Raw genomic sequence first — 72,089 nt, forward strand, 5'->3', positions numbered from 1 at the left:
GCTGCTAGTAGGAGTTGGGTTATCAGTGCTGCCTTCCTTCCTGATCTTGGGTAAGAACCTGGGATTGGAATCCCCAGGAGGCCATGTTCTGGGGCCAGTGGAATAGTCACTTGAGTAATCTCTTTTATTGCGGCCAGACACTGGGACCAAAATTCTCTTATCTTAGGGCATGTCCACCACATGTGGAAATAGGATCCTGGGAGGTCGCAGAGGCGCCAGCAGTGTGGGTCTAGAGCCCGCTCGAAGTGGTGGAGACGGAGAGGGGGGAAGTACCAACGTAGGAGCAGTTTGTGGGCACATTCCCGATTAGTGATGCAGAGAGAGGCCATGAGCGTTCTCGACCAGATGTCCATCCAGGTCCGCCTCCCACTGAGACATATAGGAGGGCTTAATGAGGAAGGGATCCTCCTGCAATAGTCTATAGAGGGCTGAGATTTTCCCTCGAGCTGGCAGGTTGTTTACGGTGAGTTCTAGTGGGGCAGGGGCCTGTGTCGCTGCCACTCGTGTCTGGGGGTGGGAGCACCAGTGCAGTTGGGCGTAGGTGAACCTATATGTTTCCGCAAGTTGGAAGGTTGTTTTGCATTGTTCGAATGTGCGAGGGGAGTCCCCATCAAAAAGCTGCCCCAATGATTCGAGACCTCCTGCCACCCAATTCCTAAAGTTCATTGGGCACGAGCCTGGGGAGAAGGCTGGGTTAAGGAAGTTTGGGGAGAATATACTCAGGCCCCCCGGGATACCTTTATGTCTACGGGCCCAATCCCACGTGCGCATCGATTGTTCAGTGGAGGTCAGCATTTGTGGCCAAGTTCGGCACAGTGCGGTGGGGATAAACGGGAGAAAGGGGAGGGGAGAGAAAGACGGGACTGTACGATCTCCACCCATTTTGGGCTCCTCAAGGCGATACTCCATGCCTAGAAGTGGGCCAGCTTTGCTGATATGTGGTATTAATGGATATCTGGGACCCCCAATCCTTCCAATTTCAAGCTGCCCAACATGGTTCTTCATGGGATGCGCGCTTTCTTACCCCTCCAGATGAGGAGGCTCATTTTGCAGGTTGTGATGCGGCCCAAAATGGAGCTTTCTTGCAACAGCCAGCGGTTGAGGTCCTTCTCCATCTCCTCGAAGAGGAGGGGGTTTGCCTGATATACTTTTGCCGGATCGGCGGGGATCTGGACCCCTAGGTATGGGATAGATTTGACGCTCCACTGGAATGGGCTTTGTTTCTCTACGGCTTCCCTTTCGCCTGGGCCCAGTCCCACTCCCAGGGCCACCGATTTCCCAAAGTTGATAGCGAAGCCTGCTACCCTCCCAAATCCTCGAATTTCGGCCAATGCTGCCTTCATGGAAGCCTTAATGTCAGTGATGGTTAGCAACACGTCATCGGCCTAAAGGGCAATCTTGTGTTGGGCAGGGCCTATCTAGGGCCTGTGATCCGGGTTTTCGGTGGATATGTTGGGCCAGGGGTTCCATAGCTAAGGTGAAGAGTAAAGGGGACAGAGGGCATCCTTGTCTTGTTCCACATGTAAGGGGAATTGGGTCCGACAAAAGGCCATTGACTCTCAGGCGGGTGTTGGGGGATTGATAATTCGCTAAGAGCATTTTCTGAAATGTCGGGCTAAAACTGAAGGCTTAATAAGTCCAATCCACTTTGTCAAAAGCTTTGGTTGCATCCAGGGCCAGCAGGGCAAGTTGTTAGGTTTAGGGCTCTGCAAATATTGTCTCTCATTGCCCTGTGGGTTATAAACCCAGTCTGGTCCGGGTCTATAATGCTAGGGAGGATGGGTGCAAGACGGTTGGCCAGAATTTTGGAATATATGTTGGCATCCAGGTTTAATAATGAAATGGGCCTATACGAACTATAGTCCTTGGGGTCTTTTCCGGGCTTGAGGATGAGGACCGTAATGGACACCTGCATGGAAGGGGTGATGCTTCCGGTGGCGGCAAATGAATTGAAGAGCTGAGTTAAGGGGGCCACCATTTGAGGGCGTAAGAGTTTATAGAATCGGGTGGAGAACCCATCTGGGCCCGGGGCTCTGGATTCCAAGCTTTTTATGGCTTCCTCCACTTCCTCGCTCGTATGGGCGCCTTAAGGCCTTCCCTTGCCAAAGGCATGAGGTGTGGCAGAGCTGCCTCTTGAATATACGACTGTTCTTCATTTAGATTCCTCGGGACTGCCGTCATTATCTCCGATTGGTGGGCCACTGCCAGTCGTAGCTTCTCGCGTTCTGCAAATTGGACCACGCCCTGTGAGTCACAAAGGCCCAGGATGGTATTTCTGTTCTTTGTTTTGGCCACTTTGTTCACCAGCAGCTTATTGGCTTTGTTATTATGGATGTAATACCATTGTTTTGTTCTGGTCATTAGGTGCACCGTGGCATTGACGTAGTGCGCCTCAAACTTCTTTCTTGCCACCTGTAGGGCCCTATAGGATTTCTGAGTCCAGCTCTTCCACTTATGAGTGGCTTCCGCCTCCCGGACTTCCAATTCCAGGGCGGCGTGGGCCGCCTGTTTTCGCTTGTGGAAGGCTGTGCCTTGGGCAATCAATTCTCCTCTGAGCACCGCCTTCATGGCATCCCAGGTGTTGGCTGGGGAGGTGTCCTCACTGGACACGTAAAGACGTTTTTTGTTGTCCTGGCAATGGAGTCTCTCACTGCCATGTCACTCAGGATTGGGTCATACAGGTTCCATCGGCGATGAGGGGAGGGGTCCGGATCGTGAGCTTGCAGCGTCAGCGAGACTGGGGCATGATCTGAGAGGATCCGGGGACCAATGGTGATGTCATCCATGAAGGCCAGGATCTGGGGGGAGGCCAGCAGTAGGTCAATTCGAGAAAAGGTACGGTGTACATATGAATAGAAGGTGAAATGTTTCTCTCAACTACGTCCAGGGTCCGAAAAAGATGGAGCCGGTCTTTTGCCAGTTTCAGGTCCCTGGATGATGGGGGGTGCGATTTGTCTTTGAGTGGGTCTGGGACCCCGTTAAAGTCTCCCCCAATGACAACTTGCCCCTCTATGAATGGGAGGAGGGACTCCTTAAGGTCACGATAGAATCCGTCCTGATGCTGGTTCGAGCGTAAGCTGAGATAAGGGTGTAGAGCTGGTCGAAGATGATGCATTTGATTGCAATGAAGCGACCCTCTTGGCATCGTATCAAGTCTAGAATCTGCATTTTCAGCTCTTTTGCAAAGAGAATGGCGGAGCCTCCCTTCTTGGTGCCATTAGAAGCCAACAATTGTAGAGGAAAAGGTCTGCTGCGAAGGTGGGAGAAGTCCGCTGGCATCAGGTGAGTCTCTTGTAGGAAAGCTACTGAGGTTCCCTCGGCCTGTAGCCTTTGCAGGATGGATTTCCTTTTTCGGGGGGAGTTCAAGCCCCTGACATTTAGGGTGGTGAACTTCAGTTTTAGATGTGGGGGCTGGGTCTCAGGGCTTCTTTGCCGTGGAAGGAGGGGTTGGGGGGGGTCAAGTCATACATGGTTGCAAGGGGGAGCTGATTTGGGTTCTCCTGAGGCTGAGGTTTTCCAAATAATCTCCAACGGGAGGAACAAACTTCTAACCTTGGCCTCTGACGGGGGGCCAGAACCATAATTTAGGGGACCGATTTTAACTTATCGTTACATCCCCTAACAACCCAGGCCGACATCAGCCAGGGGGGTTGAATTTCACTCCAAGGGTAAAGCGATGACATCCGCCTTGGAGTTGGGTACGGACCACATGGGGTCCGCAGCAGGATGAAGTAAGCAAAGTTCTGATGCCATGCGTTCCTTGAGCTTTCCGCTGGTCATCATTTAGTTTTGCAGCTTTTCTGCTCTCTTGTCCAGGGAGCACGCCTTTGCTTGGGTGAAGCTGTGCCCGGGTCGGGAATCTTTCGGCCAGGGGAGGAGGACCCCGTATCACCCTGGGAGCCAGGGCATAGAATTGATGCTGCATCATCGAGATGACTGATGGTCTGCGGGGTGCCATTATGTGAGAATTGTAGTGCTGTCGGGAACAGCCACCAATAGCGGATCTGTTGGTCTCGGAGGAAGAGTGTGAGAGGGCGCAGAACACTGTGCTTCTTCAGGGTCAGGGGGGAGAGATCCTGGAATATTTGGAGAGGGGAGTCCTGGTATCATAGTTCATCGCGTGAACGACCCATTGCTGAGATGGCTTCTTTGGTGTTATAAAAATGGACTCTCGTGATTACTTTCGGAGGGGAGTCCAAGTCAGTGCCTCGTCGTGGGCGCAGTTGAGTAGGAGCTGAGCTTCGTCCAGGTTCGATAGCAGTGATTGGAAAAAGTTACCCACGTATTCGGGTAGCGCTTTGTCAGGGATAGAGGAGGGAACACCTCGAATGCGCAGGTCATTGCGGCGGGCGCGATTTTCCAACTCTTCCTGCTTGAATTCGAGGATCTCGGTTCTGTCCATGAGGGTCTGTATTGTGCGTTGCACTTCCGCCAGTGAGTTGGACTGTTCTTTGACTAGGTCTTCAGATTCTGCCATCCTGTGTTCGATGTCACTGACCCTTTGCTCTGTTTGTTCTATTTTTGTAGTAAGTTCTGACATGCAGGATCTAAACTCTGCTTTGATATCGGACATGAAGGCTAGGAGGTCTTCTTTGGTTGCGAGGGTCCCTCTATCATCTGGTGCTTTTTGAGGCGTGAGTTTTGGAGGGTCTTCTTTCTTCCCTTTTTCCATTGCCAGCAGCATGGTGGAAATGTCCACTGATTTAGGAGGTTTCAAGGATTTAGCCATGGTTCCAGGGTGGGGGGGGACTCTCGGCGAGCTTTGCACAAGGTTACAAATGATGGCTGGCGGGAAAAAAATGAGTGGAAGGAGGGGGCATTTTGAACCCCTCACCCCCATTCCTACACTTCCTGGGTAGGCCCAGTTGCGGCTGCTTTGGTTTCAGGGCCCCGGCCCGGACAACTTGTGCGGGAATACCCCTAGGAACTGTGACCCCCCCTTGAGACAGCGTAAGACCAGAGTTGCACAAGACTCCATTTTGTAATGGCATGTGAGGTTTCAATGCAGACCTGCAGCTCTCCCAGCCAGGTGCACACAGCGAGCAAGCTACTCCCCCACCTCCTCCCCCTTTGCCGCCTCTGCAGTTGTTCGGTTCTCATGAGAGACTAGCCGCGACAATGCAACAAACTTTACACTGTATCTTCTGTCTTTCATCTCACTTCATTGACCCTGATACGGCCCTGAGCAAGGGCCAGCACAGAAGCCATTAGTCTCCATAAACCTGCCCCCACACCCAACAGACCCTGGCCATAATGAACACCATCCCCATATTCTTTAAAGCAGTGTCAACAGTTAGAAGCGACCCTCAAGTTTGTTTGATTGTTTACGCTTTTATATGAAAAGAGCCAAAGTGCCTTTTGCATGCAAAATAATGAAAGATCAAAAGTAATACAATTAAGATACTAGCATATGGTATAATATCTGTATAAGTAAAAGTTCTAACGTTAGAGTTTAGTCATGAAAGTGTGATGTATATTAACGAATGGTATGACACTGTTAAGAGAAATAGATTGTAATAACGAAATGCATAACCAGCATAACACTGTATATGCCAGCACTAAGCTACCTCATTTTTTAGTTCAAATGTAAGTGCATGTATGATATTGTATAAACGTAATACAACAGCCAATTATTCTCACCAAGATGTAACATGTGTAAGGCCGCATGCACAGACCTTGAACCATGAACTGTTTTAAGGAAAGACAAACACTAGCTTAAGCACACGTTTAGTTTCTTAATGAGAATATTTAGCCAGCTAGAAAATATGGTATATTTTAAACAAGCATAAACTGAATGTAATATAGTAGGCCACGTGTAAAAGCCTGAGTGTAAAGCTATCTCTGAAGGCCCTGATTTTGTGCAACATGGAATGACACCGCAAAGGTGTTTCGATTCTCCTCCACCCCTAATGGTGTCAAAGCAGATTAGCAGAGATTTAATGATGTTTGAACAACCGACCACAAACCCCCCGCAATGACATGTATAACCTAGATGGTATGTGCCTCTTGTGACCTATTCTTCAATGTGTGATTCCAGTTCTAGATGTAGAGCCCTCTTTGTTGTTTATCAGATGGACCTTCCAGACCACACAGTGACCCCAAGAGCCTCCCCTCTTCAGTCAGAAGATCTCAAACACACACAGTGCTTAACAAGATCAGGCAATGCATTCAATGACTGTATGTTAACCTATGCCCAATAATAAATTAACTTGTATTTGAAACACAATTTCTCAAGTGTCTGAGCCCACAGGCCTTCCAACTCACTAGACAAGAAGATTATGGTAGTGAATGAATGGGAATGGGTGGCCACAAGGGCAAAATGTAAAATGGTTATTTAATAAATAACAGCACAAGTTGCCGACTCCACATGCCAACTCGATGAGCCCAGCTGACCATGTGTCCTCCAGCCAACCAAGCGCCTCCGACCGTATGGCACCTATAGGTGCCTGCCCGTAGTAACCAATCCCAACTGTTCATGTGCCCCTTAGGCCTTCCCTCTGCTTGATGACGAATTTTGTGTATAAAAGTAAATTGTAACATGTTTTCTGCAGAGCGCTCTCGGCGTGAGCAGAGTAGATTCTGCTTGCCCTATTTAGATAAAAAACATTTTCTTAGCACTAGCACTTGGTCTTGGTCTCATTCCCTCCTGGGCTGTGTTTTGATTGACACCATTGGGAGAATTAACTGTATTTTTGGGGGCCTCTCACTTACAAAAGTGCTAATTGACCCGTAGGAAGTCCCTAGCCACCAGGTAAGGGTCCACGCTATCTAAGTATGGTAGTAGCGAGGGAGTAGAATGGGCCAGAGCGCCCCAGGAAGTGGGCAGACAGGATAGAGTCATCGGGTCCTTTGCAGTGGTGGGGTAGTGATCAGTACATAGGTCGGAGGGTGAGGGGGGCTCCCAGGCGTCTGCTGGCCGTTGGTGCTCTGCTCACCAGTTGCTGTAGGCTCCCGGAATGAAGGTAGAGGGACCAGGCCACTCCGTTCTGTTGCTGGCAGAGGGTGGGCAGGGGCGCCCCAGGAAGCTAAGAGAGGAATCGATACCAGCCAGGGCTGCTGTGGAGGACCTGGAGGTCCAGGATTCTGAGGAAGGTGCAGTTGAGGCTCTGGAGGGCGAGGAGGGGCAGGTCCCGTGGGCCCTGATAGAGCAGACCCAGGGGGAGCCTGGTTGTGGTTAGGCGGCTGTTGGAGGGGCTCTGAGGGCTCCGGGCCAGAGGTTGGTAGAATGCCCCTGCGCTTAGTTGAGTGGAGATGTCTCCAAATAGCAGGGGGGGGTCACTGTCTAGGACCAAGAGATGTTGCCTCAGTGTCCTGGCCCCAGCAAGTGGATCCTTCAGAGCCGCGTGGGCCGAGCACCCGGGAGGGGGACACATGCCACGCTTGTCGAGCAGGGGCACCATGGGGGCGGTGACTGGTCCCTCAGTAATGGCTTGTGGGCTCTGCTCCGTTCGGGCCCTCGACAGAGCGGTAGAGTCTGTCAAGTACTCTCTTGGCGGTCCCCAGCACACGGGAGGTGGATTGGCCATATCAGGGGCCGCCACTCACTGCCTGCGGGTCCGCCCCTCCACATTCAAGAGGAGAGTTTGTCCGCCCCTCCGGCGGGGTATGCTGCAGTATAGGCAAAAGGGAGAGTGCTCCAGGACCCGGCTCCAGAGAGGTGGGAGGCCGTTGCTGGTACTCTCTGCAGGTTGCAACCTCCTTTCAGGAGGGGCAGATTTGTATTTGTATTTGTATTTGTATTTATTTATTTGTATTGCGCACCTTGCCCGGAGGCTTGCGGGCGCATGTTTAGTAGGCAGTTACAAGATGAACCTCGGCGGAGATGACAGGTGAGTCGGAGAGGTCGCCGCTGGTTGGATGCAGGCTTGAGGCACCGGTGTGGGGGGCGCTGCCCCAGGGAGGTGTGATCTTTGCGGGTCGGGTTCCGGCCAGGCCCCCAGCCAGCCTCAGTCAGTGCCGTGTCTGCAGCTAGGACACAGCCCGTGGAGCTGGGGACGTCAGGCTCCACAGGCGAGCCCGGAAAGGATCCAGCTATCAAGGGCAGCCCCAGAGCCAACGAGGGCCGCAAGAAGGTCGCAGGGACGGGGATGGAGCGGCACGCCCGCCATTTTGAAACCGCCTGGAGGTTGACGGGCCCCCGTGCCGCGTTTTCGGAGATCTTGTCCGCGTTATGGGCTAAAAATGCTGCGATCATGACTTCCCACATTCCGCAACCCAAAACAATCAGTCACAAAGACAGGTCATAGCAGGAACTCAGGATATTCAGTAATTGCTGCGGTTCCCATTCGGAGGCCATTAGAGGAGCTGCCACATCGCTGGCACTCCAGGCCACCCAAATGGTCTTATTTTAATGGTGCAAAAATTCCATTAAAGCTGTCATAATTTCACATTACTGCTTCTTTAGATTACTGCAATAAATGTCTTAATATAAAAATCTTTCAAATCAAATGGGCTGGTTTTGATCCCAAAAGTGGGCAGTGTTTCCAACCCCCCAGCCAAATGTCTGTCCCCGGTCAACTTTACAGGGAGGTTGCCATGGCGTCTCCTTTGAAGACCTTCACGTTTGAATGCAGAGAATTTCACACTTCTGAGGCAACACATGGGTTGGAATCCCCCCTTTGTTCTTGGGAACATCTCTGCCATGCAGTCTGAGGCACCTTATAATTATCACACCTGTCAGCCCAAGAAAACAGGGTCCCTGCCAAATTATGGGGAAGTGCGACATTTGGCCTTTAAGCCCAATTGGTCTAACAGGAATGCCTGTCTCAGTTAAGCTGTTGATTTTCTTTTTGTGAAGAAAATAAAATACAAATATACTTTTGCAGCTTTTCTCCCCCAAATGTACAGTTGTGTTTCTCGGCATTTTACAGTATTCTTTCCCATTTAGCTGTCATAATATCATTTCATTTCTCTGCAAGGCAAAGTAACACGGGTTCATTTTATTTTTATGTCCATTTAACAAATGCAGTTCTCCTCACATTTTGCTGTCTGAAAACTTTCATAACTCTGGTCAATTTCTGTGCACAGGGATATGTTCAAGAAATGGGTTCGTTGAAACTGACACCAAGCAAAGGGAAGAAAGAGCCTCTTTTGAAGAGTTGTGCGTGTGTTAATTTGTTGCAAAAAGTGAATGCTGGCCATACCGGCTGAAATGAATTTCTCTGCTCTTCACAGATTTTCCTTGACACAGCAATGCCGTTCAGGGAGGAATGGCCCCCATTTGATGATTCATCCTGAACATAGATGGGCATGGCTGTGTTTCACTGGAACCAAACTGTGTAATGTTTAAAGATGGAAATAGAAACAGTGCAAGGTCATTTTAAACACAGAACATTTTCTTTTTCAGTTTGAAGTTTTGAGATGACAGCATAGCAGCGCTGAGCCATTCTGCCTTGGAATCCTTCTCTTTGGGTTCACATGAGAAAACAAAATGCAGCCATTCTCAGGATGTCTATGCTCCATCTCGCCCCACATGTGCTCAGCTGAGACAGCACAGTCATTACTTCTGTAACTGCTAAAAACACCGTTTTTGTGATGCAGGGGAATATGTGCGCAGCAGACCCAGCACAGCCATTGTTTTTGTAACTGCTAACATGCAGTTTGGTGATGCAGGGATTTCTGTTCGGCTGATAAATGTACCCCACACAAGACAATGCAGCACAACACAGGTTTAAATCCTGATCCCACGCTTAGAAACCACTTGTTGGTATTAAGCACATTATAAAAGAATAATTATAATTATAACTCAATGTCTCCAGAGCTCTGGTTCTCTCCAGGCTGGACTACTGCAACAGCCCCCTCAATCTGTCTCTTGCCTCCCTCTGCCCTCTTCAACTAATCCAGAACAGGAATGCAAGACTTATCCTTGGCCTCAAGCCCAAGGACTGCATTTCTCCAGACCTAAAATCTCTCCACTGGCTCCCGGTTGCTGCAAGGATGCAGTTCAAGACCCTCTGCATCATCCACAAGGCTTTATGTGAGCCTTGGACCTCACTACATTCAACTCTCTCTCCCTAAATATCTCCCTGCTAGAGTCCTTCGTTCCTCTAGCTCCAATACTCTGCAGGTCAAATGCTTCTCCAAGCAGAGAGTCGGGAGCTCTCTACCCTCGGCAGGAGCTTCCCTCTGGAATGGCCTCCCTGCCACTCTCAAACTTGAGCCGGATCGCCTTAGGTTCCGGAAGCTCATCAAGATGTTCCTCTTCTCCTCCTCCTACCCTCACCCCCACCCATGCTAATGCCCCCTTCTGCTACGACTGACTACCTGGTCCCTTCTGAGTCTTACAGGGACCAGGCCCTCCTCCTACCAGTCTTCTGCAGTACCCCATTACCAGCAGTTGCCTTCGGGGCACCTTTCCCTGACTAGCCCACTTAGTCTGGTCCACCCCTGTTCCTGGCACTTTTTACCCTTACACCTTTCTCCCTGCGCACCTACCCTCCATGGGCTCCCCTAGCGCTTGCCCTGCATCCGGCCAGGGGCTGCTCCCAGCACTCCCCCTCCCCCCAGGCACCCTCACCGCCTTTTAAAAAAAACCTTTTCTTTAACTTGCATTTGCACCACTTACTGTTACCGTTGTTCAGTTTTGTACATAATTGGAGCATATCATGTTTGCATTTCACAAGTCTTCTTGTTCCTCCTTTCCTACACTTTTGTCCGAAAGGTATTGCCTGAACCCACCCCAAATGTCTTTCGACATGTCACTGGTAGTAGACTAGAGTATACCTCTTGGTTGTCATTCGCCCGTGTCATGCAGGAAGTTCCCTGCTTTTCGAAAGCATTAATATCACACACTTTGCTAATAATAAGCTCAGATTCAAAAACATGCGCCGAACTGGGCTCATTCTACATACAATGCCCAGCACACAGGATGCGGGGCCCAGTTTATAGGCTGGTCTGACATCTCACCTAGTGCTCTGCATACGTCAGCCAAGTATTCGGCTAGCCTTATGCATGACCACAACATGTGGAATATGCCTGCTTCATCGCTCCCACATCTCGAGCACTTCCCTGTCGCTGTGGTATGCATGCTTTTGAGTCTTGCTGGGGTGAAATGGACCCTGTTCAATATCTTATAATGTATCAGATGGTACCTAGAGTTACAAGATATGCTTTTCGTCAGCCCGCATAATTGTGACCAGTGTGCATCTGTAAAGGTGATTCCCAGATCACGCTCCCACTCTCCTTTAACGCCTGGGGTTAGGATTTCCCTGGTTGATTGGGTTATTCTGTAAAGTGTGGGGGCTGATTTCTTTACCGCGCTACTGGAGAGTACATATCCCAGGCTTGGGTGCAGCGGGGGCTCTTCTGGGAAACCTTCCCATGCGTTAGCTATCGCAGAGCGCAACTTGAGGTATGTAACTTCTGTATCGGGTTGTCATCTACAATTGCTTTAATATCGTCCCAGCTAATGAATTGCTTATTGACAAATAAATCCCCAAAACAATGTATACCCTTATCTTTCCAGTGTGTGGCCAGTTTCACATGTTGTGTCGGAGGTAGGTATGGTGCATCCCAAATGGACATGCCAGGGTTATATAACACAGTGTTTCTGGGGTTACTCGCTAGCCTGGTCCATGCTCTACATGTCACCAGTGCTGGGTCCATGTAATTGTCGTTCCTCGATCCCCCTTCAACCTGTTTGTGTAGAAGCCCTGTCGGGCCCTCCCTCTGTGTTGCATAATAGGCCTGCGCTGAGAGGAAATACAGCGCAAAGTTGGGGGGCAGCTAGTAACCACTGCTCATATGGTCTAGTGAGCCGTTTCCAGCTTACCCTGGGCTGTCCTTTCCATATAAACGCTGAGTATGCACCTTGAATCTTGATAAAGAAGGATTTTACCGGCCACATTGGGACCGTACTGAACAGATATAATAGTTTGGGGAGTATAATCATTTTAATTAATGCTAGATGGCCCAAAAATGAGATTGGTAAATCATTCCAACGAGTTAGTTTAGCAGAATGTATCTGTAAATTCACCATAATTTAGAGTGTGTGCTAGTTGTGCTGTCAACTCCCAGATACTTCACCTTTTGGGGTACCCATTTGGGTCTGTGTAATTCACTGGGTTGTTTCGTTGCATCTCTTTGCGGAAATATCGCAGTCTTAGCAACATTTAACCTTAGACCGGAGTACTCCCCAAATTATTGCAGTCACGACCCTCGCCCAAAACCCCCTTTGGCAAACCCATTGGCCAGGTGGAGTCAGGTCTCGGGCTTCTAGAGCCTGGCATCCTCTTCAAAAGCCCTCATGGGGCCAGTCCTTGTGCCTATGGTGCCAGGCTCATACACCATGAAAAACAATGTGCTTGGGAACTACTTTATTGTATTGTCAGCCAACATGGAGGCATCCACATAGCTTGGTTCCTAAGAAACAAGCTATGCGGTCTAGGGTTTTGGGTGTGGTAGCCTAGGGACTACTTTACCTGGACTATTTTGTTGGGGCTTTTTAAACCACCCCCGAGCAAGGCAACACGCTTCACGTTACTTTGCAGCTTGCAACGTGACGCTCACCATGTCCAGCTATTCCCTCGAACCTCGGAGAAGCAGAACCTGCAAGGAGACAAAAGGAACATCATTAGCAGCAGCATCTCACCTGCAGTCTTCATCTTTAAACACTCGCAGCTACTGAGAACAGCTTCCTCGAATTTGCACGCCTCCTGGACAGAACAACCTGAAAGAGGAAGATTAAACATTAAAGAAAGCAGTAGAGACATTTACAAATTACGAACTGCTCAAAAGGTTTACCTGGCTGGTCGCCTCTCGGCTGGCACCACTCCGGACATTCCACTCATGCTGAAGAACACTGCGACCTACAAGGAAGGAAAACACAGGTTAGCAAAGGCAAGACTTCGCAGCGCTGCGCATAGCGCTTACTTACCGCATCATAGCGCTCTTAATGCGCCATCATTTACCAGGGGGGCTCAACCAAACCGGTTCGCCGCGCTGAAGCTCTGCATACCTAAGGGAGAAAAAAGAGACATTTTAAACAAAGAAAGGCATGCAGGATAGCAACAAAACTAAAGAACAGCAATAAGACCTACCTGCATATCAAACGGGCCGGCGTCAGTGAAGTAACTGGACCGCACTCACCCATGAAAGACAACGCGCCCCTGCAAAGAAGGCAGGACGGAGAACACGCCTAATTCTACCACAAGGTGAGGAGAGGGCGCCAGAGAGACTGAAATCATACAGGGGGTGGAGGGAGGATACTTACCCCAGTTGGTCAGTCTTGAACACAGTCCTCCTGTATTTTCAGGCAGACCCTTCTCCGCAGCCCACATCAGGGCAAAGCTGAGAAGCATACCAGCGAGTAACCCGGCTGGGTGGCGTCCCTGTGGATACCAGGTGAGCATAACAGAACGCGAAGCCTACCATAACAAATCCACCTGGACACCATGGAGACATCAGAAATGGACCAATTGGCCCAATTACTAGGAGAGCTTCATGCTGAGGTCCATTCTGCCTGACAAGAGACTAATGCCCTCTGGAGAGACTTAATAGTGACCATAGAACGCACTGAAGAGATTAGCAGGCAATACTTGCAATCACAAGCAGGACAGACGCCTCTACCAGGAAGCAATCCAACGATGCAAAACCATGCCATACCACCCACTCCGGTACAGATCATGTTACCTGGAACAGTGCCCCTGGCACCACCAGAAAGGTTCTCAGGTGACCCACGGAAGTATGCAGCATTCATCAATCAGTGCTGCCTTCATTTTCTTTGTAGGCCTGGAGCATTTCCAAACGACCAAGCTCGGGTAGCTTTTGTCTTATCATACCTGAGTGGTAGTGCAGTAGATTGGTCGGTGCCGTTGGTAACCCATGACGATCCTCTATTACATGACTTTGGGGGCTTCCAGAGAGAAATGGAAAAACTTTTTGCTCGCCATACCCAGGAACAAGCAGTAGACAATGAACTCTTGTCCCTCCGACAGGGGAATCAGGACTTGTTAACGTACATTGCTACATTCAACAGACTGGTTGCCGAAGCTGGGTGGCCAGAAAACAAAAGAACCACGTTATTCCATCGAGGCTTACGAGGCGAATTAAAGGACGTCTTAGCCCAGGTGGTTGATCCACCCAGAGACTGTGCAGAATTCATAAATCTGGTCGTGCAGCTAGACCACCGGTTGCAGGACCGAAAGGCAGACCGCTCTAAGACTGACCCTCGGACCGGGTATGTTCGAACAAGGGAAAACACACCCCGTGTACCTGAAAATGCTGTAGAACCCATGCAGATTGGAGGGATACGGCCTCCATTAACAAAACAAGAGCGGGACAAAAGAAGACAACAACAGCTTTGTTTGTATTGTGGCAACCCAGGACATTTCCTGAAGGACTGTCCAGTAAAACCCCCAAGAAGAACAGTCGTGGCCCACAGAGAAGGATGAAGCTAAGGAATCGGAAAACTACCAAGCTCGGCAAACGTAGAGGTCAGTTTGTCGAGTGAGAAGAAAGAGTTGCTGACCTCGCACTTTGCAATACCAGTGATCTTAATTAACCACCAACAGTCATCATGAATGCAGGCGTTGAAGCATACATCGATAGCGGAGCAGTTGTAAATTATATTGATCAAGAACTGGCAGCAGAGATGGGTCTTCCGTTGTGTTCTAAGCCAACTATGGACAAGGTAACCACCGTGGATGGGACAAAAATCGCTTCCGAACCAGTAACCCAGTGCACAGCTAGGGTAAACTTGCTGTGCCAGGACGGACATCGTGAGTCTATTTCATTCAATCTCATCAAGGCACCTCAGTTCAGGCTAATACTAGGGATGCCATGGTTGGTTGCTCACAACCCTTTGATAGACTGGCGGGCACGAAAATTAACCTTCCCCGGTGACTGCTCCCCTGCCTGCTATTACCAAGAGGAGAAACCCGATGTCTGTATCCCCATGACTCCCGGAGCGACAGTATCAACCCTGGGAGCAACTAATACCTTGCTAAGTGAATACCATGATTTCCAGGATGTTTTCCAAAAGGACCAAGCCAATACATTGCCCCTGCACAGGCCCTATGACTGTCAGATCGACCTTGTTCCTGGTGCACAAATCCCTTGTGGCAGGATCTACACTCTCACAGAACCGGAAAACCTTAATTTGAAATCCTATTTAGGCCAGTACCTTGCAAACAGATTTATCCGTCCTTCGAAAGTCCCCTGCAGCCAGTCCTTTGTTCTTCGTACCGAAAAAGGAAGGAGACTTGAGAACCTGTATTGACTACCGCGCATTGAACCAGATCACTGTGAAGAACCGCTACCCCTTGCCACTTATCCCTGAGAAGCTAGACCAAGTTAAAGATGCCCAGATTTGGACCTTCGAGGAGCATACCACCTGGTCCAAGTCAGAAAAGGAGATGAATGGAAAACCACCTTCTGTACGAAGTACGGCTTGTTTGAATATCAAGTCCTGCCCTTCGGATTATGCAACGCTCCTGCGGCATTCCAGTTTTTCATGAATGACGTCTTAAGGGAGTTAATTGATGTGTGCACCTTTGTGTACATAGATGACATCTTAGTATACTCAGCCTCGGAACAAGATCATGTCAGGCACGTTCGTTCAGTCCTCACCAAGCTCCGTCAACATCGCTTGTTTGCAAACCTTGAAAAATGCTTTTTTCACATCACTGAAGTAGAATTTCTTGGTTTTATCCTTACTCCAGGAGGCATCAAATTGGGCGTGCACAAGGTAGATGCCATTCTGAAATGGCCTTCACCGACGTCTCTGAAAGGGGTACAAAGCATGCTGGGCTTTGCGAACTTCTACCGCCGGTTCATCCCAGACTTCTCTCAGGTTGTGCACCCAATCACAGTACTATTACGAAAAAACAATAAAAAGTTTGCTTGGACCGAAGAAGCAGAAGAAGCCTTTCAGGAACTTAAACAAAGGTTTACCTCCGCTCCAATCCTGCGACATCCTCATCCAGACCTCCCTTATGTCATTGAAACTGATGCGTCCAGTCTCGCAATGGGGGGCTGTCCTTTCACAGAGAGACCCGAAAACCGGCCAGCTACATCCTGTGGCCTTCTGGTCGAAAAAGTTCTCACCTCCAGAGATTAATTATGCCATCACAGACAAGGAACTCCTGGCTATCAAATCCGCCTTTAAAGCCTGGAGGCACTACCTTCTGGGGGCCAGACACACCATTACAGTCATCACAGACCACCGAAACCTGCAATATCTCAAAACAGCCAAGGCCCAGTCCTCGCGCCAATTACGGTGGTCCCTTTTCTTCGCCGAATATGATTATGTAATCACATTTCGACCAGGAGTCAGAAACGGAAAGGCGGAGGCCTTATCTCGCATGGGCATAGATGAAATAGTATATACAACTCCAAACCCAATACCTATCATACCTGAAGACAAACTCTTGGGTATCACAACAGCCTTAACACAAGCAGAACTACGAAAAGAAATCCAATGGACAATGAATCCTGATGCCTACCTCGCATGGCAAACTCAAGGAGAACAATATACCATAAAGGACTATCTACCCTTTTTTAGGGATCGCCTATATGTACCCAAAAAGGAATTACAACAGCATATTATTTCAAACTACCATGATTCACTGATCGAAGGGCAGCCTGGGATCACCAAAACCCTAGCTAAGGTGAAAGAGAACTTTTGGTGGCCTACCTGGCGTAAGGACATCATTCAGTATATTCAGTCCTGCGGTGTCTGTGCACAAAATAAATCACAGAAACAAAAACCATCTGGTCTCCTACAACCATTGGACATTCCTCCAGTTCCATGGCACACTCTTTCCCTTGACTTCATCACTGATCTACCTCCAAACCAAGGGTTCAACACTATCCTTGTAGTTGTGGACTTATTCTCGAAGATGGCCCATTTCTTCCTCTCAAAGGCCTCCCAGACGCAGCCACTTTAGCAAAAGTGTTCCTGGAGGGCGTGGTTAAGCTACATGGCTTCCCTTCGGTTCTGGTCTCTGATCGAGGCAGCCAGTTTGTTTCAAACCTCTGGAAAAAATGTTGTGCAATGGCGCAGATCGACGTTTGGCTATCTACCAGTCACCATCCCCAAACAGACGGCCAAACCGAGAGTACCAATCAGACACTCGAGCAATATTTACGGTGCATGCTGCACCACGAACAAAGGAATTGGAAAGACCTACTATGGATAGCCGAATATGCATATAACAATTCCTTGCATTCAAGCACGGGACAAACGCCCTTCTATACCCTTTATGGCAGACATCCACGTACCTCTGAACTAGACCTTCCAGCCAGCTTGGAAATGCCAGCGGTAAAAACTCTACACACAACCATTACTCAGGCTTTCAAAAGGGCAAAGGAACACCTTATTCATGCCAAAGAAAAACAAAAGAGATTCGCCGACCAACACCGCAAAAAGGCCCCTGATTATCAAGTAGGAGACAAAGTTTGGTTAGCCACTAAATTCGTACCCATCAAGAGAACCCGGACCTTTCATCCCAGATTCTTAGGACCCTATACCATTAAGGCAATTATCAACCCATCAGCCGTGAAACTGGATTTACCACCTAATCTACACATCCACTCGGTATTCCATGTGTCCCTCCTGAAACTAATGCAACCCAGCACACGGATTGGGACACCACCAAAGCCCATACTTTTTGACGGAGAACCAGAATTCGAAGTCAAAGATATTGTGGACTCTAAATACTCTAGGACCAAGCTATATCATCTCGTCGATTGGAAAGGATTTGGACCACCAGATAGATCCTGGGAGCCAAGTGAGAATATCCACGCACCACCTCTAATCAGGAAATTCCATCGAAACTTCTCAACCAAACCTGGGCCAGACAGAAGGAACACCATGGGAGGGGTCATAGGGGGGAGTGCTGTCACGACCCTCACCCAAAACCCCCTCTGGCAAACCCATTGACCAGGTGGAGTCAGGACTCGGGCCTCTAGAGCCTGGCATCCTGTTACGCTCACCTGGTATCCACGGGGACGCCACCCAGCTGCCGGAACCCTGGTGCCCTTCTCGGTCGCTCCTGGGTATCATCAGCAGGGAGTTCTTTCTGGAAAACAGATGGGCAATGTTCAAGATAGAGCAACTGGGGAAATAACCACCCAACACCCGGTATGCCCGCAGCGCCTCACCGGGCCTTTCCTTACCTTGTTTTGGGCTTTGGCGAGCTCTCCGTCCTGCCTTCTTGGCAGGGGCGCCTTGTCCTCTGTGGGCGATTGCAATTGAGTTACTTCACTGATGCTGCCCCTTTGAGTCTCTCAGGTAGGTCTTATCACTGTTATTCTGTAAGCCTTTCTTTGAACTAATGATGTCTTTTCTCTCCCAGAAGGTGCGCGGGAGTCCACTGTGGGCCGTTGGCTGGATTTGAGCTCACCGGCAAGTGATGGTGTTTCGGGAGCGCCTCGATGTGGTAAGTGGGCACTATACTTAGCGCTATGGTGCCATGCTTCTGCTAACCTGTTGTCTTTTATTCCGGTTGGCTGCTGCGTTCACCGAAGCAAGAGGCTCCTAAGCGGTGCTGGCCGATGGGCGTCTTGAGAGGGAAGTTGCCGACTCTGATGTAAATGTCTAATGTTTCTTATCTCTCCATTTGCAGGTTCGAAGATCCAAGAAGCTTGCTGTTCCTTGGATGCTGATTGCAGTCTGCAGTGGAATCTCAGGTAAGCTGCTGAAAATAACGATGTCCCTTGTTTTGCAGGTGCAGACTTTTCGAGGTTCAAGATGCTGCAGAACACGATGAGCGTCACGTTGCTGGAATGCAAAGTAACACAAAGCGTGTACTGGAGTTCGGGTGTGGTTTATATAGCCTGCAGGAATCCCAGGTATCACTTGGCCTGTCACACCCAAAATGCTAGACCGCATGGTTCAGTTTAGGAACTGAGCCATGCGGAGGCATCCATGTTGTTGCGCAATGCCCTTATGGGCCCTGATTACTGCTCTAGCATATGAGCCTGGCGTCAAAGGCGCCAGGACTGACTCCAAGAGAGTCTGGGGGCAAATGTCAAGGCCCTTGAGGGCCTGATGGGGGTATAAGTAGCCCACCTGGCCTGGCTATCCAGGCTTAGGGCAGGGATCGTGACACATCCTCTTCAAAAGCCCTCATGGGGCCAGTCCTGGCGCCTATGGCACCAGGCTCATACACCATGAAAAACAATGTGCTTGGGAACTACTTTATTGTATTGTCAGCCAACATGGAGGCATCCACATAGCTTGGTTCCTAAGAACCAAGCTATGCGGTTCAGTGTTTTGGGTGTGGTAGCCTAGGGACTACTTTACCTGGACTATTTTGTTGGGGCTATTTAAACCACACCCGAGCAAGACAACATGCTTCACGTTACTTTGCAGCTTGCAACACGACGCTCACCGTGTCGAGCTATTCCCTCGAACCTCGGAGAAGCAGAACCTGCAAGGAGACAAAAGGAACATCATTAGCAGCAGCGTCTTACCTGCAGTCTTCATCTTTAAACACTTGCAGCTACTGAGAACAGCTTCCTCGAATCTGCACGCCTCCTGGACAGAACGACCTGAAAGAGGAAGATAGAGGCAACATTAAAGAAAGCAGTAGAGACATTTACAAATTACGAACTGCTCAAAAGGCTTACCTGGCTTGTTGCCTCTCGGCTGGCACCATTCCACTCGCGCTGAAGAACACCGTGACCTACAAGGAAGGAAAACACAGGTTAGCAAAGGCAAGACTTCGCAGCGCTGCGCATAGCGCTTACTTACCACATCATAGCGCTCTTAAAGCGCCATCATTTACCAGCAGGGCTCAACCAAGCCAGTTCGCCGCCAAAGCTCTGCATACCTAAGGGAGAAAAAAGAGACATTTTAAACAAAGAAAGGCATGCAGGATAGCAACAAAACTAAAGAACAGCAATAAGACCTACCTGAACAATATCAAACGGGCCGGCGTCAGTGAAGTTACTGGACCGCACTCGCCAATGAAAGACAACGCGCCCCTGCAAAGAAGGCAGGACGGAGAGCACGCCTGATTGTACCACAAGGCAGAACCTTCCCTGCAGACCACATCAGGGCAAAGCTGAGAAGCATACCAGCGAGTAACACGGCTGGGTGGCGTCCCTGTGGATACCAGGTGAGCGTAACAAATGATCATTGCTTTTGGATCCAGTTCCTGGGGGTGTACCAGTGCGGGAGGATCACCTGTATGAGGTGCCTTTGGGGAGTGTGAATGGGACACCGAATGGTGAGACACGGTATCCCCTTCCCTGTAGCACACAGTTCCCAGTTGGCAGTTTAATACGAGGAGAAAGATGGCAACAAAGGGTTGCAAGTGCCCTTGATCTTTTCAGACTGTTACTTTTGTGAACGTTTGAAAATAAGAAACCTAAGTCCTGGGACCAAAGCTGAAGAAACCTGCATGGAGTGTCGGAGGTGCAAGGGGCTTTCCTGCGTCGTTAACCACGGCGTGGAGGAGCGTTTGCTTCCATGGTACTGTTCTTGATATGATAGGTTATTTATAACGCGCTTAATTGTTACACCTTTGCACCGGTGGTCGCTTTGGCGACAGCATCGGGTGTACAACACAATGCATTCCTACTCACTCAAGATGGCAGACGCCTCTGAATCTGAATGTGAAGCTCCCGCTGCAGAGGTTGCACGTTGTTTTCCTTCACGCCGCGACGATCATGTGACTCCATATAACCCGACCAGGAAGTTCAGCAAATGCGTCGCTACTCTCCAGATCGGCGCTTCGTAAGTTCGTTCCTAGGGAATCTGTTTCATGTTCCGTCCTCCTATCTTTAGTTCTGTATCTAACTATCTGTGCTCTCTGCCCTTTCCTCCATTAGGCCATTTTCCGTACTCCGTCCGCTCACCTCCTCTCCCCTAAGGTCCGCTTCCAACCTAAAGAGTGAGTTCTTGAGGGTTTATAGTTCCCTTCAATCCTCTCCCCAATCTTAGCTCAAATACTAACATCCGCTTCGGGTTTCCGGAAACTCTCTCTCTTTCCTCGTAGGACTCACCCCCTTCTCGAAGACTTTACACAGACTTCTCGAATCTCTCAACTCCATACCCGGAGTAAGTTAACATAGCTTTTCGTATCAACAACAGACGTTCGAAAGTGGAGAAAACTTACCTCTCCTTTCTTCCGTCCAGGACCAGCTTCGTCTGCACCGGATCTTTTGAAGGGAAGTTGGCTGATTCATCCTGAAGGTCTACAGTATCCCGTCACAACAACACAGGGTTTTTCTTCCCCGGAGGGTTTTCCCTGGGGACTGTGGTTCCTCCTCAGCTGAAGCTAACGGCTGGGAGGGAGCAGGGTTTCCCGGGAAGCCTTCACTATCTGCCTTGTTACTGGTACGGAGTCCGCCCGCTGCCCAGGTTAGTGAACTACATAATTGTTCTGTCTCATATTGGACGCATTGTAATAGTTAGCGACGCCTAATATAAGGAAATATCCTATCACAGGCTCTTGTGCAGACGGTGGACTCCGATGGAGCAACAAATGCAACAATTGATGGCTGCTATGCAGTCTATGTCTCTGGAGATGCAATCTCTAAAACAAGACAATGCTCAGTTAAGACAACAGGTCGCTCGAGCATTTTCAGAAACTCCTCCTTATGCCTTGCATACCGATAAGTATGACGGAAACCCGCACAAACTCAAGGAGTTCCTGGATAGTTGCCTGGTTCAGTTTACCTTCAAAGCACGTTTTTTCCCTTCTGATAAGGACAAAGTAGGTTATCTGATATCCCATTTGGCAGGCCCTGCATTGGCCTGGGCGACCCCCTTAGTCACCTCAGAAAATGCCATTTTAGACTCATACCCAGCCTTTACTAACAGTTTGCGGTCTATGTTTAGTAGGCAGGAAATTTCAGTCTCTACTCAGGAGAAACTACTAGATTTAAAACAGGGAAATAAGGATCTTATGAGTTACGTGACTCAATTTAAACAGCTATCAGCTGAAACAGGGTGGCCAGATGACGGTCTCCTCACGCTATTTCGCAGAGGTCTTTCCGAGGAACTGAAAGATGAGGTCTCGAAGGTTCCTCGTCCGCCAATTTAGCCGAGATGATTGCGCTCACCATGCAGATTGATTACCGTCTCCATGAACGCTTCCATGAGAAGAAGAGAGGGAAACCCTCTCAACTATTCTCCGGTTCTCCTTCCCCGGTTTCTCGATCCCAGAAACCCGACGAACCCATGCAAATAGGAGTGGCCAGAGGCCCTTTGTCAGAGAGCGAGAGAGAAAGACGGATGAGTCAAGGCCTATGTATGTACTGTGGGGCTTCATCTCACATGCTGAAGGATTGTCCCGTCGTCCCTCCTCGTCGGACAAGGAATCCGATGCGGGGAAACGCCAAGACCCTGTCGTAAGGGGAACCACGGCAGGAGGTCCTGAAAGGAGTTCCCCAAAGAGACTTGGTACTTCTCTTAAAGAGGACATTACGGAACACACTATGTTAGTACTTCCCCTGATCTTGAAATTACCAGACTTAGAGCTACGTGGGGTTCCGGCATTGATCGATTGCGGAGCAGCTGGCAACTTTATTGATGACCTATGGGCTGCGAAGCATGGAATCATTAGATCCGCCAAGACGTGTATAACTCCCATTCAGGGGGTGGATGGTTGTCCCCTTAGTTCTGGACCCATTCGAGAACAGACTACTCCTCTTACATGCCTGATTTCAACCCACCAGGAGACGTTAGTTTTTGACCTGATAAAAACTGCTCATTTTCCCATTATTTTGGGCTTACCGTGGCTGCGAACCCATAATCCTTTTATAAACTGGAAGGCAGGAACTTTGTTTTTAGGTTCCGAATATTGTGTTTCCCATTGTCTTACTCAATCATCTGTTGGCATTCGAGCACCTTCCATGATGGTAGTACCAACCGAAGGCTCCTCGATTGGGATGGTCAGTCAGATCCCGAGGTGTCATCAACAATTTCAGTCCATATTTTCCCAGCCAGAATACCCTACATTACCTCCTCACCGTCGGGATGACTGTCATTTAGATTTGTTCCCTGATCAACCGATACCTTTTGGCCGAATGTACATCTTATCCCAACCGGAGAAAAAGGCTCTCAAAGACTACCTTCAGTCTAATCTTCAAAACGGTCTTATAACTGAGTCCAAATCACCCGCCGGTGCTTCGTTATTCTTTATTCCCAAAAGGGATACAGAGGAACTACGGCCATGCATAGACTATCGAGGGCTCAATAAGGTCACCATCCCGGATAAGTATCCAATGCCGCTTATCCCAGACATTCTAGAAGCCGTTCAAGGGGCTTCGCTCTATACCAAGTTGGATTTACGAGGGGCATATCACTTGATTCGCATCGCCCCTGGCGACGAGTGGAAGACTGCCTTTCGGACCCCATTCGGTCACTACGAATATAGGGTGATGCCGTTTGGGTTGGCTAATGCTCCCGCTGTTTTTCAGCGCTTTATGGACCATCTATTCGCCGATGTACTCCTTCACTATGTAATCGTCTATTTGGATGATATTCTAGTCTTTTCACAGACAATAGAGGAACACATCCGACATGTCAATTTGGTATTAGACCGCCTTAAGGCCAACCAGCTGTATTGCAAACTGGCAAAATGCGAGTTCCACAGGAACCAAGTGACGTATCTTGGGTTCGTGCTGTCTGCCCAGGGGATTTCTATGGACCCTCGGAAGATCTCGGCTATATTAGATTGGCCTTCCCCTTCGAACGTCAAAGAGATCCAACGATTTTTGGGGTTCGCTAATTTTTATAGAAAATTCATCCCAGGATTCTCCGAGACCGTGCTTCCCATTACCAGTCTTCTGAAGAAGGGGAAGACTTTCGTTTGGGATGACCCTGCGCAGAAAGCCTTTTCGGAACTAAAGAATCTTTTCACGTCTGCTTCCGTTTTGCTCACCCCAGACCAGTCTCGACCATTCATTGTCGAGACTGATGCGTCTCACCATGCTCTAGGAGCAATTCTTTTGCAAAAGGACGAGTCAGGAGAAGAAGGACCTGTTGCTTATCTCTCCAAAACCTTCTCCTCCTCGGAAATAAATTATTCAGTCCTTGATAAAGAATTGCTGGCAATCAAGCGAGCCTTTGAGGAGTGGAGACATCTATTGCTGGGCTCGGCCTACCCGGTCGAGGTTCGAACCGACCATCACAACCTCAAAGTATTGCAACAAGCCCATACCACAAACAGTCGACAAGCTCGCTGGGCTCATTTTTTTCTACCGTTTCGGATAGAATTTACTTTCCTTCCCGGGAATCAGAACCTCCGAGCAGATGCGCTTTCAAGAAAGGATCCTCCTGTCAAAAAGTTCCATTCAGAGCCTTTCTTTCCTAAAGCTACATTTCTGGCAACAGTGACTGATTTTCTACATATTGTCAGACAGGAAACGGCACGTCTAGATCCAATCTGCAGGAACTTACAAGAGACTCATTCGCTGACTCAGGAGAAGGGATACTACTTTTTTAAGGATCAAGTATTCATTCCGACCCCGACACTTCAGAAAGAAGTCCTGTTCATGTGTCATGACTCCAAGGCAGCCGGGCATCGAGGATATCAAAACACCCTTGAGCTGACTACTCGTCATTTTTGGTGGCCAGGGATAACCAAGGATGTCCAAGATTATGTATCAGCATGCACGGTTTGTCTACAGTCTAAGACTCCCAGGTATCCACCTTTTGGTTTACTCACCTGTATGCCTATTCCGGACAAGCCCTGGCAAGTCATTTCCACTGACTTTATTGTCGACCTTCCGTTGTCCTCGGGTTACACCACCATTATGGTGACTATTGACTATTTCACGAAGATGGCCCATTTCATTCCTCTGCAAAAACTCCCTGGGGCTGCTCTTATGTCAAAGATCTTTATTTCAGAAATATTCTCTAGACACGGTCTTCCTAACACTATTGTGTCTGATCGGGGCCCCCAATATATTTCGCAATTTTGGAAGGGTATTTGTCAATCATTGGGAATCAATAGAGCCCTTAGCTCAGGATATCATCCCCAAACAAATGGGCAGACCGAGCGCCTAAACCAAACACTTGAGACATATTTGCGCTGTTTTGTTTCTGCGGCACAGGATGATTGGGGAGATCTCCTACCCTTGGCTGAATATGCATACAATAATGCCAGTCATTCGGCAATAAAGACCAGTCCTTTTTACTGTTCCTATGGTTTTCATCCATCCTTTGAACCGTCCGTCTCAAAGTCCTCCGCCAATTGTCCTGGAATAGACAGTCTAGTCGATGGTATTCAGAAGGGTCAACAGCTCGCTCGAATAGCTCTGCAAACCGCCCAAGATCGGGCCAAGAGGGCAGCTAATCGCCGTCGACTAGAACTGCCATCCCTTCAAGTCGGGGATGCGGTCTGGTTATCAGCCCGGTTCCTCCCGAGACATTTGGTGCCGTCCAAGCTGTCGCCCAGATATTTTGGACCGTTTAAAGTGAAATCATTTGTCGGTCCGGTGGCAGTCCGACTGGCGCTGCCTCCTTCCTGGGCCCGTCTTCATCCGGTCTTTCACGTCTCCCAGATCAAACTATCCGTGAAGGATAGATTTCAACGCACCCCTGCAGTTCGTCCTCCTCCGATGATGACTGATACGGGACCAGAGTATGAAGTGGCAGAAATTTGCGATTCCAGATATCACAGAGGCCGGTTGCAATTTCTTGTGGACTGGAAGGGCTATTCTCCTGCCGAACGGACTTGGGAATTGGCATCGGGGGTTCATGCTCCCTCGTTGGTTCGACGGTTTTTCAGGCGGCACCCCGGGAAGCCGGGTTATGCGCCTCGTAGGAGGGGGCATACTGTTACACCTTTGCACCGGTGGTCGCTTTGGCGACAGCATCGGGTGTACAACACAATGCATTCCTACTCACTCAAGATGGCAGACGCCTCTGAATCTGAATGTGAAGCTCCCGCTGCAGAGGTTGCACGTTGTTTTCCTTCACGCCGCGACGATCATGTGACTCCATATAACCCGACCAGGAAGTTCAGCAAATGCGTCGCTACTCTCCAGATCGGCGCTTCGTAAGTTCGTTCCTAGGGAATCTGTTTCATGTTCCGTCCTCCTATCTTTAGTTCTGTATCTAACTATCTGTGCTCTCTGCCCTTTCCTCCATTAGGCCATTTTCCGTACTCCGTCCGCTCACCTCCTCTCCCCTAAGGTCCGCTTCCAACCTAAAGAGTGAGTTCTTGAGGGTTTATAGTTCCCTTCAATCCTCTCCCCAATCTTAGCTCAAATACTAACATCCGCTTCGGGTTTCCGGAAACTCTCTCTCTTTCCTCGTAGGACTCACCCCCTTCTCGAAGACTTTACACAGACTTCTCGAATCTCTCAACTCCATACCCGGAGTAAGTTAACATAGCTTTTCGTATCAACAACAGACGTTCGAAAGTGGAGAAAACTTACCTCTCCTTTCTTCCGTCCAGGACCAGCTTCGTCTGCACCGGATCTTTTGAAGGGAAGTTGGCTGATTCATCCTGAAGGTCTACAGTATCCCGTCACAACAACACAGGGTTTTTCTTCCCCGGAGGGTTTTCCCTGGGGACTGTGGTTCCTCCTCAGCTGAAGCTAACGGCTGGGAGGGAGCAGGGTTTCCCGGGAAGCCTTCACTATCTGCCTTGTTACTGGTACGGAGTCCGCCCGCTGCCCAGGTTAGTGAACTACATAATTGTTCTGTCTCATATTGGACGCATTGTAATATTAATAGCCAGAGGTTTCTAAGCGCGGACCCGGGGCCGAACCTGTGTTGCTCCGCGTCGTCTTGTTTCCAAGGCGAGCATGATGCCCCTGAGCTATCCTCCCGAGACTCATTCTTGGCACCTACAACAAAGCAGCGCCAGTAAAGACAGCACAGCATCAAGTCGGAGAGACTGATACCAGACCAGCCTGTGAAAGAATCAAGGTTGGAAGCAGCAACATTGTATGAAGAAATCTAAAGGGAACAGTGTGTGAAATGTAAGTGATGAGCAATGCGAATATAATTGAAACCCAGAGGAGTGATTGAACTTTGGAAGCCAAGAATGATACCATAGACAGAATGGTCCGGCACCACGTGCGTGCTCATTCGAAGGTCTCTGTTAGGTATCCAACTGGTTGGCAATTGTGAGAAGGGAATATTGAGATCAAAGTGGTCCTGCAATGGGTCAAGCTAAACCCTGTGCACATTCAAAAGTCTTTGATAGTTTGATGCAAACTGAAATTGGTTCATCCCCGGCTGAGGGAGACTAATTGTATAAGAGGAAGGATTTGAGCACGGCTGAGGGTGATCCCGGGTGAACCGTCAGTCACCCGAGAAAGATTATTCTCTGAGCATTGTAAAAAGGGATCTTAGCCCCGCTGAGGGGGATCCAGGGTGAAGAGTGAATCATCCGAATTGAATACTTGAGGAAGGAAAATAACTTTGTATTTTGTTTTGATACATCAGGCACTTTGAATCAAGAGACGTTGATGAATAAAGAGACTTGGGCACAGAAGGTGCTGGTAGTGGAACTGTATCCTCGTGCCAAAAAAGCCAGAGTGTGTGCTTTGGTCTAGTGAACCGCCTTGTCCCGTGCTGAAAACGTGGGGAAGGGAGGCCAACGGCCTGAACATCCTGACATATAATTTTGAGATCTCTTCTTTCTTTTTCATGAACACTACCCCACACTATTTGTAATTAGCGGTAAAGATTGAAAATCATTTTTTTTTTTTTAGTATATGCCCTTTTATTTTGACAAGACTTATTATTTGATGGTTGTAGCTTGCTCCCATCCATAGACTTAGGGTTAGATAGGGGTTTATCACACCCTTGTTGAAGTTCAATAAACACCCTTGAACTGTGTTCACTTGTGTCTGTCTTACTTACTGCTACCATTCCGTCCTTACACCATGCACCACAAAACAGCCCTGCTGGCTGGACAGCAGTGGCCCACAGAGCCATGGCGGTGCCATGGAACAATGTACACTGAAAAAATATCCAGAGGACTGAATTTAGTAACTGCGTATCAAAAATATATTTATTTAAACTGATACAATAATTATAAATGACAATCATGAATAGATCATCACTAAGAGCCACAATTAGGTTCCAGGTAAAATCCCTTCTAAAACAGTGTAGATAGTATTAGTCATTTCTACACAACAAAATCCATCCATTCCTTCATTCGACATCCATACTCAAACAAATAGACAAATACAACAGTGCTTTCACATACATATGGGTAATATTCAATGACGACATGAGTAAATACATAATGTTCAACAGGTGTGAAATGTGTCGTCCTGATTTGTAGTGGATCTTAATGATAGTTGTAATTTATATGATCGCATCACCAACTAGCCACCCTGCCCACCCCCAACCCTACCATGTCACTGCCACCCAGGGAGGGGATGTTGGGTCAGGAAGGACCACAAGCATGCATGTCAGACTAAATCTGCCCCAGTATGGACACCCTGCCCTACTCAAACACAGGCCAGTGACCAACAGGCATGGGTCACACACCCATTGCTACAAGCAACCCCATGATGGTGTGCCCACATGCATCCTCCCATGACCAAACATGACCATTTGGCCACATGCCTGAGGCCACATGTCTGGTGTCACAGTCTGTAATGTAATGTCCTATGTCCCTACAGGCACGCATGCATCGCCAGAGGGCCAGGAGGAAGAGGAGTCAGCTGACCCATCAGGCTGTGGCGCTACAAGGCCATCAAGGTCTGCCACCCTCCCACCACGAAGGCCCAGGATATTGTCGCCCATGCGCACGGACTGCTGTGCCACACCTGCAACCAGCTAGTCCAAGCCTGCCAGTGGCATCGCAGGCCCTGCGGCAAAACCAGCAGCCACCAGGAGCAATACAGGACAAGCTACACCCACACCTGCAACTGTCTGCACGGACAAGGATCCAACACCTGCATTCAGTAACACTGAGGAGCCACAGGGGGACACCAGCCTGGATTCAGCACCTGGCCAAGGCACACACTCCCCAGGGACCCCTCCAAGCTGCCTGTGCGTAGCAACACCAGAGGCAGATGTGGACACCCCATCCTATGGCTCCCCCGCATACAGCCCTGGCCCAGTGCACAGCCCTCCTCCCCGACCGCGTAGTCCACCTGGCAACGTGGTGCTGCAAAAGCTGGATGCCATGGAGCAAAGACAGCGGGAGAAGGAGGGCATTAGTCATACTCACTCCGCCCACCTGCAGGCCATCAGGGATATCATCCAGGGGGCCATCCGCAGGGTTGTGCGGCAAATGGTGCGCAACAGGGCCGAGACTAGTGCCAACACGTCCGCCCTGACGCTATATGCCCAACATGTGCCGGAACTGACAGAGGGTGTCTCTGCCCTCACGGAAGCCATCCGGCAGGGAAAAGCACTGCAATGTCACCAGAACCTTGTGGCTGACTCTGTTCCATCAACCTCCACAACATCACACGGAGGGGTCACGAGAGGGCACGCCGCGACAGCAATTGTAGCGCTTTCAGCACCCAAAATCACCTGGGGCTGGAAGGGTGGGGAAGGGGCCTCACCTATGAACAACATTGGGACACTGGCCACCACGAGTTTGCATGCTGGGTAGTTGGTGGTCGGAGGGGGGATAGTGTGCTGGGGAGTTGGTGGTGGGAGGGGGATAGTGTGCTGGGGAGTTGGTGGTGGGAGGAGGGACAGTGTGCTGGGGAGTTGGTGGTGGGAGGCGGGAGGAGGGACAGTGTGCTGGGGAGTTGGTGAGAGGCAGGAGGGGGATAGTGTGTTGGGGAGTTGGTAGTGGGAGGGGGATAGTGTGCTGGGGAGTTGGTGGTGGTAGAGGTGAGGGGGGATAGTTGGGGCACATAGAATAAAACAGTTGAACTACATCAATGCAACGACATTCCAGATTGTGTCATTGTGGAGTTTATTTACAATAGTGACAGTCACACAGTGGTGCAGGGCTTGTGCAAGTGAAATGACTTAAAATAAATGTTCAATCAGTGCCTGGCTCGCCAGTCTCCCATCCCTCACGTTATCTCTGACTTTGCCTGCTATGGCCCCTGCCTCAGGCACTTCGTCATCATCTTCTGGGGGTGGCTTGTCCATGTCAGGTGGTAGAGGCACATTTTCCCTCACACAGATGTTGTGTAGCATGGCACACACAAGCACTATCTTCCCAACTTTCTCTGGAGCGTGCATAAGGGCTCCGCCTGTTTGATGTAGGCAATAAAAACGTGCCTTCAGGCATCCAAAGGCGCGCTCAATGCACACACGTGTCCTGCTGTGTGCGTTGTTATAGGCGATGTCGTGCAGTGTTTGTGGATCACGCACAGGGGTCATTAGCCAAGCCAGCTGTGGGTATCTGGAGTCACCTGCATGGGGAGAGGCACAGACATTCGACACTGTGGTATGTGGGGTGGACTTACACAGCATCATGGCACTGGTTATTATGTGCATGCATATGGGGCACATCCCATGGCATGTGCCCATACTATGTCTGTGCATGCACTGTCACTGGTGTCATGCATTGTATTGGCGTCACATGCAACCTGTAACGTTGCAGCAGATGTTTCATAATGTGTCTGTGGGTGACATGTGTACCTGGTGGATGTCTTGTGGTGGGGTATTGCTCTTGTGCCTGTGGCTTGCTGGATTGCCTATCGGCATTCCTGACACTTGAGTGCAGCAATTGCAGCGCTGCTGTTGTGTGCTGCAATGTGTGACTTTGTTATTGCTTTTTATTATGCATGATGCATTGTCGTACCTGTAGTCATGTGTGGGGACTGGATTGCTGCTGTATGTGTCCATCTGCATGTCCGTCCAGGTGAATTCATGCTTCCTGTGCTGTATCCTGTCATTGGTGCGGGAGCGGGCCGGGTACTGTTTCTGCATTTACTTGTCATGCTTGCTTTGTGTCACTGTCCAAACCCACACCTCCCCAAATTTGGTCAGGTGCTTCACAGTGCATAGGTGCAGACAGTTTTACACACCCACTATCCAGGTCCGTTGTCCCCTGTGCTTCTCCATGTATCCTGGCAGTGTGCTGTTCCGTAAAACCATGGAGTCATGGGTGAGACCTGGGAGCGGGCACAGCAGTGGGTAATGATGAGGTTGGGATAGCAGGTCACCTTCACATTGAGGGATGGTAGTCTGCTTTGTGTGCCTGTGGGACCACCAATGCCACATGGGTGTAGTCCAGGGCTGCAATCACATTAGGCAATTAGGCTATGGCATAGAACTTTGCCTTCATGGCATTGACCTGGTGGTGGGCAGTGCGATGTGGTGTTGGCCATGCCGCAGGAGGGCATCCATTACCTGGACCAACACTGCACAGAATGTGAGCTGTGCCATGCCGTGCATCCTGGGCACGGAATGCTGGAAGGTGCCTGTACTAGGGAGTTGTAGTACTGACACTAGCCTAAGCACTGGGGGCACAGCTGTACAGATGTTAATCATGCTGCCTATATCGTCCTTGATTGTTGTTAGCAGCTCTGTGTTCAGGCGGTAGAGTATCACCAACTGGGTGTCCGTGAGGGTCCATGGTGCGGGCCTGACCCTGGGGATGGGTGCATGCCTTGCGTGTGCTCTCCGCCTCCTCCTCCTCCTCCTCCCTGCCCCCTGTACTCCCTGTGGCCTGGCCTGGTTGTTCTGCCTCTCTATTTCCAGACGCAGCATGAGCAACTTCCTGTCCCAGCTCACATTGGCTAATGGCAGCATGGTGTGGGATACAGTGTTTGGGGTAGGGGTGTGCCTTGCATAGCCGTTTGGGATGTATTGGGATCACCTGTGGATGATGCATTTCAGGCACCTATGTTGATTTACCTCCTGCTGGAAGCTGGGGGGAACTGTGCCGTGTTTCTGGTGGTATTTGCACCGGTTTCTGGTGGTAATAGCGCCGGACATGGACTTGTGATCTGGATGTGATCACGCCCCGTGTGTCCAGCTGTTTTTGCGCTGGCTGTAATAGCGGCGGCTGCTTTTTCAGGCAGCAGTATTTTGGCGGCACTGTTACCGTTACTGCTGCTTTTAAGCGCTACCACCCAACTCCTGATGAGGCCCATAGCCCTTACACCTTTTGGTCCCATTTAATATGTGAGGGCAACAATAGGTTTTGACACAGACAGAACATTGCTTTGGACTTCCTCACTTAGACTGACCTTGGTTTTAGTTAGGTGGGGACATTCCCTCTGGAATAGGGCAAAGTAGGACTTCTCCCTACCCTTTTCATTTAGTAATAAGGGTTTATAGTCCAAACTGTATCTCTTGACTCTGTGTCTCCTTCATGATGCCTTCTCACAGGCCACACTTGTCAGACAATCCTAGCTACACCTCTGGTGCTGCCCCAAAAAAGACAAAGCAATTCAAATCACACATTAGTGTATCTAAAACCACAGAAGAGACTGCCCTTCAGATCACGTTTTAAAGTTCCCCAAGAGACAATGAAATGTGTACCATTAAAATGGCTAATATTAACACCAGTGCTGTGAAGCAGGGTAGGAAGTGCTATACAGAACAGTCAGTTATGTTTATTTTTCAGATGTGTTTACTGTAGATGTTATGGAGGTAGAATACTGGACTGGGGTTGCATACTGGCAGCTCCCCGATCCGCACATGGCACCAAGCATGGAACTGGACCTAGTCCTGCTGGAAATGGTGCCTACAGTAAAGCGACACATGATATATAAGTCATTTATAGCATGCCAGCACACAAGGGTTTCTAGGCGTGTGAAGACAAGGAAGGGAAGACAGAGACAAGACAAACCATCTCACTAGGCCTTGTGTCATTCAGATTGTGGAAGTGTGACAGCGCAAAGTGCAGGGGCAAGGGAGAAGGGGACGTGCCAGGGAGAGGGAAGGGGGGAGTGCAATCAAGGCAGCATTGCTTGGAGTAGGTGCAGCCTGGGCAGCGCTGCTCTGGGTAAGTGCAAGGAGGCAGGGGACTGGAGAGGTTACAGTTACAGGCCCTAAGTGTGCCATAGGCATGGACCAGTTTAGGGGAGAATGATCATGGAGGAGCCTGGTACCCAGTAAGACTCTGAGCGTAGCCAAGCAACCAGTCGGTACAGTAGATAGGTAGGTCAGCAGGGGAGGGATACAGAGAAAGCAGAGGAGAAGAGAAAAGTTTTGAGCTGCTTCCGGAACTTCATGTGTTCCAGCTCAAGTTTGAGAGGAGCAGGGAGGCCCTTCCAGAGGAGGCACCTGCAGAGGAGGGAGGCCTACCACCCACTCTCTGCTTGGAGAAGTGTCTGACCCTTAGAGAGTTGAAGGTAGCTGAGCGAAGGGCTCGAGAAGGAAGGTATTTTGGAAGAGAGCTTTGGACGTAGTGCGGCCCCAGGCCGCAGAAAGCCTTGTGGACAATGCAAAGGGTCTTGAACTTGATCCTTGCATCCACCAGGAGAAAGTGTGGAGATTTCAGGGCTGAAGAGAAGCGATCCCTGGGCTTGAGGTCAAGTATACGTCTTGCAGTCCTGTTCTGGTTAGTTGCAGAGGGCAGAGAATAAAGGAAGGCAGATTGAGAAAGAGGCTGTTACAGTAGTCCAGCCTAGAGAGAACCAGGGCTCTGGAGACCGTGAGCTTTTGGGGGAAAGTGAGAAAGGTAAGTGTCCCTTTGAGGCAGTGTAGCTGGTAGTGGGACATCTTGCCGACCTCTGAGATGTGAGGAGAGAAAAAGGGAGTGGAGTTGAAGATGACACCAAAGTTTTTTGCCTCACACGAGGGCAAAGGAAGAGGACCCAATGGCGGTGGCCAGAGTGAAAGGGGTAAAGTAGGAGCAGATGTCCCAATGAGAAGGATCTCTGTTTTATTGGCAAGCCAATCCTGAATCACGGATAGACGGTCAGGAATGAGTGAGAGAGGAGAGGAGGCTGAGGGGAGCCTGAAGGTAGAGATAAGGTGGGCCAAAGGGCCAGGTAGAGGTTGACAAACCAGGGTGAGAGGATAGAGCCCTGGGGAACGTCACATGCAGCGAGAGAGAGGTGGCAGAGAGAAAGGGACCTGGGAGGGGCGGTCCAAGAGGAAGGAGGTCAGCCACTCCAGGCCCTGTTCCGTGATGCCCAGGTTCTCACAGAGTCGATTGATCAGAATGGCGTGGTTGACTGTGTCGAAAGCAGAGAAGAGATCAAGGAGGATGAGGACAGAAGGAATGCTAGAATCAAGGTCAGAGAGCAGATCTTCACGGATGTTCATGAGAGTAGTTTCTGTGCCTCTGGCAGCTCTGAAGCCAGACTGATGATCATGGAGACAACCAACAGATTTAGTGTGGAGAGTAAGCTGGGAGATGGCCAGCTTTTCCAAGAGTTTGCCCAGGAAATGGGTGATGGAGATTGGGCGATAGTTAGACAGTTAGGTAGGATCAGTAGGTTGTATACGAATTGTTCGAGTCACAATTGCTCAAATGACAATTGACCTTTTCACAATTGACCGAATTGTGAAGGTCAATTGTTACATATGTGCGGGGGAAACCCCTGCAACCCCCCACCCAACGCAAAACCCCCCACCAAAACCCTATATATATATTCAGTCAATTGTGAAAAGGTCAATTCGGACCCTTGAAATCAGGTCAATTGTTCATTCGAACAATTGTGTTCGAACAATTTGGATAATACCAATCGGTATTGAGAAGGGGGTGCACAAGGCAGTGCTTAAGGGGAGAGGTAGAAGTTCAAGTGGCGAAAGAGTGATTATAGAAATCGGCCAAGGCTGGAGCGAGTGTGTCAATATGGTCTTTAATGGTTCTGGAGGAGTAGGGGAGCACTGCTTGACCGACACTTTCATAGATCAGACTTGTGTAGAAACCTTGTCAGGTGTTGTGAGAGAGAAAGAGGAGAAAGGAGGAGGAGAGGGAGACATGGCCAAAGGGTGGCCGAGAGAGGAAGAAAGGGAGATGCATGGATCAGATATATATTAATACATGGTGATTTCATTCACCAGTTGGCTAGAGGCTTCATTTGTGTAAATCCGTTGTGTGCATCTCCTTTTTATATAATGGATGCAGTCAGGAAGGGTTAAACAGCCCACCCTTACCCACTTAAGATATTAATATCCTGCCTGGGGTGCAATGACTGAACACCGCGACAGAGTATCTGGTCATACACCTATGGGGGTGGAGGGCAACAACCTTAACAAGGATGGGGAGGAGAAGGCTCATTGGGGACATTTGCAATTCCCTGTGCAACATCGCACATTGTTGGAACAGACTGAAATATTTATGTCAGAAATAAAATCACGCTGGTTTTGGAACGGTGCAAACTCGGACATGGCAGAGAAGATATCCAGCAAAAGGTTAAACACTGCACTAGTCAGGCATTGTAAGAGTATTGGGCAGAACATTATTAAACATGGCAGAATCACACTAGACAATCGCGACTTGTTCCAGCCAGACATGGTCCACCTGTCCAAAGAGGGAATAGACATTTTTGTAGAGAACATAGTTAAGGCCCTGGCAGATAAACGTTGTAGTTAGGATGGCTTTTGCGGGGTGGCTGAACGGGAGCAGACCCTCTCGGGCATGGCGGTGCGGTTCAGGGCAGAGCAGCCAAGTAAGAAATTGCCAGCTAAGAAAAGCAGGGAGAATTTAACAATGATGCACGGCGGGTCCTGCCTGCTATATGGTAAAGGGGACCATGGGGATAAACCAGAGTGTTGGCTGGATAACTCATGCAGTGGCCTGCACTTGGAGTTTCTGATCGGATAAGTTTAAACTGCTGGTGTGAGGTGGGTTCACTCTTTCTAACCACAGTGCCCAAAAGCATCTAAAGTTTTGATCATGCTTCTATTTGTATTGAGAATAAAGCCTGTGGCCGAACGTTTTCCACATCAACCTGGTGTATAATGTTTTATTATTACAGGATTGCACTATACCTCTGCCTACCTTATGATCATGGCCATGGAACATCCGTCAGGCAGTGGAGGTGAGCGGCCAAAACATTAAACTGGCGAGGCAAAAGTAAGTATACGTACTGTGAGAAACCGGAGAGTGTCTCACCCGCTAGTCTCTGGGGAGCTCTCTCAGGTGGCCAGGGCACGGTCATCGCCTTTGGATCCAGACCCTGGGGGTGGACCAGTGCGGGAGGATCACCTGGATGAGGGGTCTTCGTGGAGTGGGGGTGAGACGGCCAATGGCGAGACACGGGATTACCCCCTATTTTGTTTTTCCAACCCATCCTATGTTTTAGGATGCTCTGAGGTCCCAACTCCCTCCCTGTTTACACAAACACTGGGCAGAGGAAGAGGGTGACTGAGAGTAACAAAATTAACTTTTACACATCGTACTAGACATGTCCCGCTAATCAGGGTCAGGCAACGTCAGGCACTTCACTCTAAGTGCATACACCTGATACCAATTAGCTCTCCTCACACGAGTAAAAGGCAGAACCCAAATACACACTCCGAGCAAGGCGGAACACGAGTATGAACAGGACTTCCGGGATGAAGGCAAACCTACTGGAGCAGAGCGGTGGACCAAGGGACAAGAGCAGCGCCTCGAAAACCCCAAGAGTTCCCCACTGGAGGTCATTGCCTCTGACAGGTCACGAAAGGCACGTGGAGAAGGCCAGATCCCACAAGTGAAGACTGCATTGTGTTTCAAGGACACCAGCGACCATCCCGGGGGAACAGCAGAGTTGGGGAGGTGAGGCACAGCCTGTAGTACTAACCTTAACTCGTGAATTGGAAATCGCAAAACCAAGAAAGAGACGCACAAAGCCAGTCAGTTGGCCAGTGACCTGAAAGACTGGTGTGTGTTAAAATTTGAAGTAGCAACATTATATTACAAGTGTGAATGAGACCCGAGGAAAGGCAGACATGTGAATTAACTTTGAAGTAAAAGAAAGCTGCTAAATCAGCGATACTAAGGAACTGAGTGGTCTGGCGAAAGGAAGTAGCCCACTCAAAAGTCTCTGTGAAAAGTACATTGTTTGAAGCGATAAAGCGTATGAACAGCAAAAGTGAAATAAAGAAGTTTAACTCCTAGAGATGGAGAGAGTGAAAGTTGAGCTGTAAAGTTTGCGTCAAAGTTGTCCTGCTGTGGTTTGTAAAGAAAGCCACGCACATTCAAAAGACTTCGACATCCAAAAGTGGTCCGAGCCCAACAGAGGGAGACCCAAAGTGAAATAAGCTTGGGGAAGGGACCCCCCCTTGCAAGTTTGTGTTGAACTTTATCGTGAGGGGCACCTAGGAGAACTGTGTGGTGAAAGGTCTGAGCCCGACAGAGGGGGACCTTTGTGAACCTTTGGTTGAACATTATTTTGGAAGTCAAGAAAAGAGACTTTAATGTGGAAGGGCAGACAGGCCTTGATACACGATTTGGAACTGTTTATTGTGTTGGAAATCGAGCCACAGTGTGTCAACAGCATTACTCTGTGAGGTTTAACATAGGGAGGAACGCTGGTTCAACCACATTTATTCATTTGAACACTGATTTTTCCTTGTGCATACATTTCTCCTTTTTACACTTTTATGTACAAGAGATAGGGCAGACACTGGGTTTTGGTAGCATAGCCCACTTTGATTTGACGGACTCCAGTAGGACTGCGTTATTTATTATTTGATGGTCGAGACTACTCCCATCTTAGTTATAGGATAACGTAGGAGTTTCTCCAGCCCCAACAATTTCAATAAAGGTTTTACAAATTTGTACCCATTGTGTCAGTGTCATACTTGTGATACCATGCCTTCCCTACAGTATTGACACTTATGTGTCAGTGTTAAGGGGGTTAGGAGGCATCCATTCTCACAGGGCATCAAAGTATCAAAGGGAGCCAAAAGAAGGTATCAATAGGAGTGAATGGGGTGGTGCAGAAAGAATAGAATTGGGTTGTACTTGGCGCCGATAAGCTTGGGTGGTGGTGGTGGCTGCCCCAACATACATCCTGGCATCCAAGGTCTTTGCCCCAGACACTTTTTTAGATGAAACGCTCATTATAGAAGGTTTTCAAAGAGCACCGTGAATTGTTGCAGAACTTGGGCATTGGTGAACTCACAGAGGAGACTATGAAATCCGCAGAAGCGTTTGTTTGCAGAATGTATAATGTGCACAGAACAGACTCTGTTGGTTAAGCATGACATATATTGTTCTCAACGACTGGTAAACCAGAAGCAATGTCACCGACAAGTGATGCTCTTCATTTCCATTTGATCAGCGTACACTATCAAGCCATGGTGTGGAGAAATGCCTATTGTACCATACCTGACCTTCCTGCGCCTGTGGAAATGGGATGGAAACGTGGTAATTTAGGGCTGGAGCCTGTTCTAATGTCACTGAGTGCAATCCCAGAAGGTTGTGTAACGAATCCAATGATATAATTACTCCCTTTACAGCAGTGACCTCCCTGCATGTGGTATGGGATGGCAGCCGCTACCTGATCCTGACCCTGGGGGGTGGCTACATGAGAGAGGGGGAGAGACAACCTCTGAGAGGGAGTGGTAGAATCAGAGGATGAGGCATGGTATCCCCCTTTCCCCTTGCAGGTTGAATCTCCCATAGAAAACACCTTAATGGCCTTTTGTTATTCTTTCCCTGCTCCCTCAAAGAGTGCAGAACTTCTCTGAAACCCATCTGTAGATCAACTTTCCAACACTGACTTGCCTTCAGAACATGATAAAGCCATTCCTCCAATGTTTTCGTGCAAGTTAGTTAAAAGAAGCTACGGTTCCCAGAAACACCTTAACAATGCGACTAAGAAGAGGAATGGAGGAATACAGAGTAGGAGTCCCGAGCACCAGCAGCACTCTAGTTGTTGCGAGCGTGCCTGGAATGTTTGAAACACGATCAACCAGAAGAAATGGCAGACTGCCGGTAGGAGAGGGCTGCTGGTTTTCATGTTACCGAGGAGCTGAGAGAAGGACGTTGGAGCCAACCGGCTCAGTTATAGGCCAGGGAAAGGCTGTGTGAAGAAGATTCCCCACGGTAATGCCAGAAGCATGTCAGAGCTCCTGGGTGTTCACCGGTGGAAAGAAGCTGCAAGACATTTACTGGACAGCCGAGAGGAGAAAAAAATCCCAACCGGAACCATGGGAAGCCGAAAGCCAAACAGAGCGAAGAAGGCAGCATCGGGTGGCTGTCATTGGCAGGCTACAAGCAGACTGGGAAATGCCACGAAGAGCCGGTGAGTCCATGCTGGGACCAAGGGGACACCTGGACATATTGGTAAAAACAACGCATGTTAAACGTTGAACAACCCAAAACGGCTAAAGAAAGGAAACTGTTTGTTAACACCTAAAGCGAGAAAGTAAATGTACATTTACCACAAAGCAAATCTTTGAAGTTTTCCCCTATGTACAGAGAATGAGAGACAGTCACAAGTTAGTATTTACCAGACAATGTGAATTAACCAATAGCACTAATGTAGTGACTACCAAAATTGGAACTGTGAGCAAAACACTAACAAGGATATATGCCATGTACAAGGAATAAGTTAAAAGGGCTAATGTGATCAATTATCAAAAGTGGAGTTGCAGAGACAGGCAACTAACTACAAGAGTGTGAAGACAAAGGGCATGTTACGCTCACCTGGTCTCTGCAGAGGCGTTGGGGCACGGTTGCAGCCCTCCCGGGGGGGAGGGCGCTCAGGTCTGTTAACTAGGGGGCGCACAGGGTTCAAATGCGGCGCAGCCCTAGGACGGATGTTCTAACCTTGTCTTTCTTCTTCTTCACAGGGTCCGAGTTCGTGGATGCGGAGCGCAGTGCTGCGGCATCGGGATCAAGATCACTGGATGTCAGGAGATGACTCTGCAGATGAAGCGATGAAGCACTGGTTTCCTGGAGGTGAGTATGTAGGAGAACGCCTGGTTTCAAAGGTAAGTAAACTGGTCCAAGCGGCGGTGAGCATCACGTTGCACGCAAGGGCACAGTAACGTGAAGCACTGGCCTTAAGGATGGAGCAGCTTATATAGCTGAGCTTCTGAAGCCATGGCCACCAGGTTCAGCCTGCCTGCCACACCCAATGAGTTAGCACATGAAGACCAGGCCTAGGCAGCCACACCCGATGAGTCAGCACATGAAGATGTTCTCTGGAATAAAGGCTTTCAGCTCCTGGAAAGTTCTTGTAAAAGAAAAGCACTCCTGCACTGAAATAAATAAAAGCACTCCTGCACTGAAATAAAGTGTTCCTGCTCACATCTCTATATGAGCCTGGTGCTGAGTCCAGCAAGGGCCCCTGTGTTTATGGGTCTCAGCGGGACATAAGTGAGTCAAGTGACCCTTTGCCCTCATCACTAGATGGTGTGGTTTTTGTGTTCTGGGGCCAACCTCTTCAAATTGAACAGTAGCATAAAAACACCCAAACTCTACCCACCTACTTGAAGGAACGGTGTACTTTAGTCACAAGTGTGTGACTATAGGGGAACAGAGGAATCCTGGCAGAAGAATATACCAGACATCCTGACAACCCAAAGGCCAAAGATATACATGACTTCGGTATTGATCAAAAGGAAAGACACAAACTGTTGTTTTCAAGAAACCATGAAGAAGAATTTAGGGGAAGGGAAAACTCTCTCGATTAAGGAGCAATATCCTTGAGAGGCATTTTGTTGGAGTTATTTATTCCTTTTCCCAATGAACAATTTTGAAACACTGAAGGCCCATGACATTATCCTTTGCACCTTAAGATTTATTTCCTTAGAATGTGAGGGTCAGAATAGTACTTTGGACACAGGACGGTTTTGTTTTGGACATTCTGACACCAACAGATCCTTAGTTTTGAGTTAAGATAGGGAAACACCTCTAGCACAGGGACAACGAGGCATTTTTCCCAACCCCTTTATTCATCAATAAAAGTCTTTAGCCAAAACATGTCTAACTTATGTCCGAATTTCATTCCCGACTCCTCGCAGTTGCTTCAAGATGATTTCATGTGCATGCCAGAAGTAGAGCAGGAGTTGACGCTGCAAATGTCGTAAATCAGAACTGAGTTGCACATCAATGTGTGTCTGTATGCAACAGAGCCATGATCAGGATCATACCCCTTGTATGAATGTTACGTATATATTTTGGCCTGATTCACAGAGCGTTTTCCTATGCGATTGCGCCATTGTAAAACGCTTCTGTGAATCAGGCTCTTTTTGTCATATAACATTTATGACTGTTTGTTATTCATTAGTATATCATTAGTATATCAAACTTTATCTCACTAACGCCAGTTGCCCTTTATAGGTGTCTGTTATTAAAAGGCCTATCAGATTGAAGGCCTGTGTCAATATGACCCTAGCCATTAATCAGATTATATTGATATACGATCGAAGCCATGTACATTAATAATAATGATAATTTAGCATTTATATAGCGCTACAAACCCTCAGGTATCTGAGCGCTGCTTATTACCCACGGTGTGTGGTGCTCATTTATCGACCTCAGAAGGATGAAAGGCTGAGTTTGGCCCTGCCAGGATTCAAATCTGCATCAGCAGGCTCGGCACAGATGTCAAAGCGAGCGCTCTACTTGCTGTGCTATCGGACCAGACATTAATTCTGGGGTGAGTTTGGATGGTAAATGTATAATAGCTGTATGTATTTACATGATATAGAAATGCTTGTTAAATGTCATTGACCAAATATGTCAGTTTGTCTGCCATTTTGTTTATGCTTATTAAAAGGTCAAACTCTCAAAATTCTGCTTGGAAAATGCACCTAGAAGCCTATACATGGTCTTTTTTCATAAATCCATCTAGGCTGAAAGTCGAACAGACCAGTTATTGCCTGGCTGCGGCGTCTCAGTGACCTTTCATCTGGGCATTGGATTTGTATGTCCTTGCTTCTCAGTGCCGGAGTAGTAGAGCATCAGAAATCCTCCAGAAATACTGAAAAATGGGTCTAACGCCAGTTGGCCAGGTAATTTCACAAAACACTGAGCTCGGTGTGCTCCCATGATTGTGCCGTGTAAACAGGTGGCTGAAAATAACTCTCCTTCTCGGACCACATCTATTGACCCTCTTATCCCGGGTCATTCCTAACCACTCCAGAGCGTGTGATAATGTAGATGAATTGCCTGAGGCTATGAACATAGCTCTAGATCAACTCAACCAGGAAAGCATGATGGACTTCGCTCAGATTACAGCATGCCTCTAATTCTATCACACATGAAACTGCTTTAGCAAGCTTCCCATCAGAGAACATATTCCTCGGAGCAGGGCATAAACAAAAAATAAAATGCATGCTACTCAATACAAGGTCCCTCATTAAACATTCTATCGTGGTAGCTGACCATATTAGCATGCACAAAATTGATCTGTGTGCAATTACGGAATCATGGCTGCATGACGCGGCAGGACCTGCACTAACACTTGCAGTGCCCGTAGAGTTCAATATCTTGGGAGCTGACAATTTGAATGGGAAAGGCGGTGGAGTGGCCTTGATTCGGAAGCTAGAGAATATCACTGTAGCAGATTGTGAAGTAATATAGGAAAAGTAGGAAATAGACCCTAATTCGATAGTTATTAACTTTCTCATATATAGACCCTCACACAGCATGTCTGATTTTCTGCTTAATCTAAGCGATCTGATATTACCCAGTCTCAATCCTAAAGTGAGAATTATTATTTTGGGAGATTTTAACCTGGGTTTCCCGGATGAGTCGTATTCCTTGTCCACATTAGTCAAAACCACATTGCTTGACCTAGGTCTCTCTCAGCACATCAAATCGCCTACTCATAATAACGGTAGGGGATTAGACTGGGTACTTACTCAGAATATCACCTTAGAAGATATAGGAAGTATCCCCTGACCCTGGTCTGACCATTATCTTCTGCAAAGAAACATGTCAATACCCATCCTTCAAAGAAGTCGATTTGAAAAGTGCTGAGTCTCATACAGAAACCTTCGCAAGCTGACATCTTCTGCTATGGCCCCATTTATTTCACCTACCATTAACAACTTGCCAAACCTGAACACATCTGATGAGCTTGCTGCAGCATATCTCGATACACTCGAGAAGGTTAATCACTTTTGTTGAAATCCAGCCTAATAATTAGTGGTATTCCACTGATATACACATCTTAAAAGCAATTAAGATTAAAGCCCTGAGGCAATGGGAAAACCCACTCTACTGAAGATAACATCACCTATTCCGTAGCAGCCAAAGCACATCAAAAAGCTATATTGATGCAAAAAAGTGTTTTTATGACCAAAGAATTGCTGGATCAACCTCCAATTCTAGGGAGCTATTCAGAATCCTTAAAGAATTGGAGGGCCCATGTGCCCTTTCCTCGCAGGTCACCAAAGATTCTAAGTGGTTTATGGCCATTCAAAATGCCATGATAAATAGGTTGAAGAACATTCAAATATATATCTCTGCTAAAGGTGGGACGGGAGGCAGATCTATTGTTGACGCTGCATCCCCAAGTATTGATGCCAAATGTCCCAAATTTAAGTTCCAGCCTGTTAGCGAACAATATTTAGAAGACGTTTTGAGGAAACTTAAGTCCACGAATTGCAAGAGGGAAATTTGTCCTGCCCTCATGGTTAAGCTATGTGCTCCACAACTGGTCCCCTTGATCAACAAATTTGTGAATAACTCTTTCAGGGAAAAATCTGTCCCTGTGAACATCAAACAGGCCTAGATTTCTCCATTGCTCAAAAAAACCTCCCTGGTTGCTTATGTACCAATTACTAATGTCCCTTACCTGCTCAAAATATTACACAAGGTGGCCCAGCTACAAATTGAAGAGTTCCTTTGTCATCATGATATTTTGGGCCAGTATCAATCTGGGTTTCGACGTGCTCCTAGCACAGAGTCGACCCTTCTTGACTTAAATATCTTTGAAAAGAGGAGTACAGCAATGCGTGTGCTACTAGATCTGTCTGCACCATTCGATTTGGTGTGTCACCTACACTATTCAACATCTTCATGCTCCCATTATTCGATCAATCGATTGCAGCTGGCATAATATATGCCAACTATGCGGATGACATACAATGCCTTGTTCCTCTTTCCGGGGACTATACCACCGACTCCACTACCGTGAATCTAATCTATAGTCTGATCCAAACTTCGATGCAAGCTAATAAGGTTGAACTTAATGTCTCTAAGACAGAGCTCATGGTTGTTGGTACCTCACCACAACTACGGAAGCTAAGCCTGGAATATCGTCAGTTCAATATTGCGCGTTGTACCATCAAGACCCAATCCAAGGTTAAGACTCTTGGAGTCACACTAGATCAAGAGCTGTTCATGAAAGCTCAGGCTAATAGTCTGGTCTCCAGTACTTCATACCATCTGAAATTGCTGGCCCAGCTCTGCCCCTTTTTGAACACCATTAACTGTGCTACCATTGCATGTGCTATCATAGTTGCTAAACTGGACTATTGTGCCAGTCTCCTGCTGGGCATTGCCAAAGAGGAGCTTACCCGTCTGCTGGTCATTCAGAACAATTCTGTTTGCATTGTGCAAGGGCTGTGCAGAACAGATCATGTTCCCGCAGCTAGACGAGCTCTGCATTGGCTCCCAGTGAGTAACAGGATACTATTTTGTGTACATTGTATCACACACCGCTGACTCTATGGACAGGGGCCATAGGTACCTGTCTAATTGCATTTCATGGCTACCAGCTCGAAGAACACTTCAGTCTAATAATGCCTCCCTTCTGGTAATTCCACGGACTAGACTCTCCTGCGTGGCACAGGGTTCCTTCCCACACGCAGCTCCCAAACTCTGGACTGCTCTGCCACCCGACATGAGAGTATGTACATCACTATCTGTCTTCAAACAAGGGCGGAAAACCACCCAGTTTTGTTACTCCCCTTGCCTGTTGATTTCCAGACCTGCTAATGCACCTGATTTATTGTTAAGTGTTGTCCTCGTCTAGTTTAGCGCCTCTGTGCCACCGGGCCCTTTTTTGCGCTATATAAATAAAATAAAGGCAAGTTTAATTGTCCCAAGTTCCACATCCTGCTTCTTTCACTGAACTGGTGAGCATGGTTCGTCATTTAGATTTGCACTTGCACAAAAACAGTAAGAAAAGAAGGTCTGGCGTACAACTAATCCATGTACTTTCTGTACAAGTTATTCCAATGCATCTTGGAACACTGAGGGGTCCTTTTTCTGATGAAGGAATGCTCCATAAAGAATCTTTGTTTCTCTGTATGTGCTGTGGTAAGAGGGGTCGTCTTGTGAAAGACCGTCCATTAAGCGCTTGGCGTAAGTCAAGAAACGATTGATCCTGTATCTAGAGAGGAAGGAGAGACAAAGGAGAATAATTTTGCAGCAACCAGTGGTAGAAATCTACAAGTTATTCAGGGTTTTTACCCGGACAATGCAACTGCCTGCACAGAAATAAATCTTTGTTTGGCGTAGAGCCTTGGATTCTTTAGTGGATATAAAATCGGTATCGTAGAATGACATCCGCAAGCATCAAAGCCTCAGTCCCAAGCTACAGAGGGTCTTAGTGGTTGGCCTCTTATTTCCAGAGCAGTAACTGAATGAACATTAGCACCCTGGAAGGGGACGCTGGCCAATCAGGATGCTGGTAATGTGGGTTGTATTGTATGGTGCAAGGACGCATTCCGAGCAGCCTAGGTAGCCAGCGCCTCTTTCCTTTCCCTGGTCCCCTTTCCCCCTCGTCTCTTAACACCTGTAAGGAACTCATGGTGGCAACAGTAAAGACGAGACACAAATGATCACAGTTCAAGGGTGTTTATTAAATGCCTAATCTAAGCCTAAATCTAAGACGGGAGCAAGCTACAGCCATCAAATAATAATAAAGGCAGTCCTAGTGGTGTCTTGTCAATAAAAGGGGCCTACACTAAAAGAACTATTGGCAGTCCTTACAACTAAATGCAAAAAGAGTGTGGGGTAGGGTTCACAAGAAAGAAAGAAGTGTACACAAAATATGTATACGCATATAGTCAGGATTTTATAGCCGGAGTCCCCCTTCCCACGTTTTGAGCACGGGACAAGGTGGGGACTCCTGAGCACAGCACACCCTCGGGGGTTTCCCAGCACAACACTACAGTTCTGTTCTCTGGTATCAGGATCTTCAGTGGTTAAGTCTCTTTTCTGCCAAAAGTCTCTTGCCTCCGAGGACCTGATGTGTTGAAAATAACAAAACAAAAGTTCCTCTTCCGTATGTACGTTGGATGATGGCTTTCACCCATGGAGCCCCCTCTTCTTGGCTCAGACCTTTCTCGAATGGCACCCTCCCTCCGTCGGGTTGACTGCAATCTTTATTCAAAAGATTTATTCTATTTCGTTATGTTGGGTGATGGCTTGCACCCATGGGCCCCCCTCTTCCGGGCTCAGATCCTTCTCGAATGTAAGCTTCCCTCCGTCGAGTTCACTACAGCTTTTATTTCAAAAGAGTTCACCTGTTCTATTCACAAGTCATTGGATGATGGCTTTTCACCCCCGGATCCCACTCTTCCGGGCTCAGACCCTTCTCGATTGTTAGCACCCCCTTCTTTAGGTTCACTACGGCTTGAATTCAAAAGATTTCACCTGTTTCATTCACAAGTCCCAATGTCTTTTTAAACAATCCACAATATTCATTTGGGCATCATGCTTCACCCCGTTCTGCAGGCATCCCTCAGCCGGGTTCACGTTTGCCCGTCACATAGTTCCTTCTACTTTATCACGATACAGGATTTTCCCCTTAACGTTCCAATTACTTGCTGGTCAAGACTTTTGACTGTACAGGGGTTTTTACTCGAACCCTGTATAACCACTTTGACCTTTTCCTTGCGGCTCCCCTAAGGCCTTTTGGTATCAGTAGTTTCAACAATAAGGGGGATCAGCCAGAGTCTTTCAAGTGAGCACCCACATGGCGCCAGACCCCTCTGCATCTGGTTTTCCCCTGCAGTGTTAATAGTTCTTTGATTTCCTTTAATTTGCCATTTGCAACTTTTCGCTCAACACAGTTTGGTTTCTTATTGGTTTTCCCTTCAACTCTCCGGCAGTGATGAATCGCTTGGCTTTTCTTGTCTCTGGAGTCAAGGACAGTACCACGGTAACAAGCGTCTCTCCCTGCTTTGGTTATCAGCAAAGGAGGGCACTATGCATCATTGACATCCGACAGTGCCTTAAGTGGCACTACAAAGCGAGCCGGGGCTCATCGAGGGGGCGTGGCCTAACAACGGGGGTCTTCATGGCCCGTTAGGCCACGCCCCCTTGACAAGCCCCGGCTCAATGGGCTACTGGCACCCCTGCCAGGCAGCCTTTTGTAGAGATTAGGTCCCTCTCCCCAATGGGGGAGAGGGTGCTGATCTCTGCATTTATTTTGTATAGGCTTGCCTGGCAGGAGACGGCGCCTCGCCTATTGAGCCTTAATGGTGATGCTGCCCCTCGCCAGCTGAGGAGGGGCAGCGTCACCATTAAGGCTGAAAGGGTGAGGCCACTGGAAGCAGAGGCCTTTTTCCTAAAGATTGAAACCTCTGCGAATCCGCGGGAGCTTCAGTATTTAGAAAGCAAGGCCTCTGCTTCCAGCGGCCTCACGTTTTCTCCATAATGGTGGCGCCGGCCCACGTGCATCACTTGATTAAAGGGATGCCTCGCAGGTGCGGCGCCACCATTATGGCTAAAAGGCATTTTTTTCTGAAGCCTGAAGCTATCGCTCACGAGCGAGAGCTTCAGGCTGTAGAAAAAAATGCCTTTTTGTGTAGTGGCCGGGGCTTCCAGGGGAGATTAGTGGGCCCCGGCAGGGCCCCGCCTCAAAACGAAATTTCGGAGCCTGCTGGGGCCTGGCCCCGGCAGGACCCGGCCCACTTAAAGCCCTGACATCCGATACAGCACACGTCGGCTATTGTTCGTGGTCTTATGATTCCTTCTACGCAGGCTTTGCGGGTCTGGGTTGAAAAGGGCAAGGCTGCTTCCCTCCTTGTTGCCCCTTCGGTTCTCGCCACTTTTCTCCTCCCCTTGAACTGCCGTCCTGGAATAGCTGTCTTGTCATGCGGTTTGCCTTGCTCGTAGCGTGCTCTCCTGCTCAATTTTTTATCCCTGTGGGGAAGGGACGGGCCCTCAGGTGTCTATGGTTATTATTAATTGCCTGACTCTACCTGACCCTTGTGTTGGAAAATGCTAGGGAAACGGCTCTGGTGTTAGTCCGATGTCTTTCGTGGTGTAAGAAAGTGTTCATGTCGGAAAGAAGGGGGTTAGAGTTTCTGAGTATCCTAGGTGGTAGGATGGGGAAAAGGTGTCATGAGAAAGGGGATTCCGTGTCTCACCCATTGGTGTCCCACTTCCACTCCCAGAGGACCCCCCCATCCAGGTGATCCTCCCTCACTGGTCCACCCCCAGGAACTGGATCCAATAGCGATGGCTGTGTCCTGGCCACCCAGATGACAGACCCCCGGTGACTAGTAAGGGAGACACCTTCAGGTTTCTAACACCCGTGTAGCTCCCTACACAGGTATTAATGGTGACTTTAAAAAAATAAAGAATCTTACCTTTTGCTGCGCGGCCCGACACCGCACAGTGCCATCTCGAAGTCTGTTTTCAATGTTGATGATATCAGTTATCAACATTGAAAACTGACTTTATGGGACAGCAGTGCACGACGGCGCGCCGCTCAGCAAAGGTATGTCTCATTTTTTTCTTTTTTTTAAAAAGAGACCATTTAAATGGCGATATGCCCTGAGGTGACGGGGCACATCGCCTCACTAGTGATGCACCTCGCAGTGTATGTCTTGATTCAACAGCAACCACAGGCTACTCTCCTAGTATGGGAAAGCCCGGATTGCAATGTCACAATCCGTAGTACATCATTTGGGCATCTGCTACCCTTCTTTTGGGTTGAGAGATTTGCAAACCGAATTTCTGTGAGACGGATAACTATTGGAACCCAGTTATGGTCCAAATGTTTTCGGCGGTTTCTCCAGAAAACATGGGTTTGAAGATACGTTCATAGAGCGTGAGCCAAAGGAAGTTCCACCTCAATGGCCATGTGACTGTGCTATGGGCTTAGTAACTGGTGCTATGGTTCAGTTTGAGCAAGTGCTTGTATCGCATGTGATGATGTACATCCATGACAAGATAAAGAGGGGTTTGACAACTGAATCTAAATCTCTCACAGGAGGGTCTTTGTTCTTTGCACCTAAAAAAGACACCAACTCAGGAACTGGAATGATTTCAGAGGACTTAACAGGGTGAAAATAAAAGACCCATAGTCTCTCCCTTTCAGTTTAGGCATCCTGGAATTCCTCTGCATGGCTGCCATGTTCACTAAATTAGATGTCTGTGGGGCTTATCATTTTATAAGACTTTTGAAGCAGTAGTGAATGGAAAGTGTTCTTTGGGTGGCCATTTGGACTTAATGGATATTGGGGTATGCCCTTTGGAATATGTGGCATCTTATCAGTCTTTTCAGGTACCCTATAACAATAGTGCTACGTTGTAATGCTGAAAAAATACAATGCAGGATCAAAACAACAATTTGTATGGGTGGTCGAATTTCGAAAATATTTTAACTGTTGTATTTTTTAAATGTCCCTCCAAACCCCCCGCCTTTTTTATATTCATTATGTAAAAAGGTGCAAGAAAATCAAAACATTCGACCAAAAGAAATTGCTATTTTCGTCCTCGTTTCTGTATTTGCTTTTTTGGGTGTTACTATAACAATGGGCCTCATTACACGGTAGGCGGTAAGGGTTTACCGGTACCGGTAAGGGCACCGGTACCGGTAAAACCTTACCGTCTTAATACGAGGTCCCTTTGCGGGACCCGACCTTAACGACTGGTTTTACCAGCCGTTAAGGAACGGGCCCTCAAAGGGACCTTGGTGCTAATTACCGTACCGCAATTTGCGGTACCGTAATTACTTCCTTCCCCATTCCCATTGAGCCCTATGGGGGTAAAAATGGGAATGGGGAAGTACCTTGGTTAATGGGGAATTACCGCCCCCGCTCACCTTGGAGTAGGGCGGTAATTCCGCCATCCACCAAGGCGGACACGGTAAAATACCGGTGGCAACCATGGCGCTAATAGCGCCATGGTTACCGCCTACCGTGTAATGAGGCGCAATATGTTATAGTATGTGATGTTGATATTCTACTATTCCTCAATAACACGTCATACACGCTTACTATGTTCAAGAAGGTTTGTGGCAACATCTTTTGACCTCTGATCCTCATAAATGTGTTTTTGATTCTGTTGTTGTTTCTTACTTGGGATATCTATTATGTTATGTGAACCTATAAAGCGCACTGTCACCAGCGGTATCTTGCCTACTGCCATGGATCATATGCCAATTGTAGCACTTCTCAAATGCCCTTCACCAGCTACTGTCCTAGAAGCACAGCACTTCTGAGGAAGTCTAAAACACCACAGCAACTATCACTCAGCTGTTGAAGAAAGGGGTTCACTTTCAATGGAATTTTCAGGCTGGGAAAGATCTCCCTATTATAAAATGCATGCTTATCGATGCCCCGCACTTTGCCACCCCCGAAACTGCTCTTCCATTTATTGTAGAAGCAGATGCTGTAGAAAGGGCATTGAAAGATGATCCAGGAAGATTTGGAAATGCCATTGTCTATATTCTCTTTTTCGTATCTTCTCTGTGCCTCTTACTAGGAATACCCAAACAAATATATATTCACAAAAAGAAAGATCTGTTATTGTGTTTTATATCAAAAACTAACCATGCCGGAAAATAATAATTTCTGGAAAAAGGACAGCCCGCTAATAGACAAGCCTCCTCTGAGTGGTCCTGCTAATGGGTGCAGGGTTTCCAGTCGAAACGTGAACGGACTATACAAGACGGCAAATGCGGCAGCGAATGGAACGCTTGAATAGCAGACAAGCAAGGTGAGCTTCATTTTTTACACCCAATAAGATTTTTTATCTACTTTTGCCGGAAGCACAGATAGGATGTTTGGTTATCCGGTATTGGAGAATTATTGTAGGGGCTTTTTATTAAACAAAGCTTTTTATTATTTTAAGGAGTGGCGGGCATCAGACCCATATTGGCTTTTAATAGAAAGGGAACTGTTGTCTCCTTTTTCTTTGGATTGTTTATATTCTTGTGGGAGACTGGCGAATTCTGGTGCTAAATTGGAAGCTCTAGTGGTTTCAAAGTCGGCTTTGGTTGCTTGGATTCTGGGGTGTGGACAATCCTTGTACTTGTATGCTTCGGCTTCTATTTGGTTGAATCCGGGTCTAACCATTAATGATAAGATGCTTAATTGGAGGGGTTGGACTAATAGAGGTGTTCTGAAGATCGGGGATGTATGGAGGGAGGGAAGGATGGTTCCGTTTGGAGAATTGTTTAATTGTTATGGGTTGCATAACAGGTAGGCGGGTAGGTATGGGCTTTTAGAGCAGTTACTAGTAGAAAGGATGCAAATGTTGAGTGAACCTTTGGGTGGTAGTCCTCATATTTTTGAGATCTTCGCTACATCTCCTAAGACGATTTCTTCATATGTTAAGTTGATGCCTCTGCAGGATTGTATGAGGAATTCCTGGGACCAGTTGCGAATGAAGTGGGTGTGTGAATTGGGAACTGACCTTTCTGAGAATGTGTGGGATAATAGCTGGAGGGCTTCAGTGAAGGCCAAGGTTGATTTCAATCTGAGGTATATTCACCAACGTCTTTTGGTTCGTATTTATTAGACGCTGGTGAGGATGAAAGGGAGAGGTTTGACTGATGTGGATTTATGCTGTGGGTGTGGAAGCTTGAGAGGGACTTATCTACATATGCTCTGGGAGTGTAGTAGAGTGGTAGACTTTTGGAGCGAGGTTTTAGATTGTATTGATATGGTAACTGGTATGTTCTTGCCTCGTACCTTTCTATCAGTGATTTTCCTTTCAACTGATGGTCGGAATGTGGAATTGTGGGAGTATTTGGATTGGATTGATAGGGCATTGTTGATGGCCATAAAACAAATAATGAAGGTCTGGAAGTCTAGGAAGAAGCCGCATTGCGAGACTTGGGTGTCAGATATACGTACGATCTCTTGGTATGAGAAGACTCAGGCAATTCGACATCATAGGGAAATTGAATATGAGGAAAGGTGGGGGTCATTTCATGATCTATTTGGATAAGGTGCAGGCTATGGTTTTTCTGTTCATTGATTTTGAGATTGGGGGTGGGTAGGGGTGTTTGTTTTGTGCTGTTGTTGGTTTTGCAGTTTTGTGTTGTTCTGTCTTGTTATGGGGTAGGAGGGTGGGGATGATTTTCAATGTTTTTTTTCTCTGAAATGCTGTTAACTTAGTGTGTCATTTACATTATAATGAACTGCTGTATATGCTGTGTTCTTTCACTTATTCTCACTGATATTTCTGATGTTACTCAGTTGTGTTGTTTCATATATATTTATTAAATAAAGTTGGTAAAAAAAAACAAATAGGGTGGCTGATGCTCTCTTATGACACTACCGGAAGTAACATATCGAGACAGCTTCTTAATCGTTCAATGTAAGGCAAGACATGTGTCTTTGAGATTACATTTATTTCTACAAAAGATTTGTAACTCCATTGAGTCTGTTCCAGAGCTACATGATACAGCTCATAAAAAACAAAATGTCTGAATGACATGAAAGTGCTTTGTTTTTTGCATAAATTAGTGTCTGCAACAGAGCAACAAAAAAAAGAGCAGGGTACATATGGAAAATAGCTTGGTTACGGAGGGAGGATAGACCAGGGTGGCTGATGGAGAACCTGATAACCAGGAATATGCTGGGAGTATGGAACTAACTGAATAAAAGGCATCACATAGCACTCTTGGCCATCACCGCAGACTCTAATTTTAGGAAAAGCCTCCCTTCCTGCCGGGAATGGATCACAATAGGTTTAAGCGATAGATAGATGGGGGTATGAAAGAAATCAGAGATCTCTATGAGGCGGCGCTCTTCAAAACCTTTGAGGAGTGCAGCAGAGAGTATCCACTGAGTAAAGAGGACTACTACGCCTATCAACAGCTCAGACATTACTCCAACACTAATGGAGAGAGCCAAGAGGTAAATGATGGGGTAGGAAGTTTTTGTCTCAGTGAGTGAAACCAACCGGGGGCTGATCCCCCCCATGTACAAAATACTACTAGAAAAGGGGGAGCTGGGACGGCTGGGGGTGAGGAGCAAATGGGAAACGAGTATGGGAGGGGTTTTCTCGGATAAAGAATGGGGTCAAGCCTTAAGGGGGTGGTTTGGTCCGTATACCTCAGTGCAGCACCAAGAGCTGCCGTTTAAGATATTGCACAGGTGGCATTATACGACTGCATGGCTTCACAAAATGTACAGTTCTAATTTGCCAAAGTGCTGGCGGCAATGCAGGGAGGAGGGGACGGGAGAGCATGTTTGGTTGGGGTGCCCCCATCTCCAGCATTTCTGGCAGGGGGTAAAGTCGAGGGTAAGCAGAATATTAGGGTTTGAGTTGGAGCTTGACGGACCACTTGCGCTTCTTAGCTTCACTGGGGAAGGTGGGCACAGTCTGGGAGACAGTACAGGGATACTGTGTGCAAACCTGATTATGTGTACCAAATGCTGTATAGAGAAGCAGTGGCGACAGAGAGCAATACTGTCCAAGTCCTATTATGCCATTTGCGAAAGCATGGAAAAGATGACAATTGCCCGAGGCACAGTGAACAGATTCGGCAGGCTTTGGTCGCCCTTTCTAACATATGCCCTGAATGATGGAAATCATCTGTTCATCGCAAAAAGATTCTGAATGCTTAACATCCTCCTGGAGGAGCAAGAAGTAGATGACAGATAGAAGAGTGTGAGCATAGTGAGACACCTAGACTAGCCTGGTGAGTTATACTTGAGAAGTTGGTGCAGTTAATGTTTACTTTTTTGTTATGTGTTTTCGACTAGAGGAAAGCTGCAGAGAGATGCAAAAGGCTGATGCATCCAGAGTTCCTATGTGAATAGTAAACTGAGGGTTTTGTAAAATGTGAATGCGATCTAAATGTGAATAAAGATTTGGTTAAATGAAAATAATTAATTAAGCTGTAGTCCACAATATGCTTCATTTTTTGGGGGAAGCCCTTTGCTCAGCTGTAGGAACAGAAAATGCTCTTTCCTCTAGGGATCATCCCCAAATAAATTGACAAACAGAAAGATTAACTCAAATCTTGGAACAGTATCTCCACTGCTTTGCATCTGCATCCCAAGACAATTGGAAATTGTTACCAACTGCTGAATGTGCATAGGTACAAAAGAAAGATTATTTACAAAACATTGATGTTATGCTTTTCTTTCAAGAAATAACTTGGAAACAAAACAAATATTAATAAATCAGTGAAGATATTAGTGGGAACATAGTTTTTGGTGTTGACTCTTCAACAAGACCTGGTAGTCAAGGTGAAGCATTTGCACCTTATTTTATATTTGTGCATATCTGTAATTAGTGCTGCACTTCATGTGAAATATTTACATGTTTTACTAAATGATATTGGACTTGTTGACAATTTTACTTGAATTTTAATTATTCTTCCTGAGAATGTAATTTAAATTTGTTTATGTCTGTAAGTTTTTTATGGCAATCACCAAAATAAAGCACATGGAAGAATTAATATGCATACAGCACAACTTTTCATTCTACTACTGGGATGCTTTCCATTATTTTCGTTTATATAGTATACATCCCTCAGTATTTCCTCCAGCTTCAGTTGTAGTTTCAGAAACTCAGTTAACCTTTTCGGATGAATTGGTGAAAACACAATGAGAAACACAAAGGATGTTTGCAAAGGCAGTTCATCCATAATGGCAACATGTTGCAAACCCACTGCAAATTATGCAGGAGACCAGCCAGGACAGTGTTAACCCTGAGGTTTCCCTCAGCTGAGGACTGTGAGAAACCTGACAGTGTCTAACTAGCTAGTCTCCAAAGATCTGTCATCAGGTGGCCAGGACACAGCCATCGCTACTGGATCCAGGTCCTGGGGGTGGACCAGTGAGGGAGTATCACCTGGATGGGGGGTCCTTCGGGAGTGGGAGTGGGACACTGATGGCCGAGATGCAGTATCCCCCTTTTCTTCCACACCTTTTCCCCATCCTACCACGTAGGGTATTCCAAAACACTTTCGCACAACACGAAAGACAATAGGCTAACACCAGAGCCGTTACCTGGCGTGTACCAATACCAGGGTCAATCAATTGACCAGAATCATACACACCTGATGGCCCTTTCCCTTCCCCAAAGGCACAGGAAGAGCAAGGCAGACCGCACAACGTAAGAGGTAACTCAACACAGCAGTACAAGATGAGGAGAAAGATGGCACAGATCAAGAGGGAGACAAGGAGAGAGTGATTACCCAACAGTAAAAAAGACTACCATAACCAGAAGGACTTGAGAAGAGGCGAAGAATGGTCAAAGTGTTCATATAGGGATCTCGTAAAATCCTCTGTATCGTTGAAAGTCTTTGCCCGACAGAGAACTGTGAAAGCTAAGAGAAGTGAATCCTGCATGTTGAAAATAAAGAGCACGAACAGTGTGTTACAAAAGGCAGCGAATGCGAACCCGGCAGAGGTAAGCCGACAGCCAAAAGTTGGGGTGGAAATCTCATTTGCCTTGGCTCAGGGTACCCCAGCTGCAAATATCCAATAGGCCATGCAAGGCAGAGAGTGTTTTCCTTCCTGAGCTATGCATGGCCCACTTGGCTTACAGATTGGGGTAGTGCAGCCCCAAAGGTTTATTTGAGTGGCTTGTGTGTACCTCGACGCGTTAGGAGGCTTGGGGTTTTGTTGAGTTAGTGAAGGTCCTTTGTGCATGTTAGGCACCAGGACTCAGGAAGAGGTATTTGATTGACACCTTCTCCTGCTTCCTCGTTGCTTGCTGAAGAGTGCTTGGGGCATGCTGTCCGGATCAGAGCGTGGTGGTGATGGAGTCCCGAGCAGTATAGGAGGTTAAGCATCAATTAGGTTAGTCAAGACAAAAAAAAGCATTGGGTATCTATCTGTCTATGTATACATGTATGGCTGCGGGCATGCAGAGGGTTGTGTGAGTATGCACATGTATTATGATATGATAAGTTATTTATAACGTGTGTTGGCAAAGAACCAGGGTCCTCCAGCACCCCCAAGAGTTTTAGAGTTAGGCAAGACCTCTTTTAGATGCTATAATGGCCTAGGGGCTGGAGGGGCACTGTGAAGGCTCTCTCATGCAAATATAATCACATACACAGACATCGGCAGGCACTGAAGAAGGCAGTTATTGTTTAAATATAAAGCGCAATTAACTATTAGCTGGATGGATTTGTAAGGTCAGATCCTAGGCTTTGGAAGATCTTACTGCGGTAGATGAATCAAACTCCCCCCTCCTTCCCAGAAGGCATGTGGCCTATTATAAAAATGGACTGCAGGCCGCTTCCACAGTGTTCTAGCACTGACAGCACACGAACTGACTCACCAACTGTCTACTGTCTGTCAAGGGTCCATGTAGGGTAAAAATAGGATTACATGTTCTGTGTGACAAAATGCAGAGATTTAACATATTATAAGTATTAAGTGTGGGGGGAACCTACAAGGCCCAGATAACATTAGTAGGAGGAGTGAAATATGGACAGAATTAATGAAAATAATGTAGACAAATGTTTAGTTTTTCCTGGGGCTAGGCCTCAAGGTTTGTAAAAGTCTGCAGAGCTACAGTGTGTTTCTGTGTAAGGTAGCACAATGTAGAACAGCATGCTCTGACAAAACTGCTGACAAAAGAAAAAAAGAAGGCTTTGGAGCATCCCTAGTATGATATGATATGGTATGGTATTTATAACGTGCCTATACACAAGTGTTTCAAGTATGGAAGAAGTATGGAAGAAGGACGTATTCGGATGAAGCCATGGTTAACCTCAGTGACGCCACTACAGCAAGACAGGACTATATAAACCCCTGCCTGCCACCATTTTGGCAGGAAGGAACGGAAGAGGAACAGGAGAAGACCGTTCAGGCAGCAGGGTCCTTTGCTATCATCCTCATTTTTGTAAGATTAAACTTGTTATCCTTACAAGATCAGCTTTTGGCCGTATTTCCCTAGAGGGGTGTATTTATTCTGGTGTTAGTGTAATCAGGGACAGCCTTACAGGTGGTGACTTTCCCGACGTGATCTCAGTTTTCCCCCATACTTTACGAAGGCCCAGGCCTAGTCACCAGAAAGGAGTCAAGCCCATCTACAGCAACCAGTCCCCCAAAATCAAAAAATGTGTGTTTCCTGAGCGGTTTTAAAAGAAATCCGTGGCTCCAGAGAGAAAGACAGGGCAGTATTGGGACCTCGTAACAGAGGAACCTCGAGTGAACACGCACATGTGAGTAGATTCTTGTAAGAGATAACAACAAGGGGACATGCGACAATCCTGGAAACTATACCTGGCATAGTAGGAAAGCAAAAAGTGCCTTGGACTATATATTTGTGAGCCCTCAGATGGCCCTGAAAGTAAGAGATTTAAAGATCACCACAAATGATTGGAGCGACCACTCTACTCTCGTGTTAATGTGTAATATAGGCGTGACAGCTTCATATACTAAACCCCTGATTAAAGCCAAAAGAATTGAGCAAAAACTTAAGCAATGGCAGTCAATGGTTCAAATCATATGCTCCAAAAACTCGAGAAGCATATGGTCTTTACTTGGCCAAGCAAGGGGCAATTGCTGTAGGGATCTGATCAACCCGATAAGTGCAAATGAATGGTCAGACTTCCTTATGTGCCGAAATATCCCCAATGAAAAGGTGGGTAAGCCGGTAGAAAAGATGACACCAAGGTCCGTCCCATTCAACTTAACAAATGAACATTTAATTTGTAAAATTAAAAAGCTTAAGTCATCTAGGGCTCCTGGGCCCAATGGTCTTTCAAATGCTGTACTGAGGAGCCAGCCGGAATTTTGGGCTAAATTTGTAAGCATATTATTTGGCAAAGTACTAGCAGTCGGGAGGATTCCTAAATCATGGCAACATGCCTATTTAATTCCAATCTTTAAGAAAGGAGTCAAGAAAGATCCCTGTAATTACAGACTACTTTCAATGTTAGACTGCACAGGGAAACTCTTTGCAGCACTTCTATTGGAGAAATTAGAAGAATGGGCGTCCAAAACTGAAATATTCAATACATTTCAAAGTGGCTTCCGGAGAGGATATTCAACAACCCATAATATTATTATCTTGGACACCCTGCGCACAAAAGCAATGAGGAAAGGAAATCCACCTTTATATGCTTTGTTTGTAGACTTTAAAGCAGCCTTTGACTCGGTTCGTCGTGAAAAACTATGGGCAAAACTTGAACTATTAGGTTGCCCCGAGATCCTCCTGTACTATCTAAAATTACTGCATGAGGACAACACAGTGGCCTGCAGACTTAGTAATCAGGGGGACTTCACAGCGAAGATCCCACAAAACCGAGGCATCAAGCAGGGTTGTGTGACGGCCCCATTCTTGTACAATTTGTTCACATATGATCTACCAGGTGTCATTTTAAGTGAACATAATTGTCCTCCTGTTGTCGGTACCATCCACTGTGCGGTACTAGCGTATGCCGATGATCTGATTATTATGGATCACACATTTAGTGGCTTACGGAGGTCCGCACTGAAGCTGTGGGAATATGCTACAAACAACGACCTAATCATCAACCAGGAGAAAACTCAGGTGATGGCTTTTTCAAATAAGAAGATAGCACGACCCAGATTAATTTTGCATGAAATAGAAATTAAATATACCCAACAATATAAATATCTAGGGGTCGAAATAGAGGCCAAGTTGGGTTATAACATCTGCATTCAAACAAGAAAACATCGGGCAGCACAAGTAACGTCATTGATTAGCCAATTTGCAAGGCAGAACTGTGGAATGTCACTATATGGAATCCGTCAAATCTACACCCAGGTACTAACCCCAATGGTGGTCTATGGACTGGAAGCGCTATTACAGATGGATTTAAGCTGGCTGCAGTTGATAGAGGGGAAGTTCTGGAGAAGAATCCTAGGTCTCCCTCAATCTATCCCAATGGCATTGCTAAGATTGGAAGTTGGGGTTTCCTCACTGAGGTCTATTGTCCTGAAAAGGAGAGCAGAACTGTATTTAAAGATGGCTAATCAACCAGAGTCTCGACTATTAAAAGAATTTAGCATGGAAAGTACAAAGGAATCCACCAAATGCCATCTGAAAAAGGAGATCGAAGCCCTTCTGAGGACAATATGTTGGACTATGAGTGGAGAGAAACTTACTGATCCTCAAAAAAAAGCACTATCTAAAAAAATCGACCTTTGGGACTGGCTAGAAAATTATGCACACCTTGACATGCTTCCAAAATACAAATTTATTCATCACATGCTCTATACATTTAAACAAATGCAGCCATATTTATCCCTCAGTCCCTCTAGAAGACTTAGACGATTTCTACTCTTACTGAGGGTTGATAACCTACCGCTGCTGACTAACAAAAGCAAACATAACGGTTTGACTTCTACAGAGAGATATTGTAGACTTTGTAAGAATAAAGGATGCAAAGAAACAGCTTATCATGTACTCTCCAGATGTGTAAATATGATGGATACCTACATAGTAAATTTTGGCAACTTTGTCCATGATACGGAGTTCATAAGGGAACCTGCCTTCTGGCAACGCCTCATGAACACTCAGAGTATGCAGTTGCAGATCGCCACCTTTAGAGTATGGTCGGAAATTGAAAGAACTTTGAAGATCTCTATATGAATTAGTTAAACAGTAGGTTATTGATTACGGTAGTGGTTCATGATCTCTGTTATATGTGTTTTAGTATTCTCAGTATGTGCAATCGTTATTAAGTTTGAATGATCTGAAGAATTGTAATTGTAAGAAAAGCAAGTCCAAACTATGCTGTGTTTAATGGTATTTTAAACATTTTTATTTTTATTTTTATCTCTTATAATTGATTAGTTGACTAGCTGATTAGAAACAATATGTAATATGTAATAAGTAATATGATGAACTTATATAATTTATCAGTATGTGTAAAGTTTAAATATAAACTGTAACACATTATTAATAAATTAAATTTATGACAGTGTTTTGGTGTGAATGAAGTACAAGGTCAATTAAATAGATTGAATAGGACTTTTTGGTGATGTGTTAAGGTATTTATTTATTTATTTGTGGTACCGTACTTACCACCTTCCCCATTCCCATTATGCCCTATGGGGAAAAAAAGGGAATGGGGAAGGGCCATGGTGGCATGGGGAATTGCCGCCCCGTCAACCTTGGAATGGGTTGGTAATTCCCCATTCCGCCATGGCGGACTCCGGCATCGACCATGGTGGTAATAGCACCATGGTTTTCCGCCGGAGTACTTATGAGGCCCCCAGTGTCTTGACTTGTTTGAGTACTGGGATTGAAGTGCCATTAATGATAAATGATTTATAAATGGGCTGGAGTGAGTCAATTTTGGAGGATGAACCTAATATGAGTAGCTCAGTTTTGTCATCATTGAGGCAAAGGCTATTATTTGCCATCCAATTTTGTATAAGTGAGTATATTTGGTTGATGAGTAGTGAGTCTTGCTCGTGATTGCCTGTTAGTGGGATAAGGATCTGGGTGTCATCTTCAAAGTTGGTGTGTATGACACCCATAGAGTCCAGGGCTGCAAAGAGTATGAATCAGAATGCAAAATTGCTAAACAGAAATCATGAATGTTAGATAAAAAAGAAAGAAGGAAAAATGGAAAAATCAATGAGACATAAACCAAAATAAGGAAATATTTCTCCCAAGGTAACAAATACTTTTTTCAACATTATATGATCATAGGAGGTATCAGTAACACCCCAGTAGGAATATTTGTTCATACACCAATGGGGTGGGGTCTGTCCATGAATCAGTCAAAGGTCTGTGCTGTCACGGAGTGGCCAACCCCTGTCAATCTCAAACAGCTCCAGTCATTTCTCGGCTTTGGTAACTTTTACCGGCGATTTATCGCCGATTTTCTTCCATCGTTTCTCCACTGACTGCTCTGACCAGCCCTCTTGTCCCATTCACCTGGACCTCTGTACACCAAGAGGCCTTTGAGGCGCTTAAGGCCAGGTTCGTTTCTGCCCCTGTATTGCAACACCCTGACCCAGACCTTCCATTCGTGTTAGAGGCAGACGCTTCCTCCTTTGCACTGTGTGCCATACTGTCTCAACCTTGTTCAGCCACGGGTAGTTTGCATCCGGTAGCATACCACTCACGGAAGTTCTCCGTAGCCGAGTCCCATTACACGGTGACCGAGAAAGAGCTGCTGGCCATCAAGGACGCGCTCCAAACATGGCAACATCATCTCATGGGGGCGAGGCATCAAACAGTGGTATACACGGACCACAAGAATTTACAAGACCTGGCCTCTCTTAAATGCGTGAACAGTAGATAAGTGCGTTGGCACTTGTTTTTTGGTGCATTTGATTTTGTAGTGAAGCACAGGCCTGGTCTCATCCACGGCAAGGCGGACGCACTTTCCCGCTCTCCCGGGGGGGAACCACTGTCTTCGTTCCCAGACACATTGTTGGGGAAGGGCCATGTTATCTGTATGTGTACACCATCCCCGCCCATCCTTACTGCCATTAGACAATGGGTCTCTCAACACCCTCATGCACTCGCTGAATGGGACATTGTTCTTCAAGAGGGGTTGCCATTCATCCAAGACAAGCTGTTCCTTCCCACATGCGACGTACGAAACCAGGCGCTTGTCTGGTCTCACAATGCTGCTATAAACGGTCATCCAGGGCAACAACGCACCCTAGAACTACTACAGCGGTGGTGCTGGTGGCCGTCCATGAGAAGGGATATAGAGAACTACGTAAACACCTGTTCGATTTGCACCCAATGTAAGTCACGTAGAGGACGTCCTCTGGGGTTGCTCCAGCCTTTACCCATTCCCCCCAAGCCATGGCACACGATCTCTATGGACCTTGTCACGGACCTACCCCGCAGACAGGGTTATGACACCATATGGGTTATCGTCGACTCCTACTACTCATTCCCTGTACCGGCATACCCTCAGTTCCGACATTGGCCCGCTTATTCTTCAAGACAATCTTTTGTCTCTTTGGACTTCCACAGGTCATCATATCGGATCGCGGGTCACAATTTACCAAGCTCCTGGGTATTGATGCACGCTTCTCCTCAGCCTATCACCCAGAAAGCGATGGGCAGACTGAGAGGGAGAATCAAGTCCTAGAACAATATCTGCGTTGTCTGACCCTCCAGTACCAAAATTCAATCTGCTCCATCTCGCTGAATTTGCATACAACAACTCATGCCACTCAGCTACTGTTTTTTCCCCATTCTATTCCATGTATGGACAACATCCACGTACCCTTCCACTCCCTGATTTCTCCTCTGCTACTCCTGCTGCTAACGCCTGTGCTCGCGATCTGGCCGAGGTCCATGCGCAGACCCTTGTCCATCCCTGTGAGGCCTAGACGGTAATGAAGGCAAAGGAGGACAGGAGGCGGGCAGTGGCACCTGAGTACCGCATAGGCGACCAGGTATGGCTGTCAACTCGACACTTACGTATCCCTGGTTGTCGCAAGTTGCTGCCTCGTTTTGTTGGTCCCTACAAGATTGCCAAGGTCCTGAATCCTGTGGCTTTACGCCTTTCTGTTCCTCCTGCTTGGCGGATCCATCCGGTATTCCATACCTCCTCAAGCCCTGCCTTGCTCCTACCCGTATCAATACTCCACCCGCCCCTGTCTCTGTGTCCTCCCCTGATGTCTTTGAAGTCAGTGCTATCTTGGGTTCTCGTTTTCGCAGGGGTCGGCTCCAGTACCTCGAGGACTGGGTGGGTTATGGTCCTGAGGACCGCTCTTGGGTTCCCTCCCGGGATGTCCATGCCCCGCTTCTTGTTGCACGTTTCCATAGGGACTGCCCTGCCTGCCCATGTGGTCGTGGGTCGTAGAGGGGGCCTCTGTCACGTCTTCCGCACAACCAAGTGCACCCCCTACAGGTACACGTCTCCACCCGCTTTCAGCCTCCATCCATCCCATCACCCGACACACACACCCAGACACACGAACATCTTTACGTCCTCTCGCCCTTAGTAGAGCACGGTATGATAGACCTGGCGTGTATCGCCCCTCCCGTCATTGGCAACTAAACTGGAGAATCCCGCTTGGTCACAACACCCGACGCCTTTCGCAGAGACCTGCGCGTCACGGTTCACGTGATGTTCCCCGATACCATTCACGGAGACCTGCGCATCACGGATCACGTGACGTTCCATCACGCATCAACGCTTCCGTGTTACGCATCATGTGACTTCTGCTATTGGTTAAATGCGTTCGGAAACACGGAAGCGTTGCTTCACAGCTGTTTCCTCCAGGATTGTGTGACGCTTCGTTCTTCGTTTCGGATTTGGATTTCCTTCGCGACCACGTTTTGCTTTACGGACTGCCTTTGCCTGCACCCTGAATCTGTTTTGGAACGTTGGACCTTTTGTTGCCAGACCACGGAATTGTCTTTTGGATACTTTACGGATTACGTTTTGTCTTGGAACTTTGGCCATCGGCCCTACGCTTGGTGTTTACCTGTCTGTGCCCCTGACTCCATCAAGCTATCCTGGTGGCTCACCTCTGCCATACCTCACTAGGAGAAGCTAGCCACGGATCATTGCCCGGGGTCCAGTCCTCCTCCCCATCTCTGGGTGACCTTTCAGTGCTCATAAGTAAGCAGTGCTTAGATACCTCTTCCCGTGTTCTTGTGTTGTTACATTCTGCCCTGTACATAAACATTTATTGCCTTACAGCGTTCAAGGGGTTCTTCTGGCTGTTCCCGAATCCAGGCCCGACAGACTATCACACCTGTGGCCTCAAAGACCGCACAGGCAGTGTTTCTGGTATTGCCTGTGTGGTACTTGGGGACGGAGGTATTCATACTCTGCACGACCATCAAGTCCGTAACAGCAGAGTTTGCCTGCTTCTCTGGTGGCATCCATTTGGATTTTCAGGTCGAGAAGGGCTGTCTCGGTACTGTGATTCGGGCGGAATCCTGACTGTCGGTCCCCCAGTAGTTGGTTTTGTTCAAGGTGGTTTTGTATTTGGGGGTACGCTATTTTATCTATTATTTTCAGAAGGACCGGTACTGTTGTGATAGGTCGGTAATTCGTGCAGATTGATGGATCTAGGGTTGTTTTTTTTAGGAGGGGGGTTACCCAGGCTTTTTTGATGCTAGTGGGGACTATATTGGTCTGAAAGGAGGCATTGACAAATTCAGTGATAATGGGTGTTAGGGTGGTGGCACAGAGTTTGACTAGATGTGAAGTTGGAAGCTTTGAGTTTCGCTATAGTACCTAACACTTCTTTCTCTGATACTGGTGAGAAGTGGAACGGAGTGCAGGGGGTGGTGTTAGATGGGTTAACTGTGATAGTAGGTGGTGATTTTGCTGCTAGAAGTGTCTTTTTGCTGTTGATTTTATTTTGTAGTAATAGGATTTTGGATGCTAGGGCGTCTTGCATAGTGGTGCACCAGGCTTTACTGGCAATGGTGGGTGCACTGACTTGACACAGATTTTCGAGCTCTCTAAGGATAGCGAACAGTTCTTTGCTGTCTAAAGAGGCATTGGTGATACGTACACAGTTTGCGAGGGGAATGGAGATAGTGATGGAAGGAAAGGGATTGGGTGGTGGCCCTGACATTCCAATTTGGCTAATCCTTCATTGATCTGATCTTGATGAAGTGTCCACCTGTGCATGGAGTGGGGTATTATGCAAAATGGGAACATGATGGTAGTCAGGAAGACCGACATTATGTGGATATAATTGGCTGCATTAAGTTTAGGTGCTAATGTGAAGTGGACTAAAGTTGGTAAGGGCTGCTACATTCAGTTTCAGTGTAAACCGTAGGCTGGTTTAATGGTTGGTATGGTTAGCACAAAATAAGCCGATGGGCTATTTCAAAAGTCAATGCAGTGCAGTAGATACTAGATAAAAGTAGGCTATTCCATTAGTCAATACAGTGCAGTAGATACTAGATAAAAGTAGGCTATTTCATTAGTAGATACTAGATAAAAGTAGGCTATTTCATTAGTGAATGCAATGCAGTAGATACTAGATAAAAGTAGGCTATTCCATTAGTCAATGCAGTGCAGTAGATACTAGATAAAAGTAGGCTATTCCATTAGTCAATGCAGTGCAGTAGATACTAGATAAAAGTAGGCTATTCCATTAGTCAATGCAGTGCAGTAGATACTAGATAAAAGTAGGCTATTCCATTAGTCAATGCAGTGCAGTAGATACTAGATAAAAGTAGGCTATTTCATTAGTAGATACTAGATAAAAGTAGGCTATTTCATTAGTGAATGTGGTGCAGCAGATACTAGATAAAAGTAGGCTATTTCATTAGTCAATGCAGTGCAGTAGATACTAGATAAGAATAGGCTATTTCGTTAGTCAATGCAGTGCAGTAGATACTAGATAAGAATAGGCTATTTCGTTAGTCAATGCAGTGCAGAAGATAATAGATAAGAATAGGCTATTTCGTTAGTTAAAGTATTAGGTACAAAGTGAGCATTAGGAAATTGAGATAACCAATACAATGCAGTAGTAGCTGAGTAACATAGGCTATTTCATTGTTCAATGAAGATTACACAGAGTGACTGATAGTCTGGTTCAGTGGGCGGTGCAGAGGGCATAATGTGGGAAGGTGTCAATGTTCATGGTATAACTATATATTGTCAAATGGCACTGTAGTTGTTAAAAAGCAATGATAGAATTCATATGGGAGGCAGAATAGCTAGTCTGCAGTGATTGGGAGTGACAATATATGCTTCATTCCTGACCCGTTCATATAGTTAATGCAGCGCTTAGTTTTTCGGCGGAAAAGAGCGTGAGGGCATTGAGATTGAATAGGACCTTTGGTGATGTGTTACTGTATAGATTGAATAGGACTTCAGGTGATGTGTTGAGGTATAGATTGGATAGGAGGTGAGTTATGTATTGAAATTGTTGCGTATTTCCGTTTTTTTTTACTTTTTATTATGGAGAAAGGGAGCCTCAGCATATAAAGACTGAGAGGTAAGGGATCCTCAGCCATAATAGGTTGAGAAGGTAGTGCCACGTGGAATACTTTTATGACGATAAAAGCAATGGGATCCTCAGCATGTAAAAAAAGCTGAGAAGGTGGTACTACGAGGATATAAGGGAAAAAAGCAGTGGCTCGGTATAAGGAATGGACTTGGATTTTAATGAATTATTTTTGTATATTTTCTCTTGCTGTCTTTTGTGGTAAAAAAGTAAGGAAGATGGAATGGTTGCGGCGTGTGTATGTGTGATAACAAAGTGGAAAAGTATGAAGGGGCATGGGGGAAAATGTGGGTTGATCTGTATTTTTGTGTAAAAAGCAGCAGCGTGCGCAGCATAGCAGCAAGGTCTAAGTGAAGCATTAGGGATGTGTGCAACATTATGGGGGAAGAAACCCCAATAAGACACATACATTGGGCCCTGCCACTGTATTGTGACAGGATAGACAAATATCATAAACAATGGGTATTGGAAACAAAGGAAGGGGGGATGTCGTGCTCCTGGCCAGAGCAGGGCTCCCATGACAGAAACATGCTAGAAAAAATAACCATCTTTTTAGCAGAAAAATATAAGGGGACGAAATTACAAAAAAGAAAAGAGATTCTAGATCTCTGGTGATAATTCCAGGATATGGAAGATCAGGAAGATGAAAAAGAGATCCAATATAAGGGGATGTACCCCATAATGCCTAAACCTGCAGTAGGGTATACAAATCCAGTCTATAAACCTCCAGTGGTAGAGAACGTGTCAACAACAGGATTAGCAACTAGGCGGGAAACTCAAGAGCTTTTGAGGGTACTGGTGCAGAAAATAGGGATATGGAAGACAGTATATTTTTTGGTTAGATGCAATCCTGGGGCAATAAGAAATGTTTGTGTCAAAAAAGATGATGCGAAGAGGGTATGGACAGTCCTGGGACAAGAAGTAGAACAAGCAAAGTAAAATGAATGGAAAGATCAAGGTGGCGGAAATAATGAAGAGGCAGGGCAAGAAAGAGATCAAGCAGAGGAGGCGGCGAGAAACCCGTCCCCGCCACAAGAGGCAATGAGAAGGGATAGACCAAGAAATAAAACACATTTAATGGTGGTAGTACAAGATCAGACAAAATACTAAAAAGGGGGTTGATAATAAAATAGACATGCAGATGCCTCTTATACATAAAGGAGCAGGGATAATGCAGTATGTGCCATGGCCTGAAATGGGCAAAAATTATTTGATCAAACCTCTCCCCCAGTTTACAGCCAGAACCAGTAAATGGATCTATGAATTTGAAAAACAAACAGCAGGGGTAGCTTTAGCACTAGGAGACCTTAAGAGTTTACTGGTCGTCATAGTTGGGGATCAGGCTGGGGACATATGGGCAAGGGCTGGGTACCCTGGGATAATACTTGCAAATAACGAACATGATGGAGCAGCCTTTAATGAAGTAAGAGCAAGGGTATGGGATGCCCTATGAAAGATGTACCTAGATACCCCTGACTTACATTCTTTAATGCAGCGCACAATGGGTGATGATGAGGACCCAGTTAGGTTTATTCTTAAGTTACAGGAAATGTGGAAAGTAGAGACAGGCGGGCAATGGGACCATTCAGTACCATTATTCTACTTTATCGTAAAGCAGGAATTACCAAAAAAGGTCCAGAAGGCCCTAGATAAAATTGTGGGAGTTGAAGCCAAAGGGTGGGCGGAGATACAAAGTATAATAGTCCATCATTGTAAGAGAATCAAGTAGTGGGACAGGGAGACAGCCCAGAAGCGGCAAACGGATTAGGCAAAACTAGTGGAAAAGATACTAAATAAAGTTGTCGTCCAAGCACCAGTGATGGCACTGGCTCAGGGGGAAAAGACAGGAGATAATGAACAGATAGTGAATGCCACAATTGCGACACTATGGGCCGAAGAAGGACAGGGTCAATGGGGTGAGGGGGGACAGTACCCCAACCCACATTGGCAGTATGAAGGAGCACCAAGAGGAAGAGGAGGATTTCAAGGAGCAAGAGCAGGAGGCTTTGGGGGGATAGGGCCTCGGGAGGAGGATTGGGAACATCACAGTGCTGGTATTGCTGGAGATGGGGGAATTTTGCAAGGGAATGCAGAAAGAGGCCGGGATGGGATTTAATTATGGGCCGTCACCTCCACGGCAGGGATTCCAAGGGCCTCAAGGAATAGGACACCCGCAATTTGGGCAAGGGGGTCAAAATCAGTTCCTTTATGGGGCTGACAGGCAAGGGCAATGTGGGCAACAACCACAGCAGGGTGAGGAACACAGTTTAACAGGATGGCAGGAGGAATGGCACGCTTTTCCAAGCAGTTACAATGGCGGTGTGGCCCTTTTTTCATTCTGCGGGACAAATTCATATTCTGGTTAGGACAGCCCACAGAGGGCATGCACGTGTCCAATCCTATTGACACAACAAAACACAATCCCACAGCAGCAGACACACAAGGCCTTTCAAAAAATAACACATATTTTAATGTCTATCACAATCATAAAAAGAGTAAAAAACACCAGTGATGCATCTAAAACGAACCCTACAGGTTCACAGAAAAATACACCAATTCATTAAGTGTGTATCTGAACATCACCCATTAGGTTTGTACAATCAAACATAATATGTGGACACACTTTTGTTGTTTATTCTTATTACAATATTCTCCTCTTCTTTGGGAAAAAAACCAACGTGCCATATTTTTTCCCAAAGAAGAGGAGAATATTGTAATAAGAATATACTCTTTTTATGATTGTGATAGACATTAAAATAAGTGTTATTTTTTGAAAGGCCTTGTGTGTCTGCTTATATATTGAATGGGCAGCTTGTATGTATAGCGGGCAGATACTACAGAGAAACTCATAGCCTGAGTGGGAGGAAGCCGTTGCTGTGGGATTGTGTTTTGTTGTGATACAGTTTAGTCCTCACCCACACGGCCCCTAAAAAGAGGACCATACAGCTTGGTTTAGCTAACAATCCTATTGACAACCGCACACCCTGAAGAGGAGCCCTTGGTGGAGGCGGAAATAGAAAACATGCAATGATCTGCTGGTATGTAGTGAAAATGAACATCAGTGCAGGAGGGATTCTATTGCATTATTGAAATTGCTGGCTCACAAAGGGTAGAAGGCGGATAAAAAGAAGCTACAATACCGTCAACAGGAGATACTATACGTGGGGCAACTTATTTCTACAAATGGGAAAAGAATATTACCAAGTAGGGCGGCGTCAGTACACGCCACCCCTAGGCCCAGTACTGTCAATGAAATACACCAGTTTTTGGGATTATGGGCCTCATTACGAGGCTTGCACTCCCGTAATGAAGGGTGCCGGTACGGGACCAGCAGCATTCATTACAGGATGCCTGATTACGAGGTCCCCTAGCGGGACTCGGAACAGACATCTGGTAAAACCAGACATCCTTTCCGGGTCCCGCGAGGGGACCAAGGAGCTAATAACGGGCCTGTTAATAACGGGCCCGTTATTAGCTCCATCCCCATTCCCATGAGCCCTATGGGGGCTCAAATGGGACTGGGGATTGGTTTTGTGCATGAGGAATTACCGGGTCCTCCAAGGTTGGAATGACCCGGTAATTCCTCATTCACAGAACCCGGTACTGAAACCCGGTATGGAGGCAGCCATGCCCTTTTTAAGGGTATGGCTGCCTCCATACTTGTAATGAGGCCCTATGTATTTATTGTAGGGCATGGATCCTAGACTACACAGATTAACAAGGGGGGTCCTGGGAGTCCCTCTGCCAGACATTAGTCCTGGTTACGAGAGACTTACCCAGAGTCTTTAGCTCACTATCTTTCACAGAGAAGAAATATCCCAAACATATCAGTCTTTGTCCTGCCCTGGGGCAGTCCAGCACCGAAATGCTAGGCAATTCTCCTCTGAACAAGAGTACCAACAGAAACCCCAGACACGTGTTTCGGTCTGGTTGGACCTCATCAGTAGGGTGGATCTGTGCCTCTCTAAGAATAGTGAGCAAGGGGTCCACGTCTGGATTCCTCTAGTAACTTAGGGTAAGACCCAAAGTTACTTAAATATGCAGATTAACAAGGGGGGTCCTGGGAGTCCCTCTGCCGACATCAGTCCTGGTTACGAGAGACTTACCCAGAGTCTTTAGCTCACTATCTTTCACAGAGAAGAAATATCCCAAACATATCAGTCTTTGTCCTGCCCTGGGGTAGTCCAGCACCGAAATGCTAGGCAATTCTCCTCTGAACAAGAGTACCAACAGAAACCCCAGACACGTGTTTTGGTCTGGTTGGACCTCATCAGTAGGGTGGATCTGTGCCTCTCTAAGAATAGTGAGCAAGGGGTCCACGTCTGGATTCCCCTAGTAACTTAGGGTAAGACCCAAAGTTACTTAAATATGCAGATTACCAAGGGGGGTCCTGGGAGTCCCTCTGCCAGACATTAGTCCTGGTTACGAGAGACTTACCCAGAGTCTTTAGCTCACTATCTTTCACAGAGAAGAAATATCCCAAACATATCAGTCTTTCTCCTGCCCTGGGGCAGTCCAGCACCGAAATGCTAGGCAATTCTCCTCTGAACAAGAGTACCAACAGAAACCCCAGACACGTGTTTCGGTCTGGTTGGACCTCATCAGTAGGGTGGATCTGTGCCTCTCTAAGAATAGTGAGCAAGGGGTCCACGTCTGGACTCCCCTAGTAACTTACGGTAAGACCCAAAGTTACTTAAATATGCAGATTAACAAGGGGGGTCCTGGGAGTCCCTCTGCCAGACATTAGTCCTGGTTACGAGAGACATACCCAGAGTCTTTAGCTCACTATCTTTCACAGAGAAGAAATATCCCAAACATATCAGTCTTTGTCCTGCCCTGGGGCAGTCCAGCACCGAAATGCTAGGCAATTCTCCTCTGAACAAGAGTACCAACAGAAACCCCAGACTTTCGGTCTGGTTGGACCTCATCAGCAGGGTGGGTCTGTGCCTCTCTAAGAATAGTGAGCAAGGGGTTCACGTCTGTATTCCCCTAGTAACTTAGGGTAAGACCCAAAGTTACTTAAATATGCAGATTAACAAGGGGGGTCCTGGGAGTCCCTCTGCCAGACATTAGTCCTGGTTACGAGAGACTTACCCAGAGTCTTTAGCTAACTATCTTTCACAGAGAAGAAATATCCCAAACATATCAGTCTTTGTCCTGCCCAGGGGCAGTCCAGCACCGGAATGCTAGGCAATTCTCCTCTGAACAAGAGTACCAACAGAAACCCCAGACACGTGTTTCGGTCTGGTTGGACCTCATCAGTAGGGTGGATCTGTGCCTCTCTAAGAATAGTGAGCAAGGGGTCCACGTCTGGATTCCCCTAGTAAGTTAGGGTAAGACCCAAAGTTACTTAAATATGCGGATTAACAAGGGGGGTCCTGGGAGTCCCTCTGCCGACATCAGTCCTGGTTACGAGAGACTTACCCAGAGTCTTTAGCTCACTATCTTTCACAGAGAAGAAATATCCCAAACATATCAGTCTTTGTCCTGCCCTGGGGTAGTCCAGCACCGAAATGCTAGGCAATTCTCCTCTGAACAAGAGTACCAACAGAAACCCCAGACACGTGTTTTGGTCTGGTTGGACCTCATCAGTAGGGTGGATCTGTGCCTCTCTAAGAATAGTGAGCAAGGGGTCCACGTCTGGATTCCCCTAGTAACTTAGGGTAAGACCCAAAGTTACTTAAATATGCAGATTACCAAGGGGGGTCCTGGGAGTCCCTCTGCCAGACATTAGTCCTGGTTACGAGAGACATACCCAGAGTCTTTAGCTCACTATCTTTCACAGAGAAGAAATATCCCAAACATATCAGTCTTTCTCCTGCCCTGGGGCAGTCCAGCACCGAAATGCTAGGCAATTCTCCTCTGAACAAGAGTACCAACAGAAACCCCAGACACGTGTTTCGGTCTGGTTGGACCTCATCAGCAGGGTGGGTCTGTGCCTCTCTAAGAATAGTGAGCAAGGGGTTCACGTCTGTATTCCCCTAGTAACTTAGGGTAAGACCCAAAGTTACTTAAATATGCAGATTAACAAGGGGGGTCCTGGGAGTCCCTCTGCCAGACATTAGTCCTGGTTACGAGAGACTTACCCAGAGTCTTTAGCTAACTATCTTTCACAGAGAAGAAATATCCCAAACATATCAGTCTTTGTCCTGCCCAGGGGCAGTCCAGCACCGGAATGCTAGGCAATTCTCCTCTGAACAAGAGTACCAACAGAAACCCCAGACACGTGTTTCGGTCTGGTTGGACCTCATCAGTAGGGTGGATCTGTGCCTCTCTAAGAATAGTGAGCAAGGGGTCCACGTCTGGATTCCCCTAGTAAGTTAGGGTAAGACCCAAAGTTACTTAA

This window comes from Ambystoma mexicanum, chromosome 3q (genome assembly GCF_040938575.1).
Source record: "Ambystoma mexicanum isolate Mex_15411 chromosome 3q, UKY_AmexF1_1, whole genome shotgun sequence".
In the NCBI taxonomy this organism is placed as follows: domain Eukaryota; kingdom Metazoa; phylum Chordata; class Amphibia; order Caudata; family Ambystomatidae; genus Ambystoma; species Ambystoma mexicanum.